The 72,089-nt window shown below is 38.5% G+C and overlaps 1 long non-coding RNA gene and 1 pseudogene across 1 annotated transcript; one reads left to right on the top strand and one right to left on the bottom strand.

The window, feature by feature from the left end:
- Positions 1 to 18,224: 18,224 nt before the first annotated feature.
- Positions 18,225 to 45,702, bottom strand: LOC128563385 (dnaJ homolog subfamily B member 14-like; annotated as a pseudogene).
- An 11,842-nt stretch (positions 45,703 to 57,544) lies between these two features.
- LOC128563140 (uncharacterized) lies at positions 57,545 to 59,822 on the top strand. The gene is made up of 3 exons (XR_008373748.1): positions 57,545 to 57,603; positions 58,009 to 58,095; positions 59,672 to 59,822. It is a non-coding gene; the product is annotated as an uncharacterized LOC128563140 (long non-coding RNA).
- Positions 59,823 to 72,089: the final 12,267 nt, after the last annotated feature.

Here is a 72,089-nt window from a genome sequence, read left to right as displayed (position 1 = left end):
CAAACCAAGATATTTGGTTACATAAGTTAACAGACTGATCAATACCGTAATATTTGAGGGCAACCACAAGGTGATAAGTGTTAAAAACTATAAGAAAAGTAGCACTACAAAAACAAGTGGTTGTTCTAATCATTGATGAAACCACAAAAAAGTGGAACCAGAGGAGAGAGGTTTCTGAACAATGATATGAAGCAGTGATTTTAATGATCATTAATTAAATTATTTTTGAAAAAATTTCAAAGCACAATGAGCATACTCCTTTTTGAAAATTTTCCTTTTTGATCAGCATAATTTGTGCAATGGAAGTTTAACTATAGTTTCAAGTGTGACATGATGTAGAAAATTTGCAAAACACTGGTATAGAACACAGAGATACACAGTAGTGGATGCCAAGAGGTTGTCAGGGAAAAGATAATTTTTGCTAAAATCCTGGAGAAAGAGGGCAATAGATCCTTCCACTGCAGGAAGGGTGCCCTGTAGTTCAATCAACATGAATGCTAGAGGTGCATTAAGAGCCACTGGGCATGAGTGTGATGGTGCTGATGAGTTTTTCGAAGACAGAAGTGCCAAATACTTCCCCTTGTCATCAGAGGCAGAAGCTAAAGCAAAAGAAGTGCTCCCTGAATGCTTTGAGGCTTCCTGGTAGTAAAGCTGATCAGTGCTTTGACAAATAACATTGTTCTGAAGGGGCTCATCAGGATGTATCATCAACTGTGGGAGTGGAAGATGCATTTGTAGCTCCTGTCTAAGATGCTGTACTTGTGTAAGTGCACATTTACACACATGCACACACTCGCAGAGACTTCTGAAGGTGGAGGACCTTTGAACTGGGTAAACTAATCAGAAACCCCCTTGCTGATCCTCTTCTAATGGACAAGATTCCAGTAAAAAGCATTATCAGAGGGAGATGGTCCCCTCTGTGTCCCTCTCTCTTTCTCTACATTTTTGCCATCTGGTCTTGAGAACTTGGGTACTGGAGTCAGGAAAATGTATGACTCCAAATTTTGCTATTATCTTTTGTATGAGTTTAGGTAACTCAATTCACCATTTCTTTATCTGATAAATGATGTAATAATTCTAATTACCTTTTGGGGGTTTTGTGAGGATCAAAGGAGATAGAGCACGTAGTGCAGTTGTTGTATATGTATCCATTAATTTCCCTGTCAGAAAGGATTTATTTTCCCATGTGCATAGCCTCCAGAGGCTTTCAGAAAGGTTACTGGCCCTTAGCCTTCACTCTATGTCCATAAAGAGAAGTATACAGCCAGCTGGTCTAGCCCCCGCTAACAATTTTTCTGGAGGCAGCACACTGGATGACAGATTCCAAGTCCCTATTTCTGAGGCAGCAGAAACAGGACTCACATATTTTAGAAGGAAGAACCCCAAGCTTCCCACCTCAGGGACAGAAGTGATGAAGAAGCTGTCCTGAGTGAAGCTTGAGGATGAGGAATCTACTATCTTCCCAGTGAAGCAGGGTATGACACGGCATAGTGAAAATGTGAAATCATTCAGCAGTTTATAAAGCATCCTGAAATGTGGCTCCCCAAATTTTCATTCAGGCCAAAGTCAGAGTTATTGTTGAGAATAGATGTATCCCTTCATTGTGTCCTGAGGAGACACCATAGGTCTCAGATAATACTTCCTAGAAGGACATGTGAGTAGTGAGAGTTAGTCCTGGAGAGCTTCTCCAGGGTCCATGAATGGGCTGGGCCTCTTCTCTGGTAGGTGAGCCCCTTTCTCCTGCTGCCCATCATCAACTTGAGAATATTCACCTGGGACCGGCAAGAACTATGGCCCACTTCAGCTCCTGATCATTCTTTAAACCCCACTGAAGTTGTTTCAGGTGTTATGTATGGCAAAGAAAGATAGTTACATTTCATTCATTCCTCTAGGTTTTAACTTGAGGGTTAAGGTGGTGTTTATACTTTTCTGTAGTATGATGATGGTAGGTCTCCTAAAGTTTTAGATTCCTTGAAATGAAAAGGGTGTAGACATTCTCTATTCCACCTTATGTATGTGTCGCTTTTACAACAGCTCTGATTAGTGGTCATGAGTCTACATGGTTGACCACGTCTTGTGATAAAGTGATCACTACCTCCTGTAGAGGACTATGATGAAGACTGAGCTCTGGCTGCGCTTGAATCCTGGATCTCCCACTTACTGTCTATAACTGGCCTTAGCTATTTAATTTACTTATTTTTCAAATGAGAATGATAATAATAATGGCATCCTCAAACAGTTATGAAAACCAAGTTGAATTAATATCTGAAAGTCCTAATATAAAGCCTGGCCCATAGTTAGCACTTATTGAATCTTAACTGTTCTATACTAACAAACATACTTTGTTATGATTGCTAGTATGTTTGTATGATTGTTGGACAATTCACCCAAATCTTCTATCAGACTCTGCCATTAGTGTCAGCTCAAACTGTTATTACGTCTGTGTTCTATTTACTAGACACCCATTAGAGAGAAGGAATTGTGCAATGGCGTGGAAGAAGTCAGTAAGAAAGTGATTCTTTATTCTTCAACTATTTGCAACTATTTTCTGTGGACAATGATTACAGCTTTCATTAGCTTATGAAAGGAATCTTGACCACCTCTCCCCCCCTAAACAGAGAACATGTGGGGTTTTCATTTAGGTCAGAGAGGCTAGATTTAATTGTGTTCAAAAACTCCAGATTTAGTTAATTCCCAGCTCTTTGAATAAATTTTCAGAAATAGGAATAATTTATGAAATTTATATGGTGAATAAGAGAATAGGAACAATACCACATGTCCTTAGGAGGAAATTTTAACTTCAAAGCACTTTAAGAGAACAGAAAACTGTTTTGTAATTATCTCTATCATTTTTTTTCCTTTTTCTTTCTTTTTTTTTGTTTTGTTTGTTTTACAGACTAAGTCTCACTTTGTCTCCCTTGGTTGAGTCCTGTGATGTCACAACTCACAGCAACCTCCAGCTCTTGGAGTTTGGCAATTCCTTGCCTCTGCCTCCCAAGTAGCTGGGACTGCAGTTGCCCACTACAATGCCCAGCTGTTTTTGTTGCAGTTTTGCTGGTGCTGGGTTTGAACATGCTACCCTCCGTATATGGGGCTGGCGCACTACTCATCGAGCCACAGGCACCGCCACTCTTTCATGTTCTTAAACATTGAGAACAGGAGACAGTGTAAAGAAGAAATTTAGATGAAAATAAAATTTATCACGAAAAAGCAAAAAGTGAGCGGCAGAAAAAGGGATTTAAATTAACAGTTTAGACAGAATTGGCAATTCGGACAAATACGTTAGTAGTATACAGGACAGAATTCATAGTCTTTCTTAAAGGAAAATGAAAATGACAACCAGTGTAAAACAAGAAAGAAAGTTGGGTATAAAGAGTACATGGAACTTTAACTTAAGAAAGTATTTGCACAGAAAGTAAAAAAGAAGTTCAAAAATGAAAACACGAAAGTTTAAATAAGGTGAATCAAATATTATAGTGAATCCAAAAATCTCATCACAGATTGAAAACCTCAGCACATTGTAGAGCATTGTTTCCCAACCTGTGGGTCGCAACCCCTTTGGGGGTCTCCTGCATATCAGATATTTATATTATGATTCATAACAGTAGCAAAATTACTGTTATGCTATGCAGTAGCAATGAAAATAATTTTATGGTTGGGGTCACCATAACATGAGGAAATGCACTAAAGGGCTACCGCATTAGGAAGGTTGAGAACTAGTGCTCTAGAGAATCTTTTTTTTTTTTAATGAAACTAAATTTATTTTACACAAAGATTAGTCTCATTTGATTATCTTTGATAAAATGCAGATGACTGTAGGGAAAACATTCTATATTTCTTTTCTTTTTTTTTTTTTTTCTGTTGTTTGGGATTCATTGAGGGTACAATAAGCCAGGTTACACTGATTGAAATTGTTAGGTAAAGTCCCTCTTGCAATCATGTCTTGCCCCCATAAAGTGTGACACACACAAAGGCCCGACACCCGTCCCTCCGTCCCTCTTTCTGCTTTTCCTCCCCGCCAATAACCTTAATTGTCATTAATTGTCCTCATATCAAAATTGAGTACATAGGATTCATGCTTCTCCATTCTTGTGATGCGTTACTGAGAATAATGTCTTCCACTTCCATCCAGGTTTATACGAAGGATATAAAGTCTCCATTTTTTTTAATAGCTGAATAGTATTCCATGGTATACATATACCACAGCTTGTTAATCCATTCCTGAGGTGGTGGGCATTTAGGCTGTTTCCACATTTTGGCGATTGTAAATTGAGCTGCAATAAACAGTCTAGTACAAGTGTCCTTATGATAAAAGGGTTTTTTTCCTTCTGGGTAGATGCCCAGTAATGGGATTGCAGGATCAAATGGGAGGTCTAGCTTGAGTGCTTTGAGGTTTCTCCATACTTCCTTCCAGAAAGGTTGTGCTAGTTTGCAGTCCCACCAGCAGTGTAAAAGTGTTCCCTTCTCTCCACATCCACGCCAGCATCTGCAGTTTTGAGATTTTGTGATGTGGGCCATTCTCACTGGGGTTAGATGATATCTCAGGGTTGTTTTGATTTGCATTTCTCTAATATATAAAGATGATGAACATTTTTTCATGTGTTTGTTAGCCATTCGTCTGTCATCTTTAGAGAAGGTTCTATGCATGTCTCTTGCCCATCGATATATGGGATTGTTGGCTTTTTTCATGTGGATTAATTTGAGTTCTCTATAGATCCTAGTTATCAAGCTTTTGTCTGATTGAAAATATGCAAATATCCTTTCCCATTGTGCAGGTTTGCTTTGGTTATTGTCTCCTTAGCTGTACAGAAGCTTTTCAGTTTAATGAAGTCCCATGTGTTTATTTTTGTTGTTGTTGCAATTGCCATAACAGTCTTCTTTATGAAGTCTTTCCCCAGGCCAATATCTTCCAGTGTTTTTCCTATGCTTTCTTTGAGCATTTTTATTGTTTCATGCCTTAAATTTAAGTCCTTTATCCATCTTGAATCAATTTTTGTGAGTGGGGAAAGGTGTGGATCCAGTTTCAGTCTTTTACATGTAGACATCCAGTTCTTCCAGCACCATTTATTGAATAGGGAGTCTTTCCCCCAAGGTATGGTCTTGTTTGGTTTATCGAAGATTAGGTGGTTGTAAGATGTTAGTTTCATTTCTTGGTTTTCAATTTGATTCCAAGAGTCTATGTCTCTGTTTTGTGCCAGTACCATGCTGTCTTGACCACTATGGCTTTGTCGTACAGACTAAAATCTGGTATGCTGATGCTCCCAGCTTTATTTTTATTACTAACAACTGCCTTAGCTATACCAGGTTTTTTCCGGTTCCATACAAAACACAGAATCATTTTCTCCAAATCTTGAAAGTACGATGTTGGTATTTTGATAGGAATGGCATTGAATAGGTAGATTGCTTTGGGAAGTATAGACATTTTAACAATGTTGATTCTTCCAATCCATGAGCATTCATGAGCATATGTTTTCCATTTGTTAATATCCTCTCATATTTCCTTTCTGAGGATTTCATAATTTTCTTTATAGAGGTCCTTCACCTCCTTCATTAGGTATATTCCTAGGTATTTCATTTTCTTTGAAACTATGGTGAAGGGAGTTGTGTCCTTAATTAGCTTCTCATCTTGACTGTTATCAGTGTATACAAAGGCTACTGACTTGTGGACATTGATTTTATATCCTGAAACATTACTATATTTTTTGATGACTTCTAGGAGTCTTGTGGTTGAGTCTTTGGGGTTCTCTAAGTATAAGATCATGTCGTCAGCAAAGAGGGAGGGTTTGACCTCCTCTGCTCCCATTTGGATTCCCCTTATTTCCTTGTCTTGCCCAATTGTGTTGGCTAGAACTTCCAGCACTATGTTGAATAGTAAAGGTGACAGAGGACAACCTTGTCTGGTTCCAGTTCTAAAAGGAAAAGCTTTCAGTTTTACTCCATTCAGTAAAATATTGGCTGTGGGTTTGTCATAGATAGCTTCAATCAGTTTTAGAAATGTGCCACCTGTGCCTATACTCTTCAGTGTTCTAATTAGAAAAGGATGCTGGATTTTATCAAATGCTTTTTCTGCATCTATTGAGAGGATCATATGATATTTATATTTGCCTCTGTTAATATGGTGGTTAATATGGTGTGTATGTTAAACGAGCCTTGCATCCCTGGGATGAAGCCTACTTGATCATGATGAATGACTTTTTTGATGATAATCTGTAATCTATTGGCTAGGATTTTATTGAGAATTTTTGCATGTATATTCATGAGTGAGATTGGTCTGAAATTCTCCTTTTTGTTTGGGTCTTTTCCTGGTTTTGGTATCAGGGTGATGTTTGCTTCATAGAACGTGTTGGGGAAGATTCCTTCTTCCTCAATTTTTTGGAATATTTTCTGCAGTACAGGAATAAGCTCTTCCTTGAAGATTTGATAGAATTCTTGTGTGAAGCCATCTGGACCAGGGCATTTTTGGTTGCAAGACTTTTTTATTGTTTCTTTTATCTCAGTGCTTGAAATTGGTCTGTTCGGGAGCTCTATTTCTTCCTGGGTAAATCTAGGGAGAGGGTTTGATTCCAAATATTGATCCATTCTCTTCACATTGTCAAATTTCTGGGCATAGAATTCTTGGTAGTATTCATGATCTATTGTATTTCTGTGGGATCAGTTGTTATTTCCCCTTTATCATTTCTGATGGAGGTTACTAGTGATTTTACTTTTCTATTTCTCGTTAGTCTGGCCAATGGTTTATCTATTTTATTTATTTTTTCAAAAAACCAACTCCTTCTTTCGTTAATTTTCTGAATGATTCTTTTGTTTTCAATTTCATTGATCTCTGATTTGATTTTGGATATTTCTTTTGTTCTACTGAGTTTAGGCTTAGATTGTTCTTCTTTTTCCAATTCCATAAGATGGCTTGTGAGATTGTTGATGCCCTCTCTTTCTGTTTTTCGAATGTAGGCATCTAAAGCGATGAATTTTCCTCTCAAAACTGCTTTTGCAGTATCCCATATGTTTTGGTAGGTTGTGTCTTCATTGTTGTTATGCTCAAGGAAGTTGAAATGATTTCCTGTTTTATTTCTTCCTACACCCATTTGTTATTCAATAGAAGATTGTTTAATTCCTATGCCTTTTTGTGGGGTAGAGCATTTTTGTTAGAGTTGAGATCTATCTTTAGTGCCTTATGGTCTGAGAAGATACAAGGTAAAATTTCAACTCTTTTATTCTGTTGATATTTGTTTTGTGTTTCAGGATATGATCAATTTTGGAGAATGTTCCATAGGGTGATGAGAAGAATGTATATTCTTTATCTTTGGGATAGAGTGTTCTATATGCGTCTATCAAGCACAGTTGTTCTAGGGTCTCATTTAAATCTCTTATATGTTAGCTTAATTTCTGTTTAGAGGATCTGTTCAGCTCTGTAAGAGGAGTGTTAAAGTCCCCTGTGATTATGGTATTATCTGATATCATATTGCTCGGACTGAGAAAGGTCTGTTTCAAGAATCTGGGAGCATTTAAATTGTGTGCATAAATATTTAGCATTGAAATGTCTTCTTGTTGTATTTTTCCCTTGACCAATATAAACTGACCATCTTTGTCTTTTTTGAATATAGCTGCTTTAAATCCACATGTATCTGAAAATAAGATTGCAACTCCTCTTTTCTTCTGAGTTCCATTTTCCTGAAAAATTGTCTTCCAACCCTTGACTCAGAGCTTTAATTTGTCTTTTGAAGCCAGGTGTGTTTCTTGCAGACAGCAAATGGATGGCTTGTGTTTTTTAACTCAGTCAGCCAATCTATGTCTCTTCAGTGGGGAATTCAAGCCATTAACATTTATTGAGATAATTGATAAGTGTGGTAGTATTCTATTCGTCTTATTTGGTGAGAGTCCATTGCTTAGTTTTATCTTTTGCATCAGTGTGGAGGTTAGGTTCTGTCCTTTAATTTCTGAGTTCTTACTTTGCTGCTGATCCATTGTGGTGGTCAGTGTGCAGAACAGGTTGAAGTATTTCCTGTAGAGCTGGTCTTGTTGTGGTGAATTTCCTCAATGTTTGTATATCCGTAAATGATTTGATTTCTCCGTCAATTTTTAACCTTAGCTTAGCAGGGTACAGAATTCTGGGCTGGAAATTGTTCTGTTTAAGTAGATTAAAGGTAGATGACCATTGTCTTCTTGCTTGGAAAGTTTCATTAGAGAAGTCTGCGGTCACTCTGATGGATTTGCCCCTGTAGGTCAACTGGTGCTTACTCCTGGCAGCTTGCAGAATCTTTTCTTTTGTCTTGACTTTGGACAGGTTCATCACACTGTGTCTTGGAGAAGGTCAGTTAGAGTTGAGGCGACCTGGGGTCCGATATCCCTCTGAAAGCAGTGTGTCAGAATCTTTGGTGATATTTGGGAAATTTTCTTTATAATATTCTCTAGTATGCCTTCCATTCCTCTGGGGCATTCTTCTTACCCTTCTGGGATTCCTATAACTCGTATTTTGGAATGCTTCATAAAGTCCCACTATTGTGACAGTGAACATTGTGCTTTCTCTCTCTTCTTTTCTGCCTCTTTTACTATCTGAGTTATCTCAAGAACTTTGTCTTCTACCTCTGAAATTCTTTCTTCTGCATGGTCTAACCTGTTGCTGATACTTTCCATTGCATCTTTAAGTTCCCTAATTGACTGTTCCAGTTCCTTCAGCTCTGCTATATCCTTTCTATATTCTTCATATCGTTCATCTCTTATTTGATTCTGTTTTTGGATTTCCTTTTGGTTATTTTCCACTTTATTAGCAGTTTCCTTCATTGTTTCCATCATTTCTTTTGTTGTTTTCAACATGTGTATTCTAAATTCCCTTTCTGTCATTCCTAACATTTCTTTATAGGTGGAATCCTCTGCAGTAGCTACTTCATGGTTCCTTGGCGGGTTTGTTCTTGACTGGTTCTTCATGTTGCCTGGAGTTTTCTGCTGATTCTTCCTTATGAGTGATTTCTTTTATGTGTTTCCTTGCCCTAATTTTCCTTTCACTTCGTCTTGCTCTTTAAGTTCTCATGCCTGTGGAAGCTGCAGGCGGGTTTAGACTGATTGAACACACACAACCACTTGCCAGTTTTCCACTGTTATAGTCCTCCTCTTGGGGTCCAGAATTGTCTCTCTGACTCCCTGTATCCTCACAGTGGTGATGATAGGCAGATCCCACCAGCCAGAGTTGCCTGGAGTCCTATATCCCCAGACTCACGGTGCCCATATGCAAGGAAGCTGTTACTCAGCCGCCATCTTGCTCTCTCTCCATTGTAGAGAACACTAAAAGCCCAGAGAACCTCTGAGGAAGTTGAGTTGCAGCTGGGGGGCGGACGCTCAGGCGATCATTCAGCACAGGATACTACCGTCAGCACCAGGACAAGGTAGCTGAGGGGCTCTACATGTATTCCCATGAGTTTAAGTCTGCAAAACCTCTTCACAGTTACCACCCATTTGTAACTCCTGGCATCCCTTCTAGAGAATCTTAATGAAAACCCCCTGCATGTATCCTATTGATATTTTGTTATTTTAGGGATAGGAATAATTTGTTTTCAGAATAAAAATGTCAATGCCAGAGAATAATAGATTCCTTAGAATAAAATAGAACACCAAACAGGCTTGAGATTTGTCCTGACAAAACACCAATGTTATAAAATCATCAGAGTTTTAAGTGGAAACTCTCACAACTCACTATTCTATATCCAGCTAAATTAACTCTTCTGTGCATGCCTTTACAAATTTTAATAAATTTAGTGAAAGCAGTTTTTAAAATATAATTGTCTTGGCAACAGTTTTCATATTGTGCATAATCTATATCCTATATTTTTGAATAATTCAACACAGACCATGAATTTGAAGCTCAAAAAGGAAAACAAAGAAGAACAAATTCTAATTTTTATATTACATAAAGGGAACTTGAGTTATGGCTTTGCTTTCTGCTTTATAAATAGAAATTCTACTGTGAACTTAATATCTGCTGCTAGAATTTATAGGAAGTAGAAGTCACTGCATCATATCACACACTTATTGATGATATAATAGACACCGATCCTTAAAATTTTAGTTTAAATAAGAAGTATATTGAGGTTGGATATCTACCTTAAAGTACAAAGGGGAAATGTATTAAATTTGCAAACTGTTAAGACTATGAAAGGAGGCAGAAATTTGAAACTATAATTTGGTAACATGCCCAAAGGCTCCTAAAGATTACAATCCATAAAATATAAAAATAATGGTTGAAATATAAGTTTCTTGAAAAAAATTTGTTTTCAAGGACATTTTTATATTTGGCTGACAAGCAGAAATGGATGCTTAGAGTTTAAAATTTCTACCCAAGTCTTTATACTTGACAAAAGAGTGCAATAGAATATTTTGTGCATTTGCTTAGCTTTAAAATTTTTACAGCAAATCACAGAAACCAGACCTCAAAGCTGAATTGCAGATTGTGATTCTGTCTGCCCTCTGCAGTTACAAAAAAACAGCTATCCTTTGTTTTTATTTCCAATACCCCTTTTTCTAGAGAAGGTCCAGTCTTTAAAGCTAAACAATAGATCATCTACAAGCCCACATAAGACAATAACTCAATTCAATTCAGGTTGGGGGGAGGCAGAGCTAGGGAGAGGAGAGGAAGTGAGGGGATTGGTGTGCTCACACTTTATGGACACTATGTCAGGGTATATGACACACTTTTTGTGTGTAGGACACAAATGCAAGAGAGAACTCTACCTGACAAATTCAAATATTGTATCCTAGTTGTTTTTTTACTCACATTAACCGGAAAGAAAAAAAGAAAACCTAAACAAATGATCGCAGCAGACAGCACTGACTGGGGTGAGCTGGACAGCTTCCTTTTCCTTGTCCATATAAGTTTTTATTTGCTTCGCACTGTGCCTGGAGCGATTGGAATCATCTGATAGGGTCAGTCAACAGAGAGCTGCAGCAGACATTAAAGGAAGGAAAGGGAGGGAGGTAGAAAAGTCTATTGATGAACTACTAAATTGTGGCTGCTGCATCTTTAAGAGTTACAATTTGTACCAGGCAGCGGACCTCTCTCTCTCTCTTTCTGCTTTCATAACTGCCCCCCTCCTCTTGTTCTGTCATGCCTTGGGTGCAAAGGCCTTCCTGTTTCTAGCCTCAGGATTATGCACTATCCCTGGTGGTTTCCCTCTCCCTATCCCATGCCTTGGTAAATAGTGCCATTATTAAACTTCATTTATATTAATCTTTGATAGTTCTGTTTCCTGTGAGGATTTTTGTGATAAATGGTATCTGGAGTGGATGCAGGAATCAAACCCTCAAAGATGGAATTATGGAATTGGATTAGTTTAACATTTAATATGGCAGGAATCCTCTCCTTCCCAAGAGAATGGCTCAAAGTGATACGTGAAATGCAGTGATATTCAGAAGATCACCAGTGGTGGTTGAGGATAAAGTGAGGGTCATGGCACAGCAATGTGAAATCCAGGGTCTGTGGCAATTAGGATTTGTCAAGACAATAGTGGTATAAAGGTTGTAGTATGAACTGGTTTCTTCTGTAGGCCCTGGAAATCAGCATAGGGGAAGAAGATATTGAAGCCAACAAGCACACATGTGGAAAATAAGAAAACTTCCAGGGCCATTAGAAAGGGTCAATCTTTTCTTTGTAGTGCAGCTGAGGATGAAAACCACATCTTGTGACTGATGGTGAGGATTTAAAATCGTAACCCCACTTTGGTGCTGGATCCTCCAGGGCCCATCCCTACATCAAGCTGAGATGCGGAAGATGTAAGTCACTGCAGAAAGTAATGTAATGTTTGAGCACTCAACCTCAATGCCAATAACTTTTGAACACCTATCTCCCTGGTCCCTATTTTCCCGGAAGTTCTTTTGCTGTGTTAGGGAATCTCACACTCAGTGTTAAAAGAAAAGTCTTCCAGTGACAGCACCTCAGTGCTCACAAGCTGAGGTGAATCTCCTCACATCCCACCCCTAACACCCCTCATTGCCTGTCTAGGCCCTTGAGTTAGTTCTCAGCATCACACAGATGGGGTGGTACCTGCTTCTGGAGAAGAGAGCCTGTATCCTGAAGGAACTATATAGTGTTTTCAATTTACATCATCAGGAGTAGAAGAGCATGTTTAGGAGTGAATTCTGAGAATGTATAGTAGATTTTTTTTATTTTATGTTCCTCAGCATCCATTGTGAATATAGGCCCAACCTTCTCATACCGGAAGCAGGACACAGTTGTCCTCGACACTTTTTTTGTTCTAAAGCTCCTCCCAGTTCTTCAGTGTGGTTGGTCCAGATATCTCTTCTTATACAATCCTCTGAGGGTGATTACCTCCTTCTGGGACATGTTGACTCCATCAATCTGACTCACTCCTGTGACCCTGATATCCCATATGGCCTGTGCAGATGTGCACAGTGACCACCTCTCAGTCATGCTGTGACCCGCTGGCATGTGCACCTCTTGCTCTAAGACCATCTGTTAGAGCTCCCCATGGGAAACCTGCTTAAGTAATGTCCTGCACACCAGTAAAGGCCTAAGCCCATCTTTCTCCTGCTCACCTCCTCCTGGCTGTGCATACTGTCCCTGTGACCTTCCTATTGTCCCTAACTGGTTTCCATCTTCCTTCAGGGGCCTACAAGTCATAAACTTCTGTCATTTCATGTTTTCCACATTGTTTGTATCACCCACTTTGTGTCTCACTTGGCTGGTATCCCTGCTTCAACTTTTTATTTATTTATTTATTTTACAGTGAGAATAAACCTCTTTATTAATATATTGAGATAAACTACAGGGACTGAAAGACAAAAATGAGACATAATTCATGCAGCAGAACATTCGTTGAAAATGAAAAGCATTTTCTTTGGCAGAATTCTCACACAGAAAATTTATCTGTCTGATATAACATTAAATATTTTACAAATTAGACATTTCATTTTTAAACCTACTTTATAATCCTGAATTCACTTTAGACAAGTAAACTCTTCTTTACCAGTTTTACTTCATTTAATTTATACAAGGCTTCTATTAAAATTTTACCACATACTGAAAGCTACCTGCAGCTATTCAAAATACAAAGGAAACTAAGTGGAAAATCCTATGCAGCAATATAAAAACCAAACTAAAAGAAAACAAAGTAGGTAAGAAGCATTTCTTAGTACAAATAAATTAAAAAACATATAGGCAAAAAGCCTACATGCCTCTGTGCCCACCTTTCTGAGATGGTGCAGAGACAAAATTCTTACTTAGCACAGTCATGCTGAAACCGAGGCTGAACCCTAAATAGGCCGATAAAACCTGGGTACTTTGGAGGTAAAAGTCCAGTACTCAGAAACTGGCTACGGGGCTGGCATCTGCAGACACATCACTGTAAGTCTTTTGGAATCTAAACACTGTGCTTTTTGTAAGATAAAGTCTCTACCTCCAGATGGTATGGCCTTCAGAGGATGGGTAAACAAGCAGCCCACTCCCCTGCAGCTGGTATTTATCGGTTTGTGGGCATTTGGCTAACAGCATGTTTTTCTTTACTACTATATGTGGTATTATAGAAGTTTTAGAAGAATGTGTAGCAGTAACAGTTTTATCAGTAGACACGTGCACTAAGGGAAAGTTAATTTAGTTTTGCATTGTAACCTTAAGGTCACTGTGTAATTTGAGATTAATAATGTGTACGTGCAGGACGTGCAAGACCAGCTACAAAAACTGATTAGAAATAAAAAAAGTTGCTATTTGCCATCAGAGCTTTTAGCCCTCTCTATGTCAAAACGTTCACAAAGCAGGCCTAACCTCTAAGTCACTGACCACCCATTCGGCATTAACACAACAAAAACATCATTTATGTGTGCTTCTCCTCATTAGTATAGTCCTACAATTCAAAAGCAATCCATTTTGAAACTAATGACTGAAACCCTCCAATGTCATGAAAAATCTCTATTATTTTAGTGGTGTACTTAAATGGCAAAGTAGAATATCAGAGTGGAATGTACAGAACCTGGTGCCAAAGTGAATGAGAATTACATTCATGCCAGGCGTCATCCGCTATGCAGTTACTAGACGTCTTGGCAACCAGTCATCGCAATTTTTAATAACTTACTAAACTAAGGTATTTTAAGAAATACCTCTTATCCGTGTATATTTCCAGATTTCTAGATATTGAAAGATAAAATTAATATATATTTGAAATATAGGCCTTTCAATAGGAATCTACATTCAGTCATGAAAAAGATGAACAGAAAAGATTCACACCAATGAAATTCATTGAACTGATTTTCAAAATTAGAAACAAAAATACCCATCCATTGTTAACGGAAGCCCTGCTCTGTGCAAACACAGTGTGGTATACAGTAAACAATCACACAGTTTAGGTATTAGCTGGAAAAAAATTATATATATACACCTATATATGGATTCATCCACAGGATATTCACAAATCTATTGGCCCCAACAGCAGCAGATAATCAAAGGAAATGAAGAGGAATCACATATCATCATGAAAGAGTTACACATAGGGAGTTTACAAAATTGTGGTATATAATTCTTAATATAAGGAGTATGTTTTTTAATTAATATTTTGGGGAAAAAAGTTTCATTCATATGAAAGTATTTAATACTAATGACACAAAAAAGGAAGCCTGAATTCTAAGACTGTGTCTGCTACATTATTAGAGAAATGTGCAAGAATTCCTTGAAAAGCCTCATTCTATCTATTTTTTCTTTATAATTGAAAAGAATTTAAGAACATTTTAGAAGTTACTGCTAGACTACTCTTTTTTTCCACTGTCTTATAGAGTATTTTATGGATTTTTTACTAGGCAGTAATCCAGCATGGCCAATAGACAAGGTTTCCAGCTATGTAATGAAGATTAAAACTCAGATTTATTGTTCCATTTCATTAGTTTATCTGTTTAGATAAGAAAAAAAAATATGAACTTCCTTTCAGTTTACTTCACTCAGAATGAAGATTGATTGTGATATGGGTAGTACTGAACCCGAGCTTCAAATGGGAATGGGGAAGCTAAGTAAAGGCACAAATTTTCTTCTTATAACCACTTGGTCCTCTGACATAAAACTTGTTTAACTGGAAAGATGGTTCATTTGGTCCTAACATCAAGAAATATTTCATTGCCTTAACACAGGTGAGAGATTTTTTTTTAATGAAATATGTTGGAATACATTAAATAACATTAGCATGTCATGTGTCTGTATTTTTTTAAATTACAAGTGTAAATTATAAGATTAATCATTTAGTAACTATTTTACATACTAGTATAACTGAAGATTTAATAGAAAGAAAATTAAGCATAAAAGTGCAATTAAAGTGAAAGGCTGGCATTCCGCATTCCTGCTCCTGTGAACACCTGAGCTGACAGAAAAGCAGAGTAGTGGATTGCAATGGCATATATATGCCCTAAGAACATCACTTTTCTTCATGAAATCTTTGTAAATCATAAATAAGCATGTAGTGATTATGAAACAAATACGTACTTCAGCATTCAAGTGTAATCTGTTTCCAACATATATATTATTTTCACTTTCTCCATTGATACTAAATGGATGTTTTTCATTGCTGAGAATTCATTTTTCTTATTTAATCAAAATAAATTCTGAAACTTAGAAATGAGTAAATGACTAACACTAATCTATTCAGGAACTAAGGAATCAAAAAGAGAAAAGGTACTATTTCTTTTCCCCACAAAACCTCAGAAGGACAATAATTTTTGTATACATATATGTATGTGTATAAAAAGAGATAGAAATGTAAAGCATTAATAAATATAACTCTGCCAAACTTATACCAGTTAGAGAAACTAGTAAAACAAAACTCAGAATCCCAGTTAGAGAACCTAGTAAAACAAAACTCAAAAGACTGAGGATTTATAGGTGCTGATTAAAATGATGCAATGAAATTGCTACACTCATGTAGCTAAAAATTAGATGGAAAATATTGAGATTTTTACTAAAAAAGAGTAGTAAACATGAACATTTTACATCTCAAGATATCTAGTCTTCTTACTTGGTAAAGTTAACCCAAAGGTCTTAGACATTTGTTAGTCCTTTACACCAGGATATAGGTGACATTAAGGACTCAATCTTTACTAAGATTTTTGTGCCTTGAGTGGTCAGGCACTCAACCAGTTGCTTTCCACAGTTGTTTGAAATTTTTATATATTAATCATGATTACCCTAGCATTTTATAAAATGTTAACGGAATTCAGCACTGCAAATGACATATAATACTTTGCAAAAGTCATGTATGACTTTATGATATACACTTTATATTACTTTACTTGGTAACTAACTTCACTGATCCCCTTAAAGATGGAATTAAGGAAAAAAGAACCTAGGCAACAGAAAGGTAATTTGGCATAATTATCAACCATAATAATGTAAATTTCCCATTAAAACTGGAAAAATAGTTGAAATTTTCATTAAATTTTTATGAAGTTTCTGATATATATGAACTTTCAAATTTATTTTATTTTATTTTCTATTAAATCATAGCTGTGTACATTGATATGATCATGGGGCATCATACACTAGTTTCATAGACCGTTTGACACATTTTTATCACAATGGTTAATTCATTAGAATGCTATGCCTTTTAAAACAAAAAACTTGACTCTATGCGTTCAAGAAAATATTTAAAATTGGATTTTCTTTGAAGCACTGGTATTTTCTCTTAAAGGTCAGATTTCTATAAACAAGTTGGTTAAGGTGTCCAGTTTTCCTAATATAGTATGTTGCTTAGTTTGACCTCCTAATTCAATCAGGAATTTCTACTGATTTACCTGGAAAAGGGGTTCCAAGAAAGCATTTTTAAGAGATCATTTCAGCAGTTTTATTCAGCAGATGGCATAAATTAACTAAATTCAGAGAAAACTCTTTAAACAGAAGGAAAAAGCCACTACCCAGCATTTTCTTGCTGCCAAAAATCCACCAAAGATATGTTCATGTTCCATTAACTGAGTATGAAGTAAAATCATTAAAATCTTACAATTGTTAAACACAGAAGACAAGAAATCAAAACTTACATCTGATACATAGGTACCAAAAACTTCAATTTCTAGGTTGTTTTTTCTAGTTCCTATAGGATTAATACAATTATTCAATGGTGAATAGATTTTTAACTCAGAATTTTTAAGGATGACTTGCTTTAAATCACTATTCTACCTGCTGCTGTACTTCTGTTTACTGTTGCATGTGGCCAAACAGATGATGCTCTGATCCAATAAGTGTACTGTAATCTACTTATATGTTTGAAAGCTGGAATAGGGTTAAAGGCACAAAGCTGTATTTTAGTAATAATTCTTATTACTTGTAAAAAAAATCCATTTACTTTTGGATCCTGCTTAAATGATGACTAACAAACTGCAATTTCCGTGGGGAGAAAAATAGGTGGTCCTCTATAAAGAATAAATTTTAGGAGCCTTCAAAGAAATATACATGAACATTTGGGAGCCTTTTAATTACTGAAGTTGCAAATGGCATAACTGCACTTTACTGTTGAATACTTTTAATTTAATATGTATAGCCATTTCCTCATGTTTCTCTTAAAATCTACCAGTATAGCCTTTCATTTCTATGCATGTATATGTATAGCAATTCATAAAACTAAATAGTACACTGATACTCTACACCAGTTCATTTATCTCAATATATATTTTGGAATATAATGGCAACAATAAAAATATCAATTTCCTCTAAGCTGATAATTCTATAAGATTTTATACAAAGTTAAACAGTTTTTTTTATTTTTGAAAATGTTTCATGGTTTAAACTCTATGTATTTGACACTTTGATAAGAAAAATGTAATTGTGTCATGTAAAATTTATTGCATTAATTTTAACTGAAGTGTCTCGTGGAGCTAAACATTAAAGAATTTAAATAAAAAGGCAATAATCTTTATGTGCACAAAATGATCATTCCATAAATATTTACATGCAAAGGAAACATGGAGAATCACTAAAACTGGAAATTGCTACAAGTGTGACAATATTCTCTCCAGATACTTTTAGTTAGGAATCATATAAGCTTGGAAAATGCAAATAATTGCAGAAGCATAAGTAAAGTATTAATTCTAGTTTTCAATTCTTACTATTTAAAGGAGCCAGTGGGTCATAAACCATCCAAGATATGGGAACCAACAGGTCAGATTAGTTTTTCATATCAAATCTTTTTCTTCATCTCTCATGATGATACTAAACTTACAGAAAAAACAAAAAAGGCATACATAAAAATTCCAGTTCATTCTCCTTTATAAAGACTGGTCAGCCGCTCTAACTCCTTACAGTTGTTCCTGCTCAAGGCGTCCGCCTTCCTTTGGGGAAGATCATCATAGTACACTTTTGCTGCATACTGCATACCTTGTTTTTTGTTGTCTTTCTTTCCATCAATTATTTCAAATATTAGTCACATGATCTTCTACTACACTCTTTTCTACCTTTTTTAAATCTTAACAATTTTATTTTTGTTCCTTAAAATTTATTTGCCATGTTCTTTACTTCTATGCCATGTCTCCATTGCTATCTGTTTCTCTGACTTAAAGTGAATGTATCAATAGTTTTTATTATTATTAAATCATAGCTGGGTACATTAATGAAATCATGGGGTACAATGCTCTGGTTTTATATGCAATTTAAATATTTTCATCACACTGGTTAAAATAGCCTTCCTGGCATTGTCTTAATTATTGTGTAAACACATTTATAGTCTACATTTAGTAAGTTTCACATGTACCTTATAAGATGCACCCTAGGTGTGGTCCCACCAATTACCCTCCCTCCACCCATCCTCCACCCTTCCCTCCCCTCCCTTTCTCTTTTCCCCTTTCCCCAATTGGTCCCACCAATTACTCTCCCTCCACCCATCCTCCACCCTTCCCTCCCCTCCCTTTCTCTTTTCCCCTTTCCCCATATTCTTAGGCTATAATTGGATTATAGCTTTCATATGAAAGCAATAAATTAGTTTCATAGTAGGGATGAGTACATGGATACTTCAGCAATTGGATACTTTTACTTCATTCTTGAGATACTTTGCTAAGAAGAATGTGTTCCAGCTTCATCCATGTAAACATGAAAAAGGTAAAATCTCATCTTTTTTAAGGCTGCATAATATTCCATGGTGTACCTTTTGTAATAACATTCCTTTATATTCATTTTTAAAGTCCTTATTGAGGGCAGCGCCTGTGGCTCAAGGAGTAGGGCGCCGGTCCCATATGCCGGAGGTGGCGGGTTCAAACCCAGCCCCGGCCAAAAAAAAAAAAAAAAACCACAAAAAAAAAATAAAGTCCTTATTGACATAATAAACAACACCCCAATTTTCTGTCTACATTTTCATGGTTGGCCTGATCCAGATCTGGGATATAAGGAATAATGAGGATTAGAGACCATCAATTGGCTTAATAATGACACGAGGATCAATACAATAATGGGCATCAGCTGGATAAGCACAGAAAACCCCCATCTCCTCTTTCTTCCTCTCTTTCATGACCACTATGTTGATGTTGTTAATGGCTGTAACCAGCCCATCCATTTGATAATGAATGTACACTAACTGAAGGAAATACACCAGCAAAATATATATTAAACAAGTCTTCTGGAGTTCTATCAGCTTGACAACCTCTATGGAAATTAAATCTCCCATTGTTTTGGTGATTCTAAGCTTGTTCTTCATTGCATGTGAGGTTGTATTGTTTTCGTTGTTCTGGATTATTTAAAACAGCATAAGCGTTTCCAATCTTTTAAAAAGCATCTGTTGCCCCAGGTGTATGGTTTTTGTCTGGATAAAACTTCAAAGCAAGCTTTCTATAAGCTTTTTTTCAATTCTTCATTACCAGCATCTTTTGTAACTCCAAGTACTTTGTAGTAATTTTTACATTTGTTTATGCTGAGAACTCCATCTATTGTCTTTGGTATAGCCTTTTCCACCATCAACCACTACCAGATGTGCTGTCCTTCCTCCAATCAGGCTTGCTTTGATCATCAACTCCTGATGGTTTTCGGCAAGGAGGCTATTTCCACCTGTGCTTCCATTTTTCATAATTATTTCCAATAGTGCAGCGGGAGGAGGGCAGTGGGTGTAGCTCCTCAGCTTTGGCAGAAAGCGCGAGGCCTTCTCGCGGTGCCTAAGTTAGGGGCCTCCCAGGCGATCTGGACACATTTCTCCACCTCATCCCGGTTCCCGTTTATGGCCTGCGGAAGAAGCCATCCAGGGGTAGAGGAATGGCGGCACGGTGGGGGCCTGCGGTGGCGAGGAGGAGCGCATGGGACGGTGGGGAAGCTCCGCCTCCTTCAGCGGCATCCCCACCCCACGCCAGCAGCTTCCCTACCTGGTCAGATCGGCCAGGTAGGGCCGAGCCCTACCTCCAGTGGCGTCCGAGCCCATACGCAACGACCCCCGGCTGATGCTGGCCGAGGCGGCCGGCTGCCGTTCCTGGGAGGACTTTGGTTGAGCCGGCCCCAGACCTCCAGGTACACGCGGACAGGACGGGGAGAGCTCTGTGCTAACTTTTATCCTGGTAAGGCTCTCCTAGAGAGTGTAAGTTATCTGTTCTTTTCTTTTATTTATTTATTTATTTATTTATTTATTTTCAAACTTTATTTCTGCAATGTCAATCAACAAGTGTTGGAAGGGAAAAGTGTAAAAGTGATTCTTGCATATTTGGGGAGAGTGGTTTTCTTTACAGGAATAAACTCAACACAAGGCAGAGCCACAAGGGCCTCCGCGAACATAAATAAGTTTTCTGTGAGAGACATACTGGTTACAGGTCAGATAAGTAGGCCTTGGTTTTTCACCCAAAATAAAGAACTTCCCCAGGAAAGGCACATTGTAAATGTCCTTGACTTAATCCTTCATAGCTGTAGCCAAGCAGGGCTAGAGCTTGTAGCCAATCTCCTGAGAATCACAAGGCTAAAGAAGAGAAGATTATAAAAGTTGTAAAATTAAGAGGGATAAAACATAAGGCCATCAGTACAAATTTATTTACATGGATGTACTGGCCCAGAATCTGGGATTTATCATGTAAGGTCAAGTGCTCTGGATAAGCAACAATAGTCAGACCTGCTCATTGAAACCTGGATTCAATGGTGGCCCCTGTAAATGAGTTCAAAGTATTAGAACCCCTCTTGTATTCTGTGACCAAAGGAGACCAAGGATAAATGGAAATATTATAAGAACTTATGTGCATATTTTCCATTCGCCTTTAACTATAACCCTCAGCCTATAAGACCCTGAGCAATGCACCCTAAAGTCAACACATCAAGAAAGACTTTAGGATTATCCTTGAAAACTTTCATGGTGTCCATGTCTGTAGGCCAGAGACAGTGGGGTGGTTGTAACACAAGAATAACTAACAGAACTAGAATTTGGTGACCAATGTGGATTTTTTTCTGGGAATTAGTGTGTTTTAGAAAATCAATCAATTTACCACATTACCAAAATAAAGGAGAAAATCTAATTACCTCAATGGAGGTAAAAAAGACACTTGATAAAATTAATCATTCATGACAAAAATGCTCAGCAAATTGAAAAATAAAAAGAAACTTTCTAAATCCAATAAAGAGTATCCTCAAAAATCCTTCAGCTAATTCATTCTTAATGATAAAACATTGAACACTTTCTTCCTGGGGTCAGAAACAGAAACATCACTTAATTTGATCTTTTTTCTTCACACTTCCAGAAGGCATGAAAAATAAATTAGAGGTGGGGGAAAGGAAAAGCAGAGAGAGGGAAGGAGGGAGGTGGCTGGGGTCTTGGTGTGTGCCACACCTTTTGGGGGCAAGAGATGATTGTGAGAGGGACTTTACCTAACAAATGCAATCAGTGTAAACTGGTTTCTTGTACCCTCAATGAATCCTCAACATTAAATAAAAAGAAAAAGAAGTTAGAAGTATTAATATTGGAAAAGGAAAGAATAATTGAAAGTGTTATTAATCACGAAGGACATAATTGTGTACCCTGAGGAATCTGCAAGCAAAGTACAGGAATTAAGTGAATCTGAGAAACTTGTCTATATGTAGAATAGTTAAAAATTGTATTTCTAATTATCAATTATAAACACTTTAAAAATGAAATAAAAGAAATAAAACTAGCATAAAACATCAAACATTCAGGTAAGATCTAATGAAAGATATAAAGATTTTTCATAATGAAAACCAAAAAAGGAAAAATGCAGAGAGAAATTTCAGACTCTAAAGAATGGAGAGATATAGGGTATTTATAAATTAGGCAAACATACTGAAAATTGTTACAATGTCATTTGTTACTGGATTGAACTATGGAGTCAATGAAACCCAATCAAAAGCTCAAATCTTTGAGGGGAAGAGCAAGAGTTGGTAATCTCATACTATCAGATATGAATAATTAAAGTTAAGATTTTTCACTTAATGTAGTGTGGTATTAATTCAAACAGTGTAGTATGAATTAAAGTGGTGTGGAATAAGAGAACAGGACTCCAGAATTCAGTCCCCTCTCCACTCAATGTGTTGATTTAATGATAAAACATTCATGACAATTCAGTGGAGGAAAAAAAAGTAAAATATTTGAACATCTGTAGGGAAAAAAATCAACATCTTTTTCTAACATTGTACTGAACACACACACACACACAAAAAAAAAACATAAGATGGATCATACAGCTAAATATAAAAGGTAAAATACAATACTTCCCAAAGAAATCATAAGATACTATCTTTATGACCTTGAGGTATACAAAGATACCCATCTCCATCACTCGGAGGTTGGCCACTGGTTTCTTATTTAGTTCATTTGGAGAGATCGTGTTTTCTTGGATGTTCTAGATACTTATGGATGACTGTTGGTATCTGGGTTTTGAAGAGTTAGGTATTAATTCTAATCTTTGCAGTCTTGGCATTTGTACCCATTCTTTTTACCCATGGTTTTTGGTAGGCAGAGGGATTTGAGTGTTGCAATCTAAGTCTTTGGTCAGTGCAGCCATGTCACTAGGGAGCACACTAAGACTAGTAACATAATGACTCCTACCGCCTACTGGTGGTACCGCCTTGGTGGACCTCGGTAAGGCAGGGATTACCTGGATTACCATCTCACTCTCTTCCTTCACTTTCCACAAAATAAGAGACCCATTCTCCATGCTGGAGTGCCAGGAGTTGGGGGAGCGATGATGCAAGCCCTTCCCACAGCCACCACTGCACTAGTCACACCAGTCTATGTAGCCTGGCTACTGCTGGTGTTTGTTCAAGGCCCAAGTGCTCTTTCATCAGCAGGTAGTGAATCCTGCCAGGGCTGGGTCCTTCCCTTCAGGGAAGCACTTTCCCTTCTGGTCCAGAATTAAGTATAGTAATGTCATCTAGGATCTAAAGCCTGCAACCGGGGACTTCAGGCATCTGCGTGGTACTTTATTTTATGGTGTGACAAAGTTCCCTGTACTCTTCTCTTTCCTTTTCCAAAGTGAAAAAGCTCTCCATGAGCTGCACTTCCTGGAGTTGAGGTACGGGTGATGAGAACACTCCCTTGGCCACCACAGCTGGTTTTTCAACTATGAACACTCCAGGTCCACTGGATCGAAGCTCAGAACAGCACTAAGACTTGCCTATGGACCACAGTCATTGTGGCTGAGTATCTTTTACATTTTTTCCTAGCCTCAGGCCACTTTCTTGAGCTGCTGATGGAGCTAGCTGGAGCACAGTTTCCCACTGCAGGGGTGAAAGATTCCCTTCTGGGGCTCATCTGAATGCTCCCTTCATGGGTGCCAGCAGAATTCTGCCCTGTGTTGTTTCCCTGTGACAGGGTGGCCCTGAGTTCCAATACCCAGACCTACAATTCTCTGTCCTCCTTTCACCAAGCACATAGATTCTCTCACCACACAGTGCTGGCCTGACACCTCTGGAGGCAGGGGCCATGTTGTGAGGTTTTGTGGCCTGAGAAAATCATTTTTCTTACCTTCTTAAGTGACTTTTTACATGTTACGATGGTATAAGGAGGTACTGTGATTGTTTGTCTGATGTTTGGTTCTTATAAAGGTGTTTTTCCGTGTGCATAGTTGTTCAATTTGGTGTTCTTGCAGCGGGACAATCCCTGGAGGGTACTATTTGGCTATCTTGCTCCACCTCTCAACTATGCCAAGATTTTTACACAAGACATACCTACATAAACACACACAATACCCAATTATAGACTGTAGCTTATCAAAATTCAGAACTTTATTCAACAAAATCCATTATACGGAGAGAGTTAAAAGACAAGCCACAAAATGAGAGGTGATCTTGGGGATACATCTAAGAAACAAGGACCTCATCTCCTATTATACCTGTATACTCAGATAAATATATATACATATCTATTCACATCTATGATGTAAACAAGCTACAAATTTAATTTCATATTTCATTATTAGAAGTCTTTTTCGTTTAGGGTATTATAAGTGAATTTGCTATGAAAGTTTTTTACATGTCTTTTGGTAGTCACTGCACTCAATTCTCTTGGGTATACAGCTAGGACTAGAAATGCTCTGTTAAAAGGTACAGGGGTACTGCCCAACAATTTTCCAAAATGCTTTTACTAACATAAATTCCCACTAGCAATATATGAGATTTCCAGTTACTCTGCATTCTTGTCAACACTTAGTACTGTCTGTGTTATCATTTTAGCTATCTGAGCAGTATGTAGTGGTACTTATTGTAATTTTTGAGCATCTTTGCATAATCTTGTTGATGATTTGGATCTCATCTTTTATGATGCATTATTTAAATCTTTTGTCCATTTTAAAATCAGTTGCTTATTTTGGAAAATGTCTCTCAGTTTGAATTTTCTCCAGATTTATTGATGTATACATGACAAAAATTGTATTATATAGGGTTTATAACTTGATATTTTGATATATGTCATCATAGTGAAAGAATCACCCCAATGCAGTTAATTAACATGTCCATTCATGCGGTTAGAATTTTCATTTCTACCTTTGTGCGTGTGTAATACAAACAACAATATTTGTTTTTTTGTCTAATTTTGTATTTTGTGTCTTAGTTAATACACTGAAAAAATTTAAATATTCTCATTATCTCATTGAATATATTATTCCAGGCCAGGTGCTCCTGGTTCATGCCTTTAATGTCTTGGGAAGCTGAGGCAGAATTGTTTGAGAATATGCCTTCAAAACCAGTCAGATCAACAAAGCAAGACCCTGTCTCTACAAAAATTAGAGGTGATGCATGACTGTAGTCCCAGATACTTTGGAGGCTGAGGCAGGAGGATCTCTTGAACCCAGGAGACTAAGGATAAAGTGAGTTATGATTATACCACTTCATTCTAGGCCATGTGAGTGATTCTGTCTATAAAAACAACAAAATGTATAACATTCCATGATATTAGCATAATAATTTGCACAATAATTCCACAATTGTTGAAATTTTAGTTTTTATGTCCACTTTTTGATTTTATGAATAGCCAACTAGTGCACATCTGTGAGGCAGTATAATGCCAGGAACGCGATGTGTGGGAGCAGGTATGCCCCACAGTATCGGATTTGTTCCAGAGACCACTTGGCAGTTACAAATGCTGGTAGTAGGAAAAGCACTTCTCCGCATTTGTATAGATCTTGAACTATGTAGGACTTACTGTTAAAACTGCATTATGAGGTCAAGGGCAGAGCCCCAAATATACACATATCTGTGCCTCCTAGTTTCCAGAAGGAAATAATTTCTGAACTGAAAACTTGATTGAGGATGCATATCAAAGGGAGGAGAGAGTGGAAGCTCTTGGAAAGTGAAGGGCTGCAGAGTTTCAGAGAAACATGATAAGTTGGGAGACAGTTCAGAGAAGAGCTAGCATCTGATAAAGAGTTTACAAAGAAGATCTAGGAAAAAGGTGGGGGAATATAGGGAGAATATACACCTGACATGAAGAGCCTGACTATAGGAAAGATCATGTTCACATGGCCCATGGAAGACTCAGGTGAGGCTGCTCAAGGCCAGATTCTGCCTGAAGGCTTTGACACTCCTAGGCCCTATTTCACAACCACGGGCTGAGGGAGCAAACAATTTATTCACACTGTGAGCTATGCCTGGCTTGGGGGAGCCACAGACCTGTAATGAAATTAATGTAGAGGTCTGGGACTCTCTATTACTTGGGTAGAGTTAAAAACAAAGGTATAGTCAATATAATGAATGGAAGATTGAAGTAATAGGAGGGAATTGATTCCTGAATTTGAAAATATTAGACTCATTCATCAAGGTATGTAAATGTGTGTGGGTGTGGTTGTGTGTATGTAGTATGTCTGAAGTCCTTGTACAGTTTGTTTCATTAACTTCAGAAAAATAAGTGCTCTAAATTTATCCCCATATCACTCGAACAATTAATTATATACATTTATTTTATACTTATTTTAGTTTTGGTATTATTCATTTTATTTGAGTCAGCTACTCTGATTGAAAACACTAAAGGCTGACTTGAAAACATTTTCTATTCAACATTCATAAGACTAAAATAAGTGTAATAGAACTTTAGATTTTATATCTAGGTTATAGTTAGGCAAAAAAATTCTGTAGCTAACACGGATTTGAGGATCTGTGTAATCCTGAGACTATAAATGTCTGGGTAGAAGCAGAAATTCCAGCTCTTTCAGACTTCCAAGGTCCAAGTCAGAGGCTGCACAAAGCACAGGGGGACTCAGGTAACAGCTGGTTACACATAAAACAAATGGAACATTTCACTGAGGCAAACATATGATGTGAAGAATTTGTGAAGTTGTAAAATGGGATGGTAGGGGAGAGCAGAGGGACCCAGAAGTCCCAACGGGGACAGAGGGTTTTCTGGGATGGTGGGTGGGGGCTGTGGCTGCCCTCCTCCTGTTGTTCCCTCCACACCCTCAAAACCCCTTTGTGACTCTCGTGTGCTGTGTGATGCAGTCCTGGGGCTACAGCCAAGCCTGGACACCCTCAGCACTCAGTTGATTCAGGCAGGCCCACTCTCCAGACAGTGCAGAAGAGTTCCTGTTTTCTGAACAACTATACTGAGCCCTGGCTGAGTTCTGCTTCTGTTTCACTTTGTTGCTTTTGTGCCTCTGCTACCTTGTGTTGAGAGCATTTTCACCAACCTTCTGGAAAATCTCAGACATCCAAAAGGTAAGGAACTCCCAAGAGAGATTCCGTGTTGCTGTTTCCCAATCCTATTCTCACATTGTAAATTAGTCTGATTGGCTTAGAGAGTTATAGAGCGTCACTCCTCCAGGGGAAGAGGTTGTGCAGGGCTAGGGGTTCAGGAGGATGAAGATTCCAAGTTAGGCTCACAGGCTGCCCAACTGGGTGTGGTGGGGGCTTCTGGATAAATCCCAAAACATATGACTTCGTGATTCTGGATTGGCATATTGAGAAAGTGACACTTGATTGTTGCTTTCCCGTATTAGGTATCACTGAGCCAACCCTTCCTTCATGTTGAGCTGCTCAGGAGAGCTATGTCCAGGCCATCTAAGCTCTGCCCTCAAAATGCAGGTTCCTCTGTAGGATAATATTTAGAAATAAACATATCCTACATCAAGCACACAAAGTAAATTCAGTGTGAGTTTGAAATGACTTGCTTTTCTTCCAGAGGCTTAAGAAATCTGGACTTCCCTGGGTTACTCACAGAGTTAGGCTTTTTTTGTAAAATTCCTTTGGCCTTTTCTCTGAAGCAGTACACCTCATGAAGTCTGAGATCCATATTGTCAGAGGTCTATATGTGCTCTGCCCTGAAGAAAGGTCACAGTCATTACTTCATACTGAGTAAACTGAGTGAATGCTTGAAGATATGCTTCTATCAACTCTGTTTCCCTATGGCTACTTTCGTCTTTGTGACCTGCTCGTAAACTAGTCACTGTTTAGAGGAAAAGATTTACTACACAAGTGATTGTATTGATGTGATGAATATTTCCTTTCAAGTTAAATTACAGATATGTAAAAAAGAAGATAAGATGATGAAACTAATAGATAATGGATTGGGTGTGTACGTGACTGGAAGAGTATAAAACTAAAACTTGGAATAAAGAATTTTGCTACATGCCATTTCATCTCATCTAACAGCATGTAGTCTGTTTCTTGACTTAATTACAGGAGCGAGTTTACACCCACAGCAAAGCTGCTGTTCGTTCGCATCTCTGGTCACGCAACAGTCCTCTGAGGGAGCAGATGTGACTGTTGGTTTATGATTCTGGGTTCTTCTTAAGCAGAGGACTTCAGAGAACACTAAGTGGAGATTCTACAACAAAATCCTCCCTTGAGTTTCTCAGAGAAGGAAAATGGGGAATATTTTATCCCCTTTAAAAATGGATAAGAGGAACACCTTTGTATTTGTTAAAATGGAGAGGCTCGTGTTTCTTGGATAATGAATGTCTGAGCCTCTTAGGGAAGAGGTGTGAGACAAGAGAGTTTCAGCCTCTCATTCTTTTCCTTTTGTTCTCAGCAGCATCAGGGCAGAGCCAACAGGGGAAAGGAAGGTGAAACATTGAAAGGTAAGGTTGTGTGTATTTGACTGAGCTCTCCAACTGTAAGCCTTCCTGTCACTTCCGTGAGGCCTTAGATCCATGCTCTCAGAGGTGGTCAGTTGCTAGATACAGTCTCTCTGGGAAAAGAGAGCCCTCTAAGGAAGGCTCATAGGAAGATGTTAAGCAACAAGATACCTCTCAGGGTCTCTGATCTTCCCATCTGTGAGCAGGAAGCAGTGACTGACCTGAACACTGGGTATTCCCCAATAGGTGGCCATATGAGATGTCCAAGAAAGACTACATGTTGGTTTATAATCAGCATTTATGTCCCTTGACTGTATCAGCACTTTGACTTCTTGGGTGCTCAGCTTCCTCTTTGAAGTAACCACTGATGTCTGAGCTTCATGTGTTTTTTAGCAGCAGGTGGAGTAATTTACTTCATGAATGAAACCGTACAGTCTTGAATCTGTTAATATTACTGTTGACCATTTGAACTTGTCAGCTGATTTTGGGCCATCAGAGTTTAATAACCCAAGGTTGTCCCTAAAGGGACTCCAGTATGATCCCTGTTCTCCTATCTTCCTTACATCACCTACTCTCATGATTTCCCAGGTTTGCAGAGTTACCTAAAGAGAACCAGAAGAGTGAAGGAAGCTGAATTCTAGTCTGAAAAGGTGATGAATATTTTCATTTGTTTCCTGGACCCTTTGGAAAGCATGCTATATACTTTTAATGGATTCAGTGCATCCTACCATGGTCATGGGAGGGGGTAGATATGGAGTGGTGATGTGAGTAATGGCCTGGGAGGAGACCACAGAGGGTACTGTGAAGTATTGGGTAGGTTGAGGTGACCGGGAACATGCTTCAGGAGGTCCTACCCTGGTAGATGAGTAGGCCCCTCTTTTCTTGTTCTGGTTCTCTCCGCAGCTATGTCCCTCTTGTATTCTGCAGCCCCTGGGCTAGCACTGTGGTACTGTCCAAATTCATCACCCGTGTATCCAGACCCGCTGTGAGATGTGCCATGGAACAACTGTTAAATTCAAGCCACTGTTGTCCTGGGAGTTCCTGAAGATGCTGCTCCCCATACCGGCATATTCTCTCCTGCGGTTTCCATGAGACAATCTTCACCCACCCTCTTCTCTGCAATCCTAGGAAGCACCCCAGAAGAATTAACACCAGCCTTTCTATCTGAGCTTTCTTCACCTCCACCCTCCATCTTCTCTTCTGACCTTATGTGACTTAACTTCACCCTCAGCACTCAGTCACTCTCTGCTCCTGATGCCTGTTTCTCCCTTGGATTCCACATTCCCAGTGGACATTCTGCACCCCAGCCACTTGCTTTCTTCCTCTCCCTCCCTGCAACACTCAGGGAGAAGATGTTGTTCTGCAAGCAGAGATGACTTTCTCTCTGAGCACTGTGAAGTGATTTTAATTTCTGCCTTTCCTATGATGTCAATCTCTTACCAAGTTTATCCCAGAAAATGGTCACATGGATTCCCACGTTTATCATCAGGAAACAACAGCCTGTCGGCTTCACACCACCAGAAGACACTTTAGCTGTGACTCAACCTGAACATGTTTCCATCTATGGAAGCTTGTTTTGGAGACGTTTCCCCAGATGGTGCTGAGGAGCTGTCCACCATGTCCCAGCAATCGCAGGCACTGACTCTCCAAGTAGTGTCAGAATTCTCCAGCAGGAGCCTCTATCTCTGTAGTTTATTCCCCTTCACCTTCTAAGGTTTCATTTGTGGGAGATCCTTTAGCCAACCTAGTAGCAACTGTTTATGTCTTCCTGCCCAAGTTGTCCTGGCCCTCTTGGAGACACAGGTTTAAAACCGTGAATATTTGATGGTATGGAAGGAAAAGGGAAAGAAAATGTGTTCTTTTCCAAAGCAACTTAGGCCTGATTCCCAACTACCAAAATTTGCCATGTATATTGTTCATCTTTTTGCCCCAATTTTTGAGGGATAAACAAGAATGCTCATCTTATGTGGGTGGTAGGGCTTGGGAGTGGGGTTGTCCAATGTGTCTCGAGGAGCTGTTGTGCTTTCCTTCTTGAGCTTCCTGAGTTTATGGAGGTCCAGTTCAGGAGAATCCATGATGTGGTGGGAGTGAGACAGTGTGGACTCTGCCATGACCAATGGAGGGGGCTGTGGTGGGGCTAGTGAGGCAGGCTCTGGCCTTGGGGGGTCAAATCTGTGGCCCATGGTGTTGCACAGAAGGGGTTGGGAGACTGGCGCAGAAGAAGCTGGGTGCCTGCGCAGAGAGGGTTTGAGCCCTGCAGAGAGGGGTTTGAGAGCCCCGCGCCGGTCTCAGGGAACATCATGGCTGCCTTTGGGTTGAGCAGCTCAGAAGCTCCTGCCCCAATGGCCACATGTGTGAGAAACTTGTATGTGGTCCCTGATGTGGTGAGGGGGGAATAACTCCCAGGAGCAAGTGAAGGGACAGCCTTCACAGAGTGGGTGGCTGTGGAAGGGTAGCACAATCTGCATGTTTACAGAGGAGTTTTAACCTTCCCCACATGTGTCTCTTCTGGCCAAGAACTGAGTTATGTTTTCTGAAATTTGGGGGCCAAAAATGTGGGTGCACAGTATACATGGCAAAATATGGTCAGTTTTTCATGGATAATGTTAGTATCAATTGCCAACAAGCATGGCTCAGCAGATTCCCTTCCTTTGTGAACCAGCAGAGGAAAACAAGAGACCTGCACATGGACAGCAGCTCCTGTCTCCTAAGAACTTTGAGGATGACAGAGAGCCAAATACATCCAGCTCTCCTGACTCTCCTGACCTCTCCTGTCTCTGCAGGGTGAGTCCCTGCCCTTTGTGTTGCTTGTCCCAGGTGGCTGTTCCTCAACATCTGTGTTCTTCCATCTCAAATACCTTCACAGCTGAAGGATCCCCAATAGTTAACCATCTCCAACCTTTCTCCATGTGTTAAACCGTGCCCAATATCAGTCCTTAACCCTCACTCAGGTCCCTTCTCAGGCCCAATTTCAATTCCCGCTCCCAGTCCTATCACCTTCTTTCCAATCACAGAGTAGGTTCTGGGGAGTGTGTTTTCATAAACCCCAGAATGAGGCACAGTGTGTTATGCCATCTGACATTTCCCATCTGGTCTGTAATGTGTCACGGAAAGAGAAGCAAATTATGTGTGGTTTATACTCTGTAATAAATAAATCCCTTGAAGAATTTTGTCCTTCAGTTCCCAACCTCACATTGCCAAGTCAGTTCTTCATGGTCTGTATTCCAACCCCATCCTTCCTGGAAATTTTTCTCTCATGAGCTTCTGAAGAAAACAGCGTAGAATCATCACAAGAGAATTTTAGATTCAGCCAAATGGGAAGCTTCTAAGAGAGATGCTGAGAAATGCTTCACTTAACAAGGATACTCAGAAGGATCAGGAACTTAGCCTGAAGAATGGATCAAAAGATCATCTGTTGAGTGATCCAGAGAACTCTTCACATGAAGGTCTTGGACTAACTCTCTGAAAGGTGTAGAATTTCAGGGAATAATTCAAGGCCCTCAAGAGTTAGCCTAGGTTAGAAACAACCAAAATATGTGGGAATAACAAATTCCGAAGGTGGGATGTCCAAGCCCCCATTGCAAAGAAGCTCTAAAGCTAGTCATGTAGAACAGTTTGGGACAACAAATTCAGTTGCCAGCTGAGATTATCCCCTCCTCCCTCCTCACCTGTGGGTAAAGGAAGGACAGGGAACCCTAAGAAAATCTACATTTTATGCCAAGCATGAGCCAACAGAGGACTTACAGTTAAGAATGGCAGGCGGACTCTTCTGTGCACCGCTCATGGAAGCATAGACAAGATACATGAGGACATGCTTAGGAGCACATATTTTCCCCATCCAGGTCACTGACGGGTGGCCTCCTACTGAACATCACATTAGAATGTAAATGCTTCCTTGTTGGCAGTGGATTTCTAAATGCAGAATAAAACAGAAGGGGTGAGAATATCCTCTGTATTAGGGCAGCCCCCAATTGTGTCAGGACCATTCCCCACCCATGCCCAACAGAGAGCCTGTGCCCTATACATGACCCCAGGCGGGCTGCAAGTTGGCCTAGTGCCTTGAGGCCTCCCTGTAGTGCTGAGGTTACAGGGTATCTCTGCTTCCTTCCATTTCCTGTGAGAAAAAATCACTCCCTTAAAATAAGAATCAAGAAATTCTTCCAATAAATGTTCTCTTAAGAGTCATGTCTTTTCTCTGTACTGTCTTGGGGACATAGGTTTTGGGGAACCTAGAGTGTGTGCTTAGTTGGAATGGTAGTTCACTTCTTCCTAGTTGCTTATTTTAGCCTCCAAAAGTTGACCTGTGCCTTGGAGCTCTTGTCAAGGAATGGATATTATGTCCTGACACACCCTGTTCCCTGCCTGACGAAGTTCGAGACAATGGACTTTTTCCCATCTGTTGCCTTCATGGAATTATATTGCAGCTCACACCTCTCTCGTCTGTTTTATATGTATTAGAGCAGCGGTTCTCAACCTGTGGGTTGCGACCCACTGGGTCTGTACTAAAGGCTCTCAGCAGTAGGAAAGTTGAGCGCCCCTGCCTTGGAGGATTAAACAAGATAGGACTTCGGTATCTGTAGAGGAGGACAAAGATGGGTATGTATTACAGAAAATGATGGTTTAATCATGTCTCAGAAAAAGTTGTCAGTGAGCAGAGGATCACACAGGTGGTTGAGGGTGTGAGGGAGGGGTTTAGGGGTTATTGCTGTGGATATTGGGCAGGTTGAAGGAGCATCTGAAGAACAGCATATATCTTGCTAAAGAACCTGTTATGTGGGGAATGCTCATGTGCTGTGGAAGCACACAGGTACTTGGATCTTAATGGTGTGGTGTCCTCACTGGAAAGTGAGGAACATAAAAATATCGCAGTCTTAATTGATAACTGGGTCCTGAATGTGGGCAGTATTTGGACAGGTAAGGTGCATGTTATCCTGGAGGTAGGAGGTGAGATAACGAGAGCATTCCTTGTGAGGAGATTGTCAATAAGCAGTTTGTGTGGATTGACAAGAGGGAGACAGGGGACATATATCATGCTAAGAGAAAAAGAGATTCAGGTCAGAGGAAGAGAAAGAGTAAAGTGGATGCAAGTAGGGATAGTCTTTAACACTGTTGTGCTAATGTTGCTTAATTGCCAGATGCTGCTTGTTGCGGCTTATTCATTTTGTGTCTGCCTTTTCTGTGACCTGACAGTAATTTGAAGCTTCTAAACCTGTGTTGTGTGCCAGGTAGCCATCCCAGTTCTAGCACTCTAATCCCTCCTCAGTCTAAACTCCATGGCCAACCACACTTCCGGCAAAATCTCGACCCTATTACAAGTTCCAAATATTTTCACTCCCTGTTCCCTAATATTCAAGGGATAGTGGAGAAATCACACAAGGCAGGAGCTATAATTCATGATTCTGGATTTCATTTGAACTTGCAACTATCTTCAGTGGTCCTGTCTTTCCCATTTCCCATGGAAGTCTGTCAAAACCTTTGCCACTCTTCTCAAAATCACCACAAAATTCTACATTAAAACTCTACTGGAGACCTGGGTGTCACTTTCCCTTTCATAGAGAAATATAAACCAATAGGGATAATTTCCTCAATATTTTTTCTTGGACATCATTTTCAGTTACCCACCTCCTTTCTGTTGTTTTTCTCGCAGGACTCAGAAGCAAAGTGCACCTGCACCTGATATGCTCTCATCCTGATTTTCTTCTGTCTTCTCAGCTATATTGATCATCATTTCCTTCAGCAGCAGCAGTTTTTCTCCACAATAGCTGCCTCAACACCAGCTCTTTCCCATTAACTGACAAACACATTGAAGCCTCTTTAGTCATTCAATGAATCTTTCTCCAGCTTGTAACCACTTCTAACTATGATTCCATTTCTATCTTCCTTTCTCAGCCAATTTTCTTTATAGAGATGTCTGGTTACTAGACTCAAAGTTATACTTATTATGTGCAAATATGATTATGTACATGTCTTCATTTTGTTTTTTTATTTCAAATTAATATGAGGCTACAAATTTTTAGATTACATTGCTTTCACTTCCAAGGTAAAGCTCCAGTTGTAAAAGAACCCCTCGCCAGGGGGTATGGTATCGAACTGCAAATTGTGCCCATTAGGTGAGATGCCCATATACCATGACTCCTGTGTCTCTTTCATGTTCTTAAGACATTAAGAGCAGGAGACCGTAAAGAAATTTAGATGAGGGGAGGCGGAGCAAGATGGCGGCAGAGTAACAGCTTCCTTGCATCTGGGCACCGTGAGTCTGGGGAGATAGGACTCCAGGCATCTCTGGATGGTGGGATCTGCCTATCATCATCCCTGTGAGGATACAGGGAGTCAGAAAGAGACTTCTGGACCCCAAGAGGAGGACTAAAATAGTGGAAAAATGGCAAATGGTCACGTGTAAATTCAGTAGCAGTGAGACTACAAACCAGAAAGGCCTTACCTGTGAACTGTTTTTGTGTCTTTGGACTTGGCACTCAGTTGAACTGCCTTGGGAAGAGCCTGAGCGGGAGTGCGGAGAACTTTGACCGTTATCTAGGGCCCCAGTCTGAGCCGCTAAGCCAGACGGAGCTAATAGTGTTTGGCTGTGGGTCACAGGGAGCCATTGTGAGCGATCTGCCCTGGCAAGCTCCGCCCTCACAGTCGCAGAGCTAGAATCTGGTGGGAGCTGGTAACCCAGCGACCAACTAGCCTAAGGGTGGGGTCTGAGCCGCCTTGCAGCCCTAACCCTCAGGGGCAGAGTGAGACCAGTTTTGGCACACTGGGTAAGTGGATAGCCACTTCAGCAGTGATTCCAGCGACAAGCACTTTCCTGGGAAAACTTTTGCTCAGCAAGTTTACAAGTTCAAAGTGCCTTTTAAGTGGGCCGAAGAGAGATTTAGGGTGTCTACCTGCTGGGGTTTGAGAAATAAGCAGTCTCCAGTCGTATCAGAACTGTGATTAATATCTCATACCCCAGAAGACCACGTGTTGCCCAGACAATATTCAATAACATATACATACTGCTTTGTTTTTTTTTTTTTTTTTTTTTTTTTGGTTTGGTTGTTTTTTTTTGTTTATTTTCATGTTCTTGATGTCGTTTTGTTTTTTAATTTCAGCTTTTCCGTACAGATCCTTTTTCTTTCTCAATTTTTCCAGTTTAATTATAATTTCCCATTGCTGCCTTTTTCAATGACTAGAAATTCATTTTTGCTAGTGTTTCTACTACTAATATTTGGTTTTTCACCCAATTTTATCCCGTAAAGTTTTCTGTTTGCTTGTTTTGGTTTGATTTATAGCATTTTTGTCTTTCCTCTCTACTTGGTGGAGGTGGGGTACTGTGTCTGATCAGGTTAGCAAAGAGCTGCTGACCTCAAGTGAACCACCCAACTGGGCACCGGCAGAAGGTGGGTTTTTTTTAAGGTTGTGTCAAAGTACCCTACTGTAAACCTATATTACTCTGTCTCCCTATTTCTGTGCCTCTCTTCTTTTTGTCAATATTCCTTTTACACACCCCCACTTCTTTCTCTTTTTTTCTTTTTTTTTTTTCTTCTCACTCGGTCCTCCTTTCTCTCATCCCTTTTATGCGCTTCAACCTTCTCACCCTTCTCGTCCTGCAGCCCTTAGTCCACAGGCACAAGAACTTAAAGAGTAAGAGGAAGTGAAAGGAAAATTAGGGCAAGGAAACACATAAAAGAAATCACTCATGAGGAAGAATTGGCAGAAAACTCCAGGCAACATGAAGAACCAGTCCAGAACAACCCTGCCAAGGGACCATGAGGTAGCTACTGCAGAGGATTCCACCTATGAAGAAATGTTAGGAATGACAGAAAGGGAATTTAGAATACACATGTTGAAAACAATGAAAGAAATGATGGAAACAATGAAGGAAACTGCTAATAAAGTGGAAAATAACCAAAAAGAAATCCAAAAACAGAATCAAATAAGAGATGAACGATATGAAGAATATGAAAACAATATAGCAGAGCTGAAGGAACTGAAACAGTCAATCAGGGAACTTAAAGATGAAATGGAAAGTATCAGCAACAGGTTAGACCATGCAGAAGAAAGAATTTCAGAGGTAGAAGACAAAGTTTCTGAGATAACTCAGATAGTAAAAGAGGCAGAAAAGAAGAGAGAGAAAGCAGAACGTTCACTGTGAGAATTATGGGACTTTATGAAGCATTCCAACATACGAGTCATAGGAATTTCAGAAGGGAAAGAAGAATGCCCCAGATTAATGGAAGCCATACTAGAGAATATTATAAAAGAAAATTTCTCAAATATCACCAAAGATTCTGACACCCTGCTTTCAGAGGGATATCGGACCTCAGGTCACCTCAAATCTAACCGAGCTTTTACGAGACACATTGTAATGAACCTGTCCAAAGTCAAGACAAAAGAAAAGATTCTGCAAGCTGCCAGGAGTAAGCGCCAGTTGACCTACAGGGGCAAATCCATCAGAGTGACCACAGACTTCTCTAATGAAACTTTCCAAGCAAGAAGACAATGGTCATCTACCTTTAATCTACTTAAACAGAACAATTTCCAGCCCAGAATTCTGTACCCTGCTAAGCTAAGGTTAAAAATTGACGGAGAAATCAAATCATTTACGGATATACAAACATTGAGGAAATTCACCACAACAAGACCAGCTCTACAGGAAATACTTCAACCTGTTCTGCACACTGACCACCACAATGGATCAGCAGCAAAGTAAGAACTCAGAAATTAAAGGACAGAACCTAACCTCCACACTGATGCAAAAGATAAAACTAAGCAATGGACTCTCACCAAATAAGATGAATAGAATACTACCACACTTATCAATTATCTCAATAAATGTTAATGGCTTGAATTCCCCACTGAAGAGACATAGATTGGTTGACGGGATTAAAAAACACAAGCCATCCATTTGCTGTCTGCAAGAAACACACCTGGCTTCAAAAGACAAATTAAAGCTCTGAGTCAAGGGTTGGAAGACAATTTTTCAGGAAAATGGAACTCAGAAGAAAAGAGGAGTTGCAATCTTATTTTCAGATACACGTGGATTTAAAGCAGCTAAAGTCAAAAAAGACAAAGATGGTCACTTTATATTGGTCAAGGGAAAAATACAACAAGAAGACATTTCAATTCTAAATATTTCTGCACCCAATTTAAATGCTCCCAGATTCTTGAAACTGACCTTTCTCTGTCTGAGCAATATGATATCAGATAATACCATAATCACAGGGGACTTTAACACTCCTCTTACAAAGCTGGACAGATCCTCTAAACAGAAATTAAACAAAGATATAAGAGATTTAAATGAGACCCTAGAACAACTGTGCTTGATAAACGCATATAGAACACTCCACCCCATAGAAAGAATATACATTCTTCTCATCACCCCATGGAACATTCTTCAAAATTTATCATATCCTGGGACAAAAAACAAATATCAACAGAATCAAAAGAATTGAAATTTTACCTTGTATCTTCTCAGACCATAAGGCACTAAAGGTGGAACTCAACTCTAACAATAATGCTCAACCTCACCTAAAGGCATGGAAATTAAACAATCTTCTGTTGAATAACAGATTGGTGCAGGAAGAAATAAAACAGGAAATCATTAACTTCCTTGAGCATAACAACAATGAAGACACAAGCTACCAAAACCTGTGGGATACTGCAAAAGCAGTTTTGACAGGAAAATACATCGCTTTAGATGCCTACATTAAAAAAAACAGAGAGCACATCAACAATCTCAAAAGAGATCTTATGGAATAGGAAAAAGAAGAACAATCTAAGCCTAAACTCAGTAGAAGAAAAGAAATATCTAAAATTAAATCACAGATCAATGAAATTGAAAACAAAAGAATCATTCAGAAAATTAGTGAAAGAAGGAGTTGGTTTTTTGAAAAAATAAATAAAATAGATAAACCATTGGCCAGACTAACGAGGAATAGAAAAGTAAAATCTCTAGTAAACTCAATCAGAAATGATAAAGGGGAAATACAACTGATCGCACAGAGATACAAGAGATCATCTCTGAATACTACCAGAAACTCTATGCCCAGAAATTTGACAATGTGAAGGAAATGGATAACTATTTGGAATCACACCCACTGCCTAGACTCAGCCAGGAAGAAATAGAGCTCCTGAACAGACTAATTTCAGCACTAAGATCAAAGAAACAATAAAAAATCTTCCAACCAAAAAATGCCCTGGTCCAGATGGCTTCACTCCAGAATTCTATCAAACCTTCAAGGAAAAGCTTATTCCTGTACTGCAGAAATTATTCCAAAAAATTGAGGAAGAAGAAATCTTCCCCAACACATTCTATGAAGCAAACATCACCCTTATACCAAAACCAGGAAAAGACCCAAACAAAAAGAATTTCAGACCAATCTCACTCATGAATATAGATGCAAAAATTCTCAACAAAATCCTAGCCAATAGATTATAGCTTATCATCAAAAAAGTCATTCATCATGATCAAGTAGGCTTCATCCCAGGGATGCAAGGCTGGTTTAACATACACAAGTCCATAAACGTTATCCACCATATTAACAGAGGCAAAAAGAAAGATCACATGATCCTCTCAATAGATGCAGGAAAAGCATTTGATATAATCCAGCATCCTTTTCCAATTAGAACACTGAAGAGTATAGGCATAGGTGCCACATTTCTAAAACTGATTGAAGCTATCTATGACAAACCCACGGCCAATATTTTACTGAATGGAGTAAAACTGAAAGCTTTTCCTCTTAGAACTGGAACCAGACAAGGTTGTCCTCTGTCACCTTTACTATTCAACATAGTGCTGGAAGTTCTAGCCAATACAATTAGGCAAGACAAGGAAATAAAGGGAATCCAAATGGGAGCAGAGGAGGTCAAACTCTCCCTCTTTGCTGATGATATGATCTTATACTTAGAGAACCCCAAAGACTCAACCACCAGACTCCTACAAGTCATGAAAAAATACAGTAATGTTTCAGGATATAAAATCAATGTCCACAAGTCAGTAGCCTTTGTGTACACCAACAACAGTCAAGATGAGAAGCTAATTAAGGACACAACTCCCTTCACCATAGTTTCAAAGAAAATGAAATACATGGGAATATACCTAACGAAGGAGGTGAAGGACCTCTATAAAGAAAACTATGAAATCCTCAGAAAGGAAATAGCAGAGGATGTTAACAAATGGAAGAACATACCATGCTCATGGATGGGAAGAATCAGAATTTCTAAAATGTCTTACTACCCAAAGCAATCTACCTATTCAATACCAACATCGTACTTTCAAGATTTGGAAAAATGATTCTGCGTTTTGTATGGAACAGAAAAAAACCCCGTATAGCTAAGGCAGTTCTTAGTAATAAAAATAAAGCTGGGGGCATCAGCATACCAGATTTTAGTTTGTACTACAAAGCCATAGTGTTCAAAACAGCATGGTACTGGCACAAAAACAGACATAGACACTTGGAATCGAATTGGAAACCAAGAAATGAAACTAACATCTTACAACCACCTAATCGTCAATAAACCAAACAGGAGCATATCTTGGGGGAAAGACTCCCTATTCAATAAATGGTGTTGGGAGAACTGGATGTCCACATGTAAAAGACTGAAACTGGACCCACACCATTCCCCACTCACAAAAATTGATTCAAGATGGATAAAGGACTTAAATTTAAGGCATGAAACAATAAAAATCCTCCAAGAAAGAATAGGAAAAACACTGGAAGATATCGGCCTGGGGAAAGACTTCATGAAGAAGACTGCCATGGCAATTGCAACAACAACAAAAATAAACACATGGGACTTCATTAAACTGAAAAGCTTCTGTAGAGCTAAGGAGACAATAACCAAAGCAAAGAGACAACCTACACAATGGGAAAGGAAATTTGCATATTTTCAATCAGACGAAAGCTTGATAACTAGGATCTATAGAGAACTCAAATTAATCCGCATAAAAAAAACCAACAATCCCATATATCAATGGGCGAGAGACATGAATAGAGCTTTCCCTAAAGATGACAGATGAATGGCTAACAAACACATGAAAAAATGTTCATCATCTCTATATATTAGAGAAATGCAAATGAAAACATCCCTGAGATATCATCTAACCCCAGTGAGAATGGCCCACATCACAAAATCTCAAAACTGCAGATGCTGGCATGGATGTGGAGAGAAGGGAACACTTTCACACTGCTGGTTTGGACTGCAAACTAGTACAACCTTTCTGGAAGGAAGCACTCAAGCTAGACCTCCCATTTGATCCTGCAATCCCATTACTGGGCATCTACCCAGAAGGAAAAAATCCTTTTATCATAAGGACACTTGTGCTAGACTGTTTATTGCAGCTCAATTTACCATTGCCAAAATGTGGAAACAGCCTAAATGCCCACCAACCCAGGAATGGATTAACAAGCTGTGGTATATGTATACCATGGAATACTGTTCAGCCATTAAAAAAAATGGAGACTTTAATCCTTCGTATTAACCTGGATGGAAGTGGAAGACATTATTCTCAGTAAAGCATCACAAGAATGGAGAAGCATGAATCCTATGTACTCAATTTTGATATGAGGACAATTAGTGACAATTAAGGTTATGAGGGCGGGAGAGCAGAAAGAGGGATGGAGGGAGGGGGTGGGGCCTTGGTGTGTGTCACACTGTATGGGGGCAAGACATGATTGCAAGAAGGACTTTACCTAACAATTGCAATCAGTTTAACCTGGCTTATTGTACCGTCAATGAATCCCCAACAATAAAAAAAAAAAGAAATGCTACTGATTTATGTACATTGATTTTTGTAATCTGAGACTTACTTCAGGAGTCTCTTGGTGGAGTCTTCAGGGTTTTCTAGATATAATAAGGTCATATTGGGCGGCGCCTGTGGCTCAGTCGGTAGGGCGCCAGCCCCATATACCGAGGGTGGCAGGTTCAAACCCGGCCTTGGCCAAAACTGCAACCAAAAAATAGCCGGGCGTTGTGGCGGGCGCCTATAGTCCCAGCTTCTCGGGAGGCTGAGGCAAGAGAATTGCTTGGGCCCAGGAGTCGGAGGTTGCTGTGAGCTGGGTGAGGCCACAGCACTCTACCAAGGGCCATAAAGTGGACTCTGTCTCTACAAAAAATAAAAAAAATAAAAAAAAATAAGATCATACTGTCAGTAAAAAGCTATAGTTTCACCTCCTCTTTCCTGATTTGGATACCCTTTGTTTCTTTCTCTTGTCTGATTGCCTTGGCTAGGACTTCCAGTGGGCGTTGAGATTTATGAGATTGTGATGAGACTGGGCCTGCAACAGGAAGGGGCTGTATATTGAAGCTGAGACCTGAAGAATGAGGAGGAGTTAGCCAGGAGAAGAGGTATGAGTAAGAAAGTTATAGGTAGGACAGTGACCAGTGTGAAGGTCCGTAATAGGAGGCAGGTGGTGTGAAGTATGCCAGTGAGCAGCCCCTGGGCCATGAAGGCACAAGATCAGAGGCAGATGGTCCAACCCTGGGAAATCCTCTCTCTTGATGTGTGGTGTTGGTGGCTTCCACTCGGAAATATATCCTAAATATCACTTGACTGACTATGGAGAGACTCAAAGTCAAATGATACTTATGAGGTAATTGGAGATTTGTTGGTGGTAGGAAGCAAGATTGGGCCATGTTGAAGAGAGGTTATAATGGTGCCATCAAAATTGTGAGTGGATGGGCAGCCCCTGTGGCTCGAAGGAGTAGGGTGCCAGCCTCGTATGCCAGAGGTGGCGAGTTCAAACCCAGCCCCGACCAAAAACTGCAAAAAAAAAAAAAAAATGTAAAAAAATAATTGTGAGTGGGAACATGATATTGGCAGGTAGGACGTAGGGAGATAAGAAGGCAAAATAGAAATGCTGAGTGTCTGAACAGAAGGCAGCATTAGGACTTATGAGGACCAACATGAACTGGACTGGATTGTTGAAGCCCCTGTGCCCTGGTCTCCATCCCCGCAGGAAGGAATGAGGCGTGACATGGAGTAGAAGTACAAGCTTGCAGGAGGCGGGCTAACCATCATTGCAGGGTAACCCCAAGCAACCTCCCCAGTAGCCTTTCATTGAGCACAAGGCAGGTGAGGGGAGTATTAGACAATGACTACATGCCTAAGAATCACCATGGGCTCAGGCTCTTTCTCAGCAAAGCACCTGCTGATGATTTGCACGAGGTCTTCCCCCCAGCTGAAAATAATCTTGCTCAGAGGTGGTCTGGCTGTTGGCGTCCTCTACACTGGAAGTTTGAGAGGGTGGCATGAGATGAAATCCCAATTTCTGTCTTTGGCGCCTGAGCTAAGGACGGTGGGCTCTTTGGCAGAAGGCATTTAAGGGGGTTGGAGGGAGGAGGGGGCAAATGATGTTAATCTTGCAATGTCACGGCGCTCTAAGACTCCTAAACTGGTGTACAGAGAGTGAAATTACAGAGGTGCACATGAGAATGTTAATTCTGCCTGAGAGTGTTAGGCAGGGCGTCAGAGTTCTTGGAGCAGAATTTGAATGAGGAATGTTGGGTGATGACAGGGAGCAACTTTTGTAAATACAGGCAGTAGGAAAGAGCTTGTGATGGGAACCTTGTGTGTAAATTTCAAAGTGATGAGGTTGAGGAAGACTAGTTCCGGGGAGCCACTGGAGAATCCTTAGAGAAATAAAATGATCATGTTTCCAGGGCTCTGGAGACCAGTTAAGGGCTCACACTGAAAACGTCCTCAGTATTTGTGAGTAAGGCAAGATAAGGGTCTTTGAAATTAGGCAGTGAATAGAGAGGAACTACTGGGAAGGTAGACTCCATGGGTCTTGGAGATGAGTAGGATATATCAGGTGAAAGGAGGTGGGTGTGTGGGAGTCCCTAGGAGGGTGGGGTGGTGGGTGAATGTGAATGAATCGAGGCTTCAGAGCTCAAGTATACATGTGAAGTAGTTTCAAAACCAATTTCCTTCCAAAATTGTAAAGCTGACTTTATAATATTAAAAAAAAAATCTAGATTTTTAAGATTATTCCCCAAAGGTCACCATGAACACATCAAAAACGAGAGGGGAATGTAGCCAGAGCTGCTCACAGCCAGCCCAAAGTAGGAAACATTCCATTGATGTTTGGCAATTCTTAGTTTTTAAAGAAAATTCCAAATAGAAAATGATGAGCAATTTCAGCTGTCCTGTGCTCTTCTGAAGTTGATGAATCTGACATGCAGACTCCTGGGTAAATATAATTAGAGTAAGGGGACAAATGTGCTTTGATCCCTTCCAGTTGGAGAAATCTTCACACTACATTGGGCCATAAAAGCAGTAACAGAACTGCCTGCTTTTCTAACTGCTTGAATGATGAAATGATTTGCTATAACCCGATTTATTCTCTGTGCTTCGAAACTTTATTTCAGGCATCCTCAAACTTTTTAAACAGGGGGCCGGTTCACTGTCCTTCAGACTGTTGGAGGGCCGGACTATAGTTCAAAAAAAAAAAAAAAACTATGAACAAATTCCTAAGCACACTTCACATATCTTATTTTGAAGTACAAAAACAAACCGAGAACAAATACAATCACACCACCTCATGTGGCCCGCGGGCTGCAGTTTGAGGACCCCTGCTTTATTTCCTGCTGCAGCTTAGCTATCTCCACCTGAATATTCCAAAGTTGTTCCAGGTGCCGCATTTCTGGTACAGAAATTATCTTCATTGAGTCATCTCGTGCTAACCCAGTCATGTCCTGGCATCACTCTGCAGCAGCCTCTTACTCTAGAAGACTCAGTTATCTTCAGCTCCCCTATTGCTCACCGCCGTCTGGGTTCAGCGTAATATTCGTGTTAAATGTGTGTGAAATGCACTGCTGCTCTTTATTTCTGCTGTACTCAGTAGCTTTTACCTAGACCGGTGCCTCCTGTCTGACCTGTCTCCATTTCTTCTTTCTGGCTCACAGTTAAATCTTAATTTTTCTAGAACACAAAGACAGTGTTGAGGCGAAGGTGAGAGAGGTTGAAAGACCTCTCTTAGTTGAATGGCTTTGATCTTTTTGGTAAACATGAGACATGTTTATATTCTTTTTGTTTGTTTGTTTGTTTTGCAGTTTTGGCTGGGACCAGGCTTGAACCGCCACCCCTGATTTATGGGGCTGGCGCCCTACTCGTTGAGCCACAGGTGCCGCCCAAGACCTGTTTATATTCTTTTTTTTTTTTTTCCGTAGAGACAGAGTCTCACTTTATGGCCCTCAGTAGAGTGCTATGGCATCACACAGCTCAAAGCAACCTCCATCTCCTGGGCTCAAGCGATTCTCCTGCCTCAGCCTCCCGAGTAGCTGGGACTACAGGTGCCCACCCAAGGCCCAGCTACTTTTTTTTTTTTTTTGGTTGAAGTTCAGCTGGGGCTGGGTTTGAACCTGCCATCCTTGGTATATGGGGCCAGCGCCTTACTGACTGAGCCACAGGCGCCGCCCAATATATTCTTTAATGAAACAGGTCTGGTGTGATGAGATTGGGCCTGCAGCAAGAAGAACTCACTGAGGTGATGGATATTCTAAATATCCTGACTTGATCATTACACATTCTGTGCATGTAACACAATGTCACATGCACCACATGCTATAAATATTTACGAATATCATGTATCAGAAAAAGTTAGACTGGGCGTGATGGCTCATGCTTGTAATCCTAGCACTCTGGGAGTCCACGGGGAATGATCGCTTGAGGCCAGGCGTTCTACCAGCCTGAGCAAAAGTCAACTCTATCTCTACTGAAAATAGAAAAATTTGCCAGGTGTGGTGGTGTGCACTTGTAGTCCCAGCTACTCGGGAGTCTGAGGTGGGAGTATTGCTTGAGCCCAAGAGCTTGAGGTCGCAGTGAGCTATGATGATGCCACTGAACTCTAGCCTGGGTGACAGAGTGAGACTACATCTCAAAAAAATAAACAAATAAAAAGAAGACATAATTAGAGCAGGCAATATTAAGTGCAGTGGTAATTCATTATATTCTCATTTTCTGGGACCTTTGCACTTACACATAATTTTATTTGCTTACTTGCTACCACTTCTGATGGTGGCACCCTGGTCTAAGCTGTGAGCATCTCCTGCTGGATAAGTATCCTAACTAGTCCTTGCTTGCAGTCTTGCCCACCATGCTCTGTTCTTAACATAGCAGCCAGAACCATCTAAACTGACCTCTCGTCCTGTCCCTGTCTCACTCCCTCCTCCTCCGGCCACCTTCCACCCGACCTTGTGACTCTTCTTCCATGCATTGTGCATGTTTCCTTCTTCAGGATCTTTGGTCTCAATCTTCCTTTTGCCTGAAACCCTGTAACTCATCCCTCACCTTCTGTAAGTCTTTGCTCCCATGTCAGCTTTTCAGATGGGCCTTCGCTGACATCTCTATTGAAAGTGGCAATGCGCTACCTCTATCCCATGCCTTATTTTCCTCCACAGTACAGATCAACTTTTAATATAGCACTGAATTTGTTTATCCCTCACCCTTCTAAAGATAATCCTGGGGTCTGATGTTGCGTCTGTTTTGCTTACTTCTGTATTGCATTGCCTAGAACAGTACCTGGGGCATTGTAGATGATCAATAAATTTTCGCTAAAAGTAAATAATTAACAAACTGTATCCAATTGTAATGTGTTTATCTCTAATACTTTTTCATATAAGCAAATTCTCAAAACAAACCCTTTGTAAGAACAAGGGATCTAGTTTTGGTTCAAAGAAGAGAGTCATGTAAGTTTTGGCTAACATGATACGGGACCAGTGAGAAATGACACGGATCAGAGTGAAGGTACAAGTGAAAACCCCTGTTCAAAATTTCAAATTGCTTACTAATTTATCTCTGTGATTTTATCTCCCTTTATTGTGTAATATATTGGGCAAGCATCTGTTTGTCAACATTGAACCGTAGACAGTACTGTGATATAAATGGGATGTATCATTACTCAAAAATGTAATTGCTGTCTTGCTTCTAGCAACTGCATAATTCAACCTAGCCATTGGAGCTTGGAGTCCAGCTAGGACTTTTATATTTGCTTGGCCTTCCTTTCAAGTTGCTGTGGCAACAAGACTGTGCTGTGCAGAGGTCCAGAATATCAGTGGCCTCTGCAGGATGCCCTGGTTTAAGTTAAGGAGCAGGTGGATATGATTAATCAATTCACACAAACACAGAGCATGAGTGTCACATGGCCTATGGCAAGCCATGGCTTTGGGCACTTCTTTTAAAGTTTGCAGGGTCACTGATGACATTGGGGGTGGGACAATTCTTCATTGTGCAATACTGTCTTTTCTTGCACTGCATCTTTGAGTAAGTGTTCCACCTAGCAGTCTCTTATACTTCTAGATGCCTACTGCCAAGAACCCCAGTGCTGAAGTGGAAGTCGTCAGAGCATTCGTGCATGGGACAGACAAGTGCCTTCTAATAATTGGACAAAATAAATTGGGAAGTAGTTATGAAAGGAGTACTATGCATAGGGAACACATGAGGTGCTTTGGGAATTCAGAGATGTGCATTTTATAAACTCATCCTTTGAAAAACATAGTTGTCCAGTATTTTCCAAGAAAACATTTTTTTTTTTTTTTTTTTTTGGAGAGACAGAGTCTCACTTCATGGCCCTCGGTAGAGTGCCATGGCCTCACACAGCTCACAGCAACCTCCAACTCCTGGGCTTAAGTAATTCTCTTGCCTCAGCCTCCCGAGTAGCTGGGACTACAGGCACCCCGCCACAATGCCCAGCTATTTTTTGTTTGCAGTTCAGCCGGGGTCGGATTTGAACCCGCCACCCTCGGTATATGGGGCCGGCGCCTTACCGACTGAGCCACAGTCGCCGCCCCAAGAAAACATTTTAATATGACAGTTAAGGCTCAGTCTGCAAAGCTCTTATCATGTAAATTCGAATCAGAACAAATTAGATCTAAAAAACATTCATTGATCTGAACCAATAGGTACTTAGAAACACCAAGAAAATAGATAAGAAAATATTTCATTATCTTCATAGACATAGCTCACACTTTATTGCTGGGTACAGAGTGCTTACACTTCAAGTAAGGCATACATCTTTGTCCTAAAACTCATTCTTTGCCATTTTTCTTCATGCTATAACTTTGTTTTCCTCTGCATTTTTCTTGGGTGCTCGTGTATATAATTCAGTTTTGTTTTAATTATTTTTAATGAAAAATTAATTTAGAGGCATGTTTAACATTTAAACAGTATGAAAGGATATGTAGTGACAATGTCAGCCTTTCCCAAATGGTTACTGCTATGATCCTTACAGTCATTTTTATGCCTTTATCAGCATGTGATGAAGATATCCTCATTTTGAAAAAATCACGTGAATGAGAGCATATTACCCTGTTTCCCCGAAAATAAGACAGTGTCTTATTTTAAGGTGTACTCCCAAAGATGTACTAGGTCTTATTTTCAGGGGACGTCTTATCTTTCCTGTAAGTAGGTCTTATTTTCGGAGGATGTCTTATTTTTGGGGAAACAGGGTATATGTATTTCTCTACGCTGATTTTTTCACTTAATACACAATGCCCCACATTGTTGGTATTGAACAAATATTTGTTTAGTGATTGAATAAACAATATAGCTGTAGCAATGTTTACATTCGCGAGTTCTAGCTCAGCCTCTTGCTAAATAACAGATCCATATAAGAGTATTTCGTTATAGGGATATGCCCTAATTCTTTGAGTATGTGCCCTATGAAAATACTGATAGGTAGTTTTCTAGTATTTTTTATTACAAATAATGTTTCAATGAATCTCTGGCTATTTTGAGTCTCTTGCATTTCCATATCAATTTTGGGATAAACCTGTCAACTTTTGCAAAATGTCAGTTGGTGTTTTGATATGGATTTCATTGAATCTGTACATCAGTTTGTGGGCTGGTGCTTTCTTAACAAAATTAAATTTTTTATTCTGTGAACACAAATGTCTGTTAATTTGTTTGGATGTTTACTTGTTTTATAAAGTTTTGTAGTTTTCAATGTATAGGTCTTGTACTTTTTTATTAAATGTATTAATATTTTATTCCTTTCAATGTGATTATAAATAGAATTATTTTCATTTTTCATCTTTATGCATATCTTTTTATTTTCATGTTTTTTTTTTTTGAGACAGTGTTTCTCTTTCCCCTTGTAGAGTGCTATGACGTCATAGCTCACAGCAACCTGAAACTCTTGGGCCCAAATTATCCTTTTGCCTCAGCTTCCTGAGTAGCTGGGACTGCACGTGTCCACCACAATGCCCAGCTATTTTTTAGAGACCAGGTTTCACACTTGCTAAGGCTGGTCTCGAACTTGTGAACTCAAGTGATCACTCTGCCTCAGCCTCCCAGAGTTCTGGGATCACAGGCGTGAGCCCCCGTACTCGGCCTGCATATCATTGATTATACCTTCTTCTCCCTCTTCCTTTCCCAAATGAATATCTGTGTTAGATAAATTCATGAATGTGGATTTGCTGAGTCAAAGCGCATTTATTTCTAACATTTTAATGAAGGTTGCCAAATTGGGCTCCAAAGAAGTTGGCACAATTCATATGAACAGATAGTAAGAGTGGCATCCCCTCCCCCTGCCCCAGGCTAGAGTACCATGGGTTCAGCCTATTTCTCAACAACCTCAAACTCCTGGGTTCCAGTGCTCCTCTTGCCTCAGCCTCCCAAGTAGCTGGGACTATAGGCACGTGCCACTACACTTAGCTAATTTTTCTATTTTTAGTAGAGATTAGGTGTTGCTCTCACTCAGGCTGGTGGAACTTCTGAGCTCAAGGGATTTTCCTGTTTCATTCTCCCAGAGTGCAAGTATTACAGCCTTGAGCCACGGCAGCTGGCCTACGAGTGTCTTTGATAAGCTGTTTCTTGTATTATGCATTATAAAATTTTGAATCTCATTAGTTTGGTGAGAGAAAAATGAGACCTCCCTTTGTTTAAATATGGTTATTCAGTTATAAAAAAATGTGATTGAGTTTTTTTTTATTTCTTTGGACTACCTTTTTAAGTACTTTGCCCTGTTTTTCTATTTTTGAATGATGTTAATATTGGCATGTCTATAGAATTGAATTTTCTTTTCTTAAATTTTTAAGGTGCTATATTTAGGGTCATTAGAAATGATTCTTTTTAAAACAAGTGGCAAAAGGCTGGGTGTGATGGTGCGTGTCTGTAATCTTAGCACTCTGAGAGGTGGAGGCGAATGGATTGCCTGAGCTAAGGAGACCATCCTGAGAAAGAGTGAGACCCCATCTCTTCTAAAAACAGAAAAGCTAGATAGATATTGTGGCAGGTGCCTGTAGTACAAGCTACTTGAGAGGCTGAGGGAAAGGGGGTGGCTTGAACTGAAGAGTTTGAAGTTGTGACCTCCGATGATGCCATGGCACTGTACCCAGGGCACAGAGCAAGACTCTGTCTGAAAAGAAATAAATAAAACAAGTAGAAAAGAACTGAACTTATATATCACATAGGATTCTACATGTCTTTTGAATGAAGTTGGAGCCTGAACAACCATTTTTACCCCTAGTCAAACAGGCAGTTACTGAATGCCTAACTGGTGAGGTAGTGTTCTTGCCTTCCTGAGTGCTGACAGTCTAGCTGGAAGGGATTAATTTGCTTGTTTTTTACAGAGTCACCTGAGAAAAAGTGTCAACAGAGGTGTTATAACTGTTGCCGGATTTTGAAGGCTGATACTAGGAGGTTTAGAAAGAGTGAGGCTGATAAGAGAACAGGAACAAAGTCTTAGGTAAAAGTGCTTGTTAAGTTTTGGGACTGCTAAAGGGCTGGTGAGCAGTAGAGTTTATTGCTGGGTAGTGGAATGGGTAGGATGTGGGACTAGGAAGGGAGTTTGAAGCCCTATTGCCCAGTGGCCTGAATGCTATGCCCAACAATTTGATTTTTGTCTTTTTGAGTTTGAAAGGCATCGATGTTTTTGAGCAATAGGATTTTAATATGGAGGCTCAATCAATAGTGATGATGATGACGAAATAGCTAAGCTAAGGATTATTTAAATATTAATTCATTCAGCCTTTCAACTTCCCTATGAGTGTCTTTTATTATATGATTTTTACAGAATTGAAACTGGATTTTCTTAATGTACTTATCTCGTCAAATCATTGTGTTTACAAATTTGTTTTACATGAAACTTCTATGTTGTAAATTTCTAAGACACACTTTAGAAATTTATCTCTAGTGGGAAAAAATACTTTGTTTTTTTTTCTTGTACTTTCTTCCTTCTTCCCAGTCACATGTTGGCATAGGTTCTGATTTTTATTTGAATTCTCCCAATATCTAAATGTTTTCAAAAACATTGGGCAGGCTGGCAAAACATATTTGGCTTAGGATCACCAATATACCTATGTTTTAGATATTTGCTTTTCACATTTTAGACTACATAAAATATTTAAGTAATTTAGATATGCATTTCATTAATACACAGTCCTTATTTTCTAGGGAAGGGACAGAGCCAAGACTTGGAATTGCCAGTTTGAGGGTTAGAAGTTTAGATGCTATAATTGCAGAATATGTGAAAGAGGAAGATAATTGTTCATGTGATACGGAGAGTGATGAGTATTGTGGGTGGGTAATAGCTAATTTTGGAGCAGAGAGATTTAACGTTTCTAACACTAAAAAATAAATCTGTATTGCATAAACAGGAAGACTTTAGAGAGTTTTAAGAATTTCAGTTCACTAAAGCTCTCCAGAGAAATCAATCTTGATATTAAAAGTGTTATTTTCATTTTTTTTTTGAGGCAGAGTCTCACTGCGTCACCCTGGGTCGAGTGCAGTAGCATCACAGCTCACAGCAACCTCAAACTCTTGGGCTTAACTGATTCTCTTCCCTCAGCCTTCCAAGTAGCTGGGACTACAGGTGCCCACCACAACACCCAGCTATTTTGTTGTTGATGTTGTAGTTGTCGTTGTTTGGCAGGCCTGAGCTGGATTTGAACTCACCAGCTCCAGTGTATGTGGCTGGCACCCTAGCCACTGAACTACAGGCGCTGAGCCTATTTTCAGTTTTGAGAACAACTTATTTATAGAAAAACCACAATGCAAGACTTGAAAGTCTTTACAGGCCAGTTTGTATCCACTTTTTAATACTCTGCTTCAAAAATAAATGGCTAGAATACTATTTCAGGTTATTCAGGATGCTTCTTTGTAGAAATAGGAGGTTAAATACAGCATGGTTCTGTGAGGACAAATCCTCTCCATGGTCTTAGTGTTGAACAACCTCGTTTTAGGCCAAGAGATGGCTGGAATTTATATTCATTCACATGTACTGTGAATTGCCAGCAGATAATGTGAATATAAATAGTATATCAGTTTCTTCACTTTTGATTGGATGAGGAAGTGGAATCATAAGATTAGAATTGATCAGATCAAAAAAGATAAAATGGATAAGACTGTGCTGTGTAATAACTCGTTACGTTATACATGCTTATTAGGAATTGTGATTATCAAATGTGGTATTTTTGCCTTTATATCTTTTTGCATACCAGTTAATTTCACCATTTATTTTATATATAATCTCAAATTTTGTCACTCGATAACATGTTTTTCCTGATTGTAAAGTTAAATCATACTTATTAGACAGATTTTTTAAAGAAAAACCAACCAAATAAAAAGACTTCCTAATCCTGTCCCTTGGAGATGATAGTATGTAGCAGTGATTATCAACCAGTGTGCTGTGAAATGATCTTAGGTGTGCTGTGAAAATTTTTAAAGATCATTAATTAAATTATTTTTGAAAGAAATTCAAAGCACAGTAAGTACATTCTTTCTTTCTTTTTTATTTTAGAGACAGGGTCTCACTTTATCACCCTCTGTATAGTCCTATGGTGTCACAGCTCACAGCAACCTTCAATTCCTGGACTTAAGTGATTCTCTTGCCTCAGCCTCTGGAGTAGCTTGGACTACAGGCCCCCAGCAGAACACTCAGCTATTTTTTGTTGCAGTTTTGTCCAGGGCCGGGTTTGAACCTGCCAGTCTCTGTATATAGGCCAGCACCCTACCCACTGAGCCACAAGCGCCACCCCATTTTTTCATTCTTTTTCAAAATCAACATAATTTAAATGTGCTGTGGAACTTTAAGTATAGTTTCAAATGTTCCATGAGATAAAAAAGGTTGAAAAACACTGGTGTAAAGGAATGGGTAGACTAAGTCAAACAGATCTTGAATTTTAGTTTTTACTAATTGTTATTATCTATCCTTTCTAAGTTTTTTCAAGTAATAATTGTACATATTCATAGCGTATATTGTAATGTACATACCAATACTTATAATGTAGAGTGATCAGATTAGAGCAAATAGCATATCCATTATCTAAAACACATTTATCATTTCTTTGTACTGGGAACATTGAATAGCCTCCAAGCTATTTGAAACTCTTTAATATTTTTATTAACTATGATCATCCTGTAGTGCTATAGAACATGAAAACTTAGATTGTCCTATCTAGCTGTAATTTTCTATCCTTCAACAAATCTCCATCACATCTCCCTACCCTTTCCAGCCTCTAATATCTTGTGTTCTGATTTTTACTTCTGTGAGATCAACATTTTTTTTTTAGCTTCCACATGTGAGTTAGAACATGTGTTTAGCTTTCTGTCATTTAACATATATTCTCCATTTCTGTCCACGTTGCCACGAATGACAGGATTTCATTCTGTTTTTATGGCTGAAATACTTTTCATTGTGTGAGTGTACCGTATTTTATCCATTCATGTGTTGTACTCCTAGCCTAGCTTGATTCCATATCTTGACCATTGTGAATAGTGCTACAGTAAACATGGGGTTGCAGATGTCTCTTTAATGAAATGTTTTCCTTTCCTTTGGATAAATTCCCAGTACTAGGATTGTTGAATCATGAGGGTCCTATTTGTAGTTTTTTGGAGGAACCTCGATACTGTTCTTCATAGTGAGTATACTGGTTTATATTCTCACTAACAATGTGTACAAATTCTCTTTCCTCTACATTCTTGTCAGAATTTGTATGTATCTATTTATTTATCGTGAGACAGAGTCTTACTCCATTACCCAGGCTATACAGTAGGGTTGTGTCATCATAGCTCACCGCAACCTCAAACTCCTGGGCTCAAGTGATACTTCTGTCTCAGCTTTCTGAGTAGCTGGGACTACAGACACGTGCCACTACACCCAACTATATAATAAAATTATTTGTAGAGAGATGGGGTCTTGCTTTATTGTCATGGTGGTTCTTCTGCCTTGGCCACACAAAGTTCTGGAATTATAGGCATGCTTCACCTTTCCTGCTATTTTTTGTCTTTTTGACAATAGCCATCCAATCTGAGGAGAAATGTTAGTTCATTGTGATTTTGATTTGCTTTTCTCTGATGATTAGTGGTGTTTAACATTTTTTCCCCATATACTTGTTGAGTATGTCTTTTTTTGGAAATGTCTGTTCAGATCATCTGCTTGTTTTTTAATTCAGTTTTTTTCTCTTGAAAAAGAATTTTTCTGTTGATCCACCATCAGATGGTGGTTTGCAGTATTTTCTCCCAATCTGTAGATTATCTTTTTACACTATAGATTGTTCTCTTTGCTATGCTTAACACTTTTAGTTTGATGTAATCCTATTTGTTTATATTTGCTTTTGTTGCCTGTGCTTTTGAGGTTTTACTCATAATTCTTTTCCCAGACCAATATCTTGATGCCTTTACCCTATGTTTTCTTCTGGTAGTTTTATCATTTCACGTCTTACATTTAGTTCTTTGATCCATTTTGAGTTGATTTTTATACAGGGTGGGGTCTAGCTATGTATGAATACCCACTTTTCCCATTTATTGAAGCACCATTTATTAAAGACATTGTCTTTTCCTCAATGAGTGTTCTTGGCACCTTTGTCAAAAATCAGTTGGCTGCATAAATGTGGATTAATTTCTGAATTCTCTATTCTGTTCCACTGGCCTGTATGTCTGTTTTTATGCCAGTACTATACTGTTTGGTTACTATAGCTTTGCCGTCTGGTAATATGATACATTTAGCTTTATTCTTGTTGCTCAGCATCACTTGGTTATTTAGGGTCTTTTGTAATTCTATATACATTTTAGGATTTTTTTTTCTATTTCTGTGAAGAATGTCATGGGTATTTTGATAGGGATTGCATTGAATCTGTAGATTGCTTTGGGCAGTGTGGTCATTTTAACACACTATACAAGGCACATTCTGATCCATCAACATGGGATGTCTTTCTATTTGTTTCCTCTTTAATTTTACTTGTTCGTATTTTAGTCACATTTAATTGACCTCTGTGTGCTTCACTGTCCTTATTTATAAAATAGGAGTAACATTAGAATTCACAGATTAGGGCAATTATGAGGGAAGTCTTTAGGAGACGTTGGCATATAGCAAATATTGAATCTACTATTTACTACTGTTACTTCCTTGTAGGCTTTTTTTTCTAAGCATGTATTTTTATAGTTATGGACATACTGTATGTTTATTTCTTTTTGCAAAATTTAACATTACATCATAAACATTTTCTTGTGTAATTAAACCATTGACATTTCTAATTATTTCCTTAGGAAATAAGGAAAATAGAGTATCTAAAAATTTCTAGATACTCTAGATCAACTAATGGCAGCTTATCTAGCTTACAGGAACACCCTACCAGGAAATGAAAGAATTTTAATCCTGCAACTGTGACCTAGTAGAATATCATATACCTCGCTAGTGTGATCATTAAGCCCAGCAAAATATCAGAGAACAGACAGAAGCAACATGCAAGATGGTTGTGAGAGGAGGCTTTAGAGAAAGAGTTTAAAACTTGGTTCTGTAACCTTGAAAATATGTTTGATCTTTCCGAGTCCTTCCTCTTCCGTGGAACAAAAATAATGCCTATTTCATGTGGTTGTTTTGAAGATTGGTAATTTACTATCTCATCCTGGCACATAGTAACTATTTAATGAGTGCTTGCTAGTTCATATTGTTTGTTACTATGTTCAAACCTCAAGTTTGTTTATATAATTAAATATGAGATAATGGCAGTGATTTTGTTTATAAGTACTGTGAATATAAGCTATAAAATGTAAAGTACAGCAATAAAAGTATATTTAGTTCAAAATGCATTGATGTTCTCCCCATTAAAAAAATAACAGATTTTATAACTTCTAAATTTTAGGAGTAGAAGACAGCATGGGTAAAGGCAATTGATTTAATAATTTTTTTTTTTTATAATTTTCTTCAGCGATTCAAAGATGGAATGAGATTTTTATCCAAATTATTCTTGTTAAAAGACACAAATGCTTCACATTAGTTTTTTAAAAGTTAAATTTGAACAAACACCTTCTAGCCTTTATAGCATGCAGTACGTACTGCTCTAGATGTTTTACTTACCACATATAATTAACGCATATAATCCACATATGTCCAGTGAAGAAGGTTCTTTTATAATCCTCACTTTATAGATGAAGGAAGTGAGGAACAGAGAGGTTAAAATAACTACCTGAAGTTCATATGGGAGGGTATTCTGTCCTATGCAGTCTAGCTCCAGAACCCATGCTTTTTAAACCATTCCATAATGTTACTTAACATTCAGAAAGCAATAGAATAATAATTAAGTATTATTATATGTTTCCAGTGAGTTTATTTTAGTCTAAGAATTGGATTAATATTAAATTTCAGATTAAGTTTTTAAAAATTCATCTCTTTCTTGGAAATCCATGTATGGAAGTGTTAATTTATTTTTGTCCGTTTTAGTTTTTCAGTTATGGGACGAAAACATCGTATGAAAACACTGAAGCTTTGTAGTCTAAATTCTTTCCACCCCTTCAAAAAGCGATTTTGGTAGCTAATAGTTTTCAAGGAAAGGTGGTGTTCGTTACAGGGGAGGTACTGGCCTCGGTAAAGGAATGACAACTCTTCTGTCAGTTTAGGTGCTCAGTGCGTGATAGCTAGTTGGGAAGTCTGTCTCAGCACGTTGCTTGGTGAGAATGTATTAAAGAAGCTGTTCTGTGTTCTAGTTTTGAAAACACCATTTGCCGGTTGTTTGATTTGTAGTGTAATCTTAAATGAAATATTTGTTAGGTTATTTAAATAAATCTCCTTGGAAAAAGATGGTTATAATTTGAGATGTTAGAAATAGTGACAGTTATGGAACTGATAATGTTTATGTGTCCCAAGTTCAGTGATAAGTCTTGTTTTGTTTTGTTAAAATTAAAAAGCTTGGGGGCTCAGCCTGTAGTCAGCTACTTGGGAGGTTTAGGCAAGAGGATAGCTTGAGTCTAGGAGTTTGACACCAGTCTGTAATGAGACCCATCTCAAAAAATGAGTGTATATATGTTTTGAAAGTAGTACTACCTACATGAAAGGTGCTTTGTTTTCAGTAGAAGTGGTCACGTTTAATCACTTTAAACATAATTGATGATTTAATTGCTTTAATTGATGATTAACCTTATACTAGAAAAATGGATATAATCCTTCCATTTTCTAGAAGGTGGATGGCTATTTCACAATTATCTATTGTGATAAATACATGAATGGTAAGAGCATGTGGAAGGAATTTCTTTTTATATAGTAATACCCTGGTACCGTATAACTATGTGAGTCTGAGAGTTTAGGGACCAGTCAGAAAATCCATCCTTTCCTGCAATTTGAATGGTATAAAATTTTAGGTACATCAAGTAGTCATCTGAATGACAGTTCTTATGTCATTCATAGCTGCAAATTAGCCAGAATATTTTTTTATGTAGTGCTGTTGTTAAGAATTTTAAAATCTTATTTTAATATTATATAATTTTATATTCATGGTTTATATTTTGTGTTTCTTCAATGGTGTGAATCTCTGAATGGATGTATCCAAACACATAAATTTTGCCTAAAACCTACTAACATTATACCATACATGTATTTTCTTTGTAAAGCTGGCTTGAGGAAAAAAACAGTGATTGTAATTAAGGAAATAATTTACATATATTAGTAGATAATGCTGCAGTAACTGGTTTAAAAGTAACTAATTCAATAAATTAGTATCAGATATGTAAAAATTATTTAAATTTGACTTTTAGAAAAATAATTCATTCGAATTGATTTCTATTTAGATATATTTTATACATTCTCAGGAATGCTTTTTTTTAAGCTGTAGATTTTCTATATTCTTACAGAATTAAAAAGAAAAATATGAAGTTATTTCAGAACTCATGCAAAATACCACGTGTTTATATCTAGGAAGATGGATGTTTTGAAAGCTACTGCAGAACAAATTTCTTCTCAAACTGGAAACAAGGTATATTAAAAAGCAGTCATGGCTCGGCACCTGTAGCTCAGTGACTAGGACACCAGCCATGCATACCAGAGCTGGTGGGTTTGAACCCAGCCTGGTCCTGCCGAACATCAACGGCAACTACAACCAAAAAATAGCTGGGCGTTGTGGTGGGTGCCTATAGTCCCAGCTACTTGGGAGGCTGAGACAAGAGAATAGCTTAAGCTCAAGAGTCAAGAGTTTGAGGTTGCTGTGGGCTGTGACCCCAAAGTACTCTACCCAGGGTGACATAGTGAGACTCTGCCTAAAAAAAAAGCAGTCATTTAATTTAGATTCGGGAATTACAATGTTTTAAAATATTAATAATTTATTCTTCTTTTGGTTTAGGATAATCTATAACATAGTCTTTTTTCTTTTTCTTTTTTGTAGGTTCATGCAATTCAGTGTGATGTGAGGGATCCTGATATGGTTAAAAACACTGTGTCAGAACTGATAAAAATCACAGGACATCTTGATGTAAGTGTAATTGGTGATGATACCAAAGTCTGAGGTATTTGTTGTCCATAACAACCACCAAAATGTACAAAGAAATACCTATGTGAGCACACTGTGTGTTGGGAAGCACCTATTCCATGCCTCGAAAAATGCCAGCTCTGCTTAAAATAGGGAACAGATTAAGAGGACTGCTGCACTGCCTCCTTTCAGGAATACTTAAAACGTACATTTATGATTGATGCTAGAGCAAACTTGATTTTAGTTTATTTAATAAGATTTTGAAATAACAAGAGCCGTCATCTAGGAGTGCAGTATCTAGTTTAAATGATTCATGTTCTTTGTTTTTCATAATAATTTTTAATTCTATCTCTCAGTGGAGAAGAACAATACAAATAAGAAAACCTACATGCTGGGAGCGGTGGCTCATGCCTATAATCTTAGCACTCTGGGTGGCTGAAGCAGGTAGATTGGTCGAGCTCATGAGTTTGAGACCAGCTTGAGCAGGAATGAGATCTATACTCCATCTATACTAAAAATAGAAAAAACTGGCTGGGCATCATGGTGGGCACCTGTAGTCCCAGCTATTCAGCAGGCTGAGGCAAAGGGATCTCCAGAGTCCACAAGTTTGAGGTTACTGTGAGCTATGATGATACTACCTCACTCTACCCAGGGTGGCAGAGTGAAACTCCAGCTCAAAATAAATAAATAAATAAATAAATAAATAAGAATAAAATAAGGAAAACACTACAAGCAATTCTAAATGTCTCCGTGTAAGACCTGAGATATGTATAGGCATTTTATTGTTGTTTGGTTCATTTGTTAGAGTGAAGCCATTTCTTCCAGTAGTCTGAAAGAGAGCATTTTTCTATGTTAAAGCCATTTTCAGGCACACCAATAACATTGAATCTGCTGTAGAACTAAGCAGAATCTTTATTGATATTAAAGGAACAGGTCACCAGCCAAGAATTTCATTGGGTAAATTAAACAAAAATGACACCAGAACTTAAAAGGCTTTTCTTGAGATTCCTTGAAACAGTCACATGGTAAATAAACTTAATGTGTATTCATTTTTGTTTTTGTTTTTGTTTTTTTGAGGTAAGCTCTGCACTGAGACTGTAGTGATGTCATCATAGCTCACTGCACCTCCCAACCCCTGAGTCTTCTGTCTTAGCCTCCCTAGTAGCTGGGACTACAGGTGCATTCCACCATGCCTGCTATTTTTTAAACATTTTTTTGTAGAGGGTCTGCTATTGCCTAGTTTGCTTTTGAACTCCTGGCATCAAGGAATTCTCCTGTACCTTATTCCCAATGTATTAGGATTTACAGGTGTGAGCCACTATGCCTGAACTGTATTAATTTCCTCATAATAGGAGTCTATCCTAATTTAAAGACAGGGGTAAGGATTCTGAAATTGCTTAATAACAAAGATGTTCACAGACTCAAAAAACCCAATTTCATGGTACTGTTTTGTAGCTGACTCTGCGCCTCAGCTTTATTGTGTTATTTGGACAAATAAATTTCTGAAATGAAATGTCTGGAAACAAAAATGTTTTTCTTCATCTAAAAGCTTCTGTATCTTGTCTTATTCATTTAATAGATTGTGATAAACAATGCAGCAGGGAATTTTATTTCTCCCACTGAAAGACTCTCTCCTAATGCTTGGAAGACCATTACTGACATAGTTCTAAATGGGACAGCCTTTGTAACACTAGAAATTGGAAAACGACTTATAAAGCACAGAAAGGTATGTTTGATTATTCTTCCTGTATTTATTTGGCCCATATTACATGCAAGGTTCTGTGCTAAGTTCTGGGATACATTAAAAAGTCAAAGAGAATGTCTACACTTGTATAACTCACAGTGTAATAAAGAAGAAAGATAATTAATTACCACGCGGTATGATTTGAGCAATAAAAAAGTATATGTTTCAAGTGCATTGGAAGTCCAGAGCAAGGAACTAACTCTCTCCCTAGGATCAATGATCAGATTATGGAATGAGATGCAATTTGAGCTGAACTTTCAAAGATCTAGATGTGGAGAAAGGTTAGGGAAAGGAAATGTGAATCTCCCTGGATAAAGGCTGCTTGAGGGAAGTGAAAAGCAGTGTTTAGGGAATAATGAGAAATTTGATGTGCCTGGAAATGGAGAGAGAGGGGGTAAGAAATGATTTTGGGAAGGTGGGCTGGGGTGTAGTTGGGAACATTATCAGAATCAAATAGGGAGTTTGCTGTTTATTTTATGGGTTTCTACTGAAAGCATCTCATGAAGAATTCGACTTCATTGGAAAGTTTATTGGCAACAATGTGAAAGAAAAGTATGAGGATTCCCACTGAGGACTGTTTCATTTTTCTTTTGGCATGCAAACAGGTAGTATGGGAGATAAAGTAGGAGACTTTTAAAAGACAAAGATCAACAGGCCTTGACAGAAAGTTTTTAGCTGGGTGAGTAGTTGGATGGTGATAACACCAGTGAGGTTGAGAACACTGGAGGGAGAATAGATTTAGAGAGGACTTGTTTGTATATGCATGAATAGTAAACATGTGTCATACGTATATGTGTGTGTGTATACAAATATTTCTGGAACCAGCAGACATTTATTCACTTAAATATTGATGACATTTGTGTACCCAGCTCTATGCTGCATGCCCTAAGCACAGAGCCAGACCCAGCTCTGTCCCTGAAAAAATTGTGGTTGGAACTTGAAAGAATGGGGACATTTTGTCAGAGAGGGTGAAGAGTATTCTGAGCAAGGGCAAGGAGGAAGAGCTGGCATGGTCCTCAGAGGATGTCCTTTGAGGCTCAAGGAAGGGAAGGCTGGCATAGAGCTGGGCAGGCTCCTCCTTGTGGTTCAGAAGCCTTTACCTTACAAGGTTCAAATTTTTGCTCCTGTTCAATTTCAGCTTGGGTAATCTTAAAATCAATTTGAGAGAGGAAGTAAAAACTGACAAGGGGGTGCTGGGGAGGCACTAGCCTTTTTGTGTGCATGTGCTAATAGCTTCCATCCTTTTTCTGTGAACTCACTGAAATTGAAATCCCCAATCATCACTTGTTTCCACTACAGTGGAGTAGATATGATTTGTATTTAGAGTTTGGATGATAAGATTTTGGTTTTATTTGCTTTTCCTCTGGAGAGATGAATGAGAGTGGGAAGGTAGAGAGGGGAGAGTGGGTGGAGTCCTCTGCCTTCCCTTCTCTGACCAAGGAACCTGACTCTCCTTTCCTTTATTTCTCTGCCTCTGTCTGATTTTCTTTCTCCTCACCTCTGGCTTGTGTCTTGATTTCTTTACCTCTCTGCCTCTGTCAGCATTTAATTTTTGGTTGCCTGTTTTTCTCTTCTTCTCTCTTTTTTCACTTTTCCTTGCCTTGTTGTCTCTTTTTCTCTTTTATTTCCTCCTTTGTCCATCGCTGTGACCCTTGATTCCTGTCTGGCTCTCTGTTTTTTCATTATTGTCTTTCATTTTAACATAGACTTTGATCTATTTTTATTCATATCATTGGATTAAAATTCTATGGGCTTTATGAAAAATATATTAGGTAAGACATTTTAAAAAATGGAAACCAGTTTTTATTCTACCAAGATTCCTGTCAGTTACTGATGTGGTACCTAACCTGATAGAATTTGGAGAACTTGGACCACTGGGCAGAGGAGAGTGCAGTGTACAAGACCCGTTCTGGTCTCAGATCCATAGGGTAAGGACCTCAAGTGTGTCAAAGTGGGTGGGCTTGGAGGTCAGTTCACAGGGCAGTAATCTGTGATCAGAAATGTGTTAGGAGGTTTGGCATCTAGGAAGTCAGCCAAAGTAAGATATCTGGGAAGTCAAAGTAGAGAAGATGAGGGTACAGCAGCTAGAAGATAGATGCTCACTTGCCATGAGGAGGAATTACTGACAGAGGGCACTGGGAGTAGACAGCAGATGGCTGAGGATCAGAAGCACAGTGGCTCTAAAGACTTTACCCCAGGGAGCTCTTTAAATACACGGCTTCTCCTTATTGGGATGGGTCTTGGAAATACCATACTAAAGTCCGTTCATCTCTAGCATATTGTACATAAAACTGAAAAAGTTAGTGATATGTGAAAGATACTTCATTTTATGAAAGAACTTGCAATCAGAAAAGACTAAGTGGGACTAATGAGGGGTTTAAAGAGTCTTTTCATAAAGGATATGGATAGGATAAATGTTGAATTTTTCCACGAAATCCTAGATCACTAGAGAAAAAGGGGTATTTCTTAAAACTCATGAGAGGTGATTTTTAGGATATATTATAAGGATTATTTTGTTGAAGCAGTGTTAATAATTATCATAGTTTGGAGTGTTCTAACAAATTACCACTGACTAGGTCACCTAAATAGCAAATATTTATTTTACGTGGTTCTGAAGGCGGGAAGTGTGAGATCAGGCTGCCTGCATGGTCAGGTTCTTGGTGAGGGCTCTCTTTTTGGTTGTGTTATTTTGTCATCTTTCCTTCCTTGGTTTGTACACACAGAAAGAAATCTGCCATTTCCACCTTTTTCTTTTTTTTTGAGACAGAGTCTCACTTTTTTAAAATTTATTTTACATTTTTAACAAATTAATTTTTTATTTATTAAATTGTAACTGTGTACATTGATGCATTTATGGGGTACAGTGTACTGATTTGGTATACAACGTGAAATACATTCATTGAACTGATTAACACATCTATCACCCTGCTTACTTATTTGTTTTGGTAAGACAATTATACTCTTTTCTTAATAGTTTTAAAATGTACCATTGCATTATGCACATTAGATGAGTCCCCCCAAAAACTCTCCTGCTTAGCTCCCCCCTCTCCGGCCCTCTCCCTCTTCTTCTCTCCTACTTTCTGGACTATAGTTATGTTTTACTATTTGTAGGAATGTGTAGGTGATTATATATTGATTTCATAGTAGTATTGAGTACATTGGATACTTTCTTTTCCATTCTTGAGATACTCTACTAAAAAGAATATATTCCAGCTCCACCCAGGTAAACATAAAAGATGTGAAGTCTCCATCTTTTTTTATGGCTGCATAGTATTTCATGGTGTACATATACCACAATTTGTTAATCCATTCATGTGTCGATGGGCATTTGGTCTGTCTCCATGTCTTGGCAATTATGAATTGGGCTGCAATGAACATTTTGGTACAAATGTCTTTCTTGTAAAATGATTTTTGATCATCTGGATATATACCTAGTAGAGGAGGAATTGCAGGATTGAATGGTAGGTCTACTTTTAGTTCCTTGAGTATTCTCCAAACTTTTTTCCAAAAAGGCCGTATTAGCTTGCATTCTCACCAGCAGTGTAGAAATGTTCCCTTCTGTCCTCATCCACACCAACATTTGTGATTTTGGGATTTTGTGATGTGGGCTAATCTTATTGGAGTTAGATGATATCTCAAAGTGGTTTTGATTTGCTTTTCTCTGATGATTAAGGATGATGAGCATTTTTTTTATGTGTTTGTAGATCATGCACTTGTCTTCTTCAGTGAAGTTTCTGTTCAAGTCTCTTGCCCATTTAGAAATGGGGTGATTTGTTCTTACTGATTAGTTTGAGCTCTATGGATTCCAGTTATTAGACCTTCATTGGAAGCATAACCTGCAAATATCTTCTCCCATTCTGAAGGTTTGCTTTACTTACTATGCTTTTGGCTGTGTAGCAGTTTATTAGTTTTATCAGATCCCAGTAATATATTTTTGGTATTGCTTCAATTGCCCAGGGAGTCCTCCTCATAAAATATTCTCCCAGTTCTTCAACATTTTTCCTGCACTCTCTTCTAGTATTTTTATAGTTTCATGGTCAATATAATACTGAGTGGAGTAAAATTGAAACATTTCCACTCAGATCAGGAACTAGGCAAGGATGCCCACTGTCTCCACTGCTATTCAACCTAGTAATGGAAGTCTTAGCCATCACAATCAAGCAAGAGAAGGTGATCAAGGATATTCACATGGGGTCAGAGGAGATCAAACTCTCACTCTTCACAGATGATATGATCCTATACCTGGAAAATCCCAGGGACTCAACTACAAAATTCTTAGAAGTGATCAAGGAATACAGCAGTGTCTCACGATAAAATTGATTTATAAAATCAGTTTTTATAAATCAGTAGCTTTTATATATAGTAACAATAGTCAAGCAGAACATACAGTCAAGAACTCTATTCCTTTTACAGTAGTCCCAAAAAAGATGAAATAGCTGGGAATTTACCTAACAAACGACATGAAATATCTTTATAAAAAGTATTATGAAACTCAGAAAATAAATACATGAAGATGTTAACAAATGGAAAAACATACCATGCTCACAGCTGGGAATAATCAACATTGTTAAAATGTCTGTACTACCCAAAGCAATCTACAGATTTAATGCAATCCATATTAAAGTACCATTGTCATAATTTCAAGAGCTTGACAAAATAGTGATTTGTGTTATATGGAATCAGAAAATACCTCAAATAGCCAATACATTGCTCATAAATAAAAACAAACTGGGAGGTATCATATTACCAGACTTCACTCTATACTATAAATCTGTAGTGATCAAAGCAGCATGGCACTGGCACAAAAACAGAGAGGTAGATTTATGGAACAGAATAGAGAACCAAGAGATGAACTGAACCACTTATTATCATTTGATCTTTGCTAAGCCTATCAAAAACATAAAGCGGGGGAAAGACTCCCTATTTAACAAATGGTGCTGGGTGAACTGGCTGGCGACCTGTGGAAGACTGAAACAGGACCCCCACCTTTCACCATTAACAAAAATTGATTCTCAATGGATAAAAGATTTAAGCTTAAGACAGAATCTCACCTTCTTGCCCACTATAGAATGCTGTGGCGTCAGAGCTCACAGCAACCTCAAAATCTTGGCTCAAGTGATTCTCTTGTCTCAGCCTCCCAAGTAGCTGGGACAACAGGTGCCCACCACAATGCCCAGCTAATTTTTAGCGATGTGGTTTCACTCTTGCTCAGGCTGGTCTCTCCACCTCTCTTTATAAAGGCATCGATCCAATCATAGGGGCTTCAACCTCATGCCCTACATCAACCCCAGTTACCTGCCAGAAGTCCCACTCCAAGTACCATCCTTTTGGATTAGGGTTTCAACATATGAGTTGTGGGGGAGAGATGCAACATGCAGTTTGTGGGAATAATACTTCATATTACTGATGTTACATTTAAGCTAAACCCAACCAATATCTCTTGTGTTGCCATCAAAGACATGTTAAGTATTCAACACAGTATGATACTTTCCATATTTAAATTTTTAAAACAATCTTAAATTACTTAACATTCAAGTAAAAATGTTAGCCTTGTATCCATTATTGTCTTTTAGACATTTACATTCCATTAAAAAAAATTAAAACATTTCCTCTTTGATTCTTTTACTTGTATCAATTAAAACAATATATGACAGGCAACCCAGTATGTTATACTTGATTTGAACTATCTTTGGCATTTGAATCACATGGGTTACTTTATACCAGAAGTCTAGAATTCCATCTTGATAAGACCATATGACAATTATGTCGTGATTGCTAAAAATTTTATAATTATTAAATAAAGGTATATGACATAACAGGTGTTAGAATGTAGAAGCATATTAGAACGTGAAGCATTACTCTTTAAGGACACGCCCTAATTATAAGCAAATTTTCCTTCCTTTCTTCATTTCATCCTCCCTTCCTTTTTTACCTTGTTATACTCCTCACCTCCTTTCTTCTTCCCTTCACTTCTTCCTTCCTTTATTCTTTATTTTTAACAGCTAACATTTATTGAGTGTTTCTTCTATATGAGGTATTGTTCTAAGTGCTAAATATTTATTAACTTTAATATTTTTATGACTGGGTAAGGTAATTGCTATTTTATCCCTCTTCCTAGATCTGGGTTGAAACTGATGCACAGTTATTCTTGCTTTTCAATATATGAACTAAGTGTTTTCAGTACTTACATTTACAGATGAGAAACTATGGTTTATTAAATGCCTAGTGTTAACTATTACTATTAAAATCAATGATTGATATACTTTATGAAAAATTTCATTGTAGGTGGAGTAGCAGGGAAAAAGAAACGACTGTGACTTTGTTATAATCATGGTCAGTCTCCTACTTTATACCTGATACTTGGCAGTTAGTGAGTCATAGTATTTTTACTGTAACTCAGATTTCTATTTCTGCAAAATAGATTTGATAATAAATCCCTAATATTTAATAACAAAAGAAGGTGTTAACAGTAAAAGCCTCATGAAAACTATAGATTTCTTTACCAATGTACATGTGCTTCTTCATGTTAAAGAACACATGGTAGCCCAGCTAATTTAAGAGTTTGACTGAAATAATTTTAAGAGCTCCAGGGAATGTAAAGTAAGGGATTTTCAGTAGCACCCCAAGGAAAGGGAAAGAGTGAAAATTCATTATCTAGGCAGGTTCGTCATGTAATATGAAGGGGGGAAAGGAAGTAAGTAAGAAATGTCTATAAAAGGAATTGTGGATAGTATAGTCTTACTGAAACTATGCCTGCGGTCATCATACCAGAAGCCTTGTGGTGGAGGAAGAGAAGGATAAACGAGGCCTTGGCAACAATGAAGTAAGTTGTAAAATACTTTATACTGTTTAGGAATTCAGTTAAATTATCAGAAAATATTTGTAACCATCTTGCTTCTATCCTCATAACTGAGGAGAACTTTAAATGCAAAAATAAATTTCAAAGCATTCTTTTTTCAAATCCATAGGCACTGTACTTGACCCATTACTCTTCATCATCCACCATAATGAGGCAACCTCAGCCTCTCCATCTCCTGTCCATTCATAACAACCATGCTTTTGAGTGCCCTATTCCACACATTCTGACTAAAATCATTCTTTCCACCATACAGAATCTTCATTTCCAGTTTTAGTCCCAGTCCTCGATGAAAGAGTCCTGTGCCAAGCCTATAATGCGTACTTTGGCATTTAAAACCCCATTTCATTTTTTTACTGTTTCAAAATTTCCTATCAAGATTAGAAATCCTTTCATCCATCAGAAACCATTCCTCTGACCCACCTGCAGAACCTTTCCGATTTCCACTCACTTCTTTCTCCACCATTTCCAAACTTAATACTAAACACAGAGGTGGCTAACATTGCACACAAAGGTGGTGCTTTGTTTATCCAAGGAAACACTCTAGACACCTACAAAGGAAAATTGAGTTGAGGATGTATTTAATATTTCCTTCAGTTTTGTCCTTCAGCTTTACCCTTAGAGAGAAAAGACCAGTCATTTGACATGATCAACCAGGATGGAGGCAAATGCACCTTGTTTCAAAAGCAGGAAGAGTAGAACAGAAGGAGGTGGTTTTCTTATTTATCAGGACTGTGATTGCAGGGTGTATGTTGTTTTGATTTTAAAGTGTCAAGAACTATATAGTTACATTTCTTTGTATTGTCTTCAGTTTTGTTTAAAACACATTTTTAGTAATCAGTTGAAATTTATTATGGCAGCATTAGTATCCTTTTTTGTTAGAGTTATCTTGCTAGTTTGATAAAAGATTTCTTCGGGCAACTAACCACCTTAGTTCCGTGTTTTGTAAAGATAGTATAAAGTAAGGTGATATGGGAATTTTGGAAAGGAATCTTTTTTTTTTCTCTTATTAAGAATGTAAATGGTAATTCCTTGGTGAGGCTGCTTTACATATTGGTTAAAAGTGTAGGCTGTGAAGCCTAGTTCCTATCCTGGTGACATCTCTTATTAGTTCTGTGAACCTGGACAGGTCTTCACTGTGCGTCAATCTCTTCTGTAAAATGTTAATAAGAAAGCCTTCCTCCTAGGATTACTGCAATGATTAAATGAGCTAGTGTCTGTAAAGGGTTGAGAGCAGTGCTTGAGTCAGACTAGTCTAATACTCAATAAATGTTAGTTATTAAAGGAAATGTTTTCTCCAAGAAAAGTATATTTTTACCACCCCTTTTACGAGGGGACCATCAAGAATCTGAAATTTAGGCTATGATTAAAATGGATTAGAAAAACCAGAGCCTTGATATCATTTATTGTAATTAAACTTGCAAATTGCAGCCTACACGGTGGATGCAAATGAAAAAAATGTTTACTTAGTAGGTAATATTCTTTTATGCATCATCCTACATTTTTAAATTATATATTTGTCCTTTATGCAACTTTAAAAGCATTGATGATTTTTAGTTTTTAATTTGGGTTCTCATTGAAAGATGACTGGAGATAAATTTCCTCTGTGCCCTCATCAAAAAGACAGAGAAGTTTCTCCTGCCATGATTGTCAGTAAGATTAATTGCTAGCGATAACAATGGAAGAGTTCAAGCTACAAACAATAGGTCAGTTCTGGGTTTAGGAAGTACAAGGAGTTCAGCAGTGCTTACATGCAGCGTATAATGCCTGGAGAGGTTGGGAGGAGAGTGAGGGACATGGATTTATCCTCAGAGATGGGTATAGTTAAACTGAAGGACAGTTATGATTTATAAAAAAAAATTATTAAGAGAAGAAAAAAGGAGGAAGAGACATATTCAGAGTGGTTACTGGAGCCTGATTAATGACTGAGGGGAGGGCCCAAGGAAGAGAGGTGCTAAGGAGGAAGGAGAAAGAAGAGACAACCAGTGAGGGACTAGTTTAGCCTCAGGAGCTGTGAGTCAGAAACACATGTACAGAGGCTTACTCTGCATGTGAAAGAGTTGACAGGTTCCATTGAGAGCCTGGGTAGACTCATCCTTCCAATGGCATTCACCTACAGTTTGTAGCAATATTAAACTGCCTCTGTGCAAGAATGGAGAAGGCAGCTATGGTGTGAAGAGTGACGGAGAGAATTCTCTCATTTCTTGAGACAATATAGTGGCTAGAAATTGAGTGATTAATTCACATAATAGTCTAGGCTGTAGATACTCAAATTAGACTAGGGAGGAATAAGCTAAAGAAGATGGGAGGAAAAAAGCACCCCTACTTTATAATGAAGTCTAAAAGATCATGTACAGTATGAGAGGGGGAGAGAAGTGGAAGGACAGAGTCCAGAGCGTAGGCACTCTCTCTATTCAGTGATTCGGAGTGACTGCGAAGGTCAGGTTGTGGCTGGCAATGAAGGTCGATGGGATGGGGACATCATAGACCTGTAGGATTTATGATGTTATCTACCTGGACATTCAGATCTACAGGATGATGACAGATATTGGGTTTGAAATTTGGGTACAGAAGAATTTGTAGGTTTGAGACCAGATGTCAAATTTCAGTGAAAGTGGCAGTTTAGCTGTGAAGTCAAAGATAACATCATTTTTTGGCTGGGTATGGTGGTTCATGGATATAATCCTAGGACTTTGGGAGGCCAAGAGTTTGAGACCCGCCTGAGCAAAAGAGTAAGAACTCGTCTCTACAAAAATTAAAAAAAAAAAAAAAATTAACTGGGTATGGTGGTGTCTGTTTATAGTCCCAGCTGCTTGGGAGGCTGAGGGTGGGTCACTAGCACCCTGGAATTTGAGGTCTCAGTGATCTATCATGGTTCTACTGCACTCTAGCCTAGGTGATAGAGTGAGATCCTGAATCAAAATACATAAATAAATAATTAAATAAATAAAATAACATCTATTTTAGTTACAGATGGTGATTAAAAAGCTGGATAGTATGACTTGCCAAATGAGGCTTTTTGCATGAAGGCACAGAAGAGCAGTAATAGGTAGAAACCACAGCAACAATGAATTAACAAGTATTCCTTAGAATTTAATGACATTTGCTGGACAATCCCTATTTTACTATATTTTAAGTAGTATATCTAGGGCTCAGAGTAGAGATGAGACTTGCCTACATGGCTAGTCTGTGTAAATAGTGTAATCAGCATTTGTGCCCAGATGTTTTTTACTGTACTACTGTACCTCTGTTGGACATTAGAAGTAAAATTGTACACTAATTCTTTTAATTTTCATTATGTGTATGTAAATCAGATTTTAGAGCTTTTAAGTCTTATTTTGAAATTGGATCATGCATGTACACATTTTGGATTTTTTGATTGCGTGGTTTTTAATATTTCTTTGTTAACTATTTTCCCCCATGTTAAAATAATGGGTGGGTTAGCATAATATTTGTTTTGTTTGTTGCTTCCTTTCTCTATTTTCTTAACTTCATCAAATAACATAGATTCCTTTCTCTTTTCTGCACTGGGCTATTAGAACTTGCCTTTTACACACCTCCTCCATGGGCAATTATTCTAATAGAAATAATTGGCCTTCCTACAAGAAGAAAAAACGTATCTGTAACTAACTTGAGCTTTTAGACCCACTGTTCATTTTTTGAAGTCTAGATGTTAATTATTACACTGTCCAGCATAAATCCTATTAGAACAGCAATTTAAATTTTTTACCTTTTGTTTATACTCAGGGAGAACCAAAATTAGCAGTATCTTCATTCTAAGCAGTGGGCTATACAGATTTTTTAGGTTAAGAAAACAGCATCTAAGTTACATTAGAATAGTTGAATTCCTCTCCCACTCTTGGAGAAACATCTGCTGAATCTTTATTGGAAGTTAGTGCACTTTCTATTGGAGCACGTTCTTTGTGTAAGTAATTGTCACTCTTAAAGTAGTTTTAAAAATAATTTTGCTGCAAGAATGATGCAGTTAACATCTGTTTCAATGTTCTGTAATAAAGCCCACTAGTGTTCTACATACCTCCTCTTTCACAGAGTAAGATTTTAGAAGCAAAGTAATTTTCATAGATCTGAAAGGCTGAGTTTGAAATATAAAAGGAGTTACCAGAATGACTAACATAACCATTCTTACTTTTCTTAATTTTTATTTATTTTTTTATTATTTTTTTTTTATTAAACCATAGGTGTGTACATTAGTATGATCATGGGGCACCATACACTTGGTTCATATATCGTTTGACAAATTTTCATCACATTAGTTAACATAGCTTTTGTAGCATTTTCTTAGTTATTTTGCTAAGACCTTTACATTCCACATTTACTAGGATTCACATATACCCTTGTAAGATGCACCGCAGGTGTAATCCCATTAGTCCCCCTTCTTCCACCTCCCTCCCCCCTCCCTCCCCTCCCTTTCCCCTTTCTCCCTATTCTTAGGTTATAACTGGGATATAGCTTTCATGTGAAGGTCCTACATTAGTTTCATAATAAGGGTGAGTACATTGGGTACTTTTTCTTCCATTCTTGAGACACTTTACTAAGAAGAATATGTTCCAGCTCCATCCATGTAAACATGAAAGAGGTAAACTCTCCATCTTTCTTTAAGGCTGCATAATATTCCATGGTGTACATATATCACAATTTATTAATCCATTCGTGGATCGATGGGCACTTGGGCTTTTTCCATGACTTAGTAATTATGAATAGGGCTGCAATAAATATTCTGATACAAATATCTTTGTTATGGTGTGATTTTTGGTCTTCTGGGTATATGCCCAGTAGGGGGATTACAGGATTGAATGGCAGATCTATTTTTAGATCTTTAAGTGTTCTCCATATCTCTTTCCAAAAGGAATGTATTCATTTGCATTCCCACCAGCAGTGCAAAAGTGTTCCCTTTTCTCCACATCCACGCCAACATCTCTGGTCTTGGGATTTTGTGATATAGGCTAGTCTCACTGGAGTTAGATGATATCTCAAAGTAGTTTTGATTTGCATTTCTCTGATGATTAAAGATGATGAGCATTTTTTCATATGTCTGAAGGCCATGCGCCTTTCTTCTTCAGAGAATTTTCTCTTCAAGTCCCTTGCCCAGCCTACGATGGGATCCCTTGTTCTTTTCTTGCTAATGCGTTCTAGTTCTCTGTGGATTCTGGTTATTAAACCCTTGTCGGAGACATAACCTGCAAATATCTTCTCCCATTCTGAAGGCTGTTTGCTTGCTTTACTTACTGTGTTCTTGGCTGTGCAGAAGCTTTTTAGTTTGATCAAGTCCCAATAGTGTATTTTTGAAGCAGCTTCAATTGCCTGGGGGGTCCTTCTCACAAAAAAACTGGCCCAACCCAATTTCTTCAAGGGTTTTCCCTACACTCTGTTCTAGTA

This window comes from Nycticebus coucang, chromosome 13, assembly GCF_027406575.1.
Source record: "Nycticebus coucang isolate mNycCou1 chromosome 13, mNycCou1.pri, whole genome shotgun sequence".
Taxonomy (NCBI): Eukaryota; Metazoa; Chordata; class Mammalia; order Primates; family Lorisidae; genus Nycticebus; species Nycticebus coucang.
The sequence above is the reverse complement of the archived record's forward strand: the minus strand, read 5'-3'. Positions and strand labels throughout refer to the sequence as shown.